This window comes from Arachis ipaensis, chromosome B2, assembly GCF_059453495.1.
Source record: "Arachis ipaensis isolate K30076 ecotype BB chromosome B2, ASM5945349v1, whole genome shotgun sequence".
In the NCBI taxonomy this organism is placed as follows: domain Eukaryota; kingdom Viridiplantae; phylum Streptophyta; class Magnoliopsida; order Fabales; family Fabaceae; genus Arachis; species Arachis ipaensis.
This window is the reverse complement of record NC_142437.1, coordinates 114,348,563-114,420,651: the sequence shown is the minus strand read 5'-3', so window position 1 is coordinate 114,420,651 and position 72,089 is coordinate 114,348,563. Positions and strand designations below refer to the sequence as shown.

General features: G+C 32.6%; 5 protein-coding genes, 1 long non-coding RNA gene and 2 pseudogenes across 6 annotated transcripts; 2 read left to right on the top strand and 6 right to left on the bottom strand.

Moving 5' to 3' along the window:
- The first annotated feature begins 9,517 nt into the window (after window positions 1-9,517).
- On the top strand, window positions 9,518-12,620 carry LOC148575289 (uncharacterized; annotated as a pseudogene).
- Window positions 12,621-22,793: 10,173 nt separating this feature from the next.
- LOC107627773 (uncharacterized) lies at window positions 22,794-24,365 on the bottom strand. Its single transcript, XM_021116270.2, has one exon. The coding sequence runs from the start codon at window positions 24,363-24,365 to the stop codon at window positions 22,794-22,796; it is 1,572 nt and encodes a 523-aa protein (XP_020971929.1).
- A 2,367-nt stretch (window positions 24,366-26,732) lies between these two features.
- On the bottom strand, window positions 26,733-27,967 carry LOC107628514 (uncharacterized). The gene is made up of 2 exons (XR_001617822.3): window positions 27,370-27,967; window positions 26,733-27,269 (listed from the first exon to the last, which is right to left on the bottom strand). It is a non-coding gene; the product is annotated as an uncharacterized LOC107628514 (long non-coding RNA).
- Window positions 27,968-30,052: 2,085 nt separating this feature from the next.
- LOC107625889 (large ribosomal subunit protein uL2x-like) lies at window positions 30,053-31,875 on the bottom strand. Its single transcript, XM_016328619.3, has 3 exons — window positions 31,617-31,875; window positions 31,290-31,526; window positions 30,053-30,640 (listed from the first exon to the last, which is right to left on the bottom strand). Exons 1-3 carry the CDS (start codon window positions 31,817-31,819, stop codon window positions 30,295-30,297), a joined length of 786 nt encoding a protein of 261 aa, XP_016184105.1. The 5' UTR covers window positions 31,820-31,875; the 3' UTR covers window positions 30,053-30,294.
- A 1,303-nt stretch (window positions 31,876-33,178) lies between these two features.
- Window positions 33,179-36,168, bottom strand: LOC107628512 (putative expansin-B2). The gene is made up of 4 exons (XM_016331157.3): window positions 35,991-36,168; window positions 35,179-35,291; window positions 34,006-34,187; window positions 33,179-33,515 (listed from the first exon to the last, which is right to left on the bottom strand). The coding sequence occupies exons 1-4, from the start codon at window positions 36,166-36,168 to the stop codon at window positions 33,179-33,181; spliced, it is 810 nt and encodes a 269-aa protein (XP_016186643.1).
- A 2,622-nt stretch (window positions 36,169-38,790) lies between these two features.
- On the top strand, window positions 38,791-49,606 carry LOC107627772 (3-ketoacyl-CoA synthase 11 pseudogene; annotated as a pseudogene).
- Window positions 49,607-50,689: 1,083 nt separating this feature from the next.
- On the bottom strand, window positions 50,690-54,041 carry LOC148575288 (putative expansin-B2). The gene is made up of 4 exons (XM_088506160.1): window positions 53,870-54,041; window positions 52,677-52,789; window positions 51,927-52,108; window positions 50,690-51,020 (listed from the first exon to the last, which is right to left on the bottom strand). The coding sequence occupies exons 1-4, from the start codon at window positions 54,039-54,041 to the stop codon at window positions 50,690-50,692; spliced, it is 798 nt and encodes a 265-aa protein (XP_088362286.1).
- A 13,598-nt stretch (window positions 54,042-67,639) lies between these two features.
- On the bottom strand, window positions 67,640-71,002 carry LOC148575287 (putative expansin-B2). The gene is made up of 4 exons (XM_088506159.1): window positions 70,831-71,002; window positions 69,618-69,730; window positions 68,866-69,047; window positions 67,640-67,970 (listed from the first exon to the last, which is right to left on the bottom strand). The coding sequence occupies exons 1-4, from the start codon at window positions 71,000-71,002 to the stop codon at window positions 67,640-67,642; spliced, it is 798 nt and encodes a 265-aa protein (XP_088362285.1).
- Window positions 71,003-72,089: the final 1,087 nt, after the last annotated feature.

Sequence of the window (72,089 nt, the reverse complement as noted above, 5' to 3'; positions counted from 1 at the left end):
AAAAAAATCAAACTGAAAATAATTAGAAAGCAAACTGAAAATAGTTGTATAAATTATCAAAACTATGTCAACTTAAAAAATAAAGTTAGCACTATTGGAGAAGCTAGCGAACCTGAAGATACAAAAATAGAATAATCCAGGTACCACTAGAAGAAGAGGCTCCCAACAAAAATAGAAAAGAAAATAAATTGCAGCAGGAGAAATACAGTACAGTTCCAAGCCCAAATCAAATAAAAGAGTCAAACTGAAGCTACGAATGATGCAGAAAACAACAAAAGAGAACAAGAAAAAATCCAAAACAAATGTAGACAAAGATAAACGGGCAATAGACAAAGATAAACAGATGCACAAATCCAGGCACAAATTCAAAAGTGCAAAAAAATAGGAATTCTAGCAAACAGAAGTGCACAAAACTAGAATTACAACAACCAGAATTGCACAAACAATTTTCAGTCATAACAATACAACTTCAAGTGTTAAAGTGTCAATAAAACCAACAACATATGATTTTCAGCCATAGCAATTAACTTAACCATATGCAAATATAAGAGGTATAACATATTATACATATACCTAATATATTATATATATATAAAAAAAGGGCAAAAGAAATCTTAATATATTATTATTTATTTTAAATAGGAATTCTGAAGTGTACTTTGGTTTTGGTTTTGCAACTGCGTTCTAAGAATTTAATTTTATATGATTTTTTAAAAATCGGCTACTGATTTAGTACACTTCAGAAAAACAGCAAGCAGTAACCAATTTAGAAAAATCATATAAAATCCATCTTTGGTTGGATTCTCCTAAAGTTTGGTGTGGTTGAACCAGACTTACCCATCTTTCACCCAGTTCAAGTCCCAAAGCATTTTCACTTCTCTAGAAAAAGTTATGCCTCTCGAAATATGGTTTTGTTTTAAGGAAAGGGTGCTGTCGCAACAGTGAACAGCCCTGCTTCCAGAAGACACAACTTTCTCTATAAAATTCGAATTGTCCTGATATTTAGATATAAAATGCTAGACATCCTAATATTTCATTCCTTTTTAGTTTCACCTCCAAAGAGTTTCAGAGTATTGAGATATGTGATTTCGAAGTTGCTGTTCCAGAATTTGTACAGCATTGTTTCTGCAGAAAATGACCATTTTCTAAAAATCATATCTCCCAAACCACACATCAAAAAATTTTGAAATTTTAGGAGAATAATCTAGACATCTTAAGGTTTCATAAAAAAATAATTTCACTCATTTTGAGTGGCTAGATTACTCCCAATTTTGTTCACAAATTGCTGCCCAAAACTGCATAATTCTGCAACATGTAACCTCGGGTTTTGAGAGGTCAAAAATTGATTCATAGCTTTTCACTCACTCTAACCTTACATTCTAACTTTCTTTTACCTATTGTAACTTGTTGGAAAGATTAAATCAGTCCAAAGTACTCAGAATTGATAAATCACCATTTTTTGTCACTTTTCTTACTAATTAATAGATAGATAAAATGCATAAACACCTAAATAGGTCCAGAATAGCTAGCTTTAATAACGTGGTTTTGTAAAATATTAATCGCTTGGTATTATAATTTCCCCACTTCGATTTGGGCTCACCTCGATTGGCTGTCTTCTTTGATGCAGTCAGCTCTTAGAAGTCCACTCTGGCCATTGAGGGGTGGGTGGCACGCCTAATAGAATTCAGCAAAGCAATATACTTAGTTACTTACCATAGGAGAAACCAATATTTTGATAGGAACATAAATAAACAAATAAAGATTAATTCACCTTAACGAATTTGGCTTTTAGATTTCTAGTCCAATCACCAAGTATCTTAATATGAACGCTTAGGTAATTATCATCCGGGGCGGAGGTTATGGAAAATAGATGCATGTGATCACAGTATGTTTTGCTCAATGGAAACAAATAAAAACTAATTAAATTTGTATCACAACCTCAATTTGAAAATCATATACAAATCATAGCGAGCAAAATATATCATATCACTATGGAATATATGTTTTTAATTTGTGTCTTCATCACTTGAAATGACACTAATTATATTAAATATATAAAAAGAGAGTTAAAAAGAACACAATTCATTACATTGTTGCAATATAATTATTATGTTTCAACTTTAGATATAATTTCATTCCATGAACATGACTATTAAGATGTCAAATTCAGCAAGACTGATTCCATTATTGCAACTATATAATCTTCAAGTCTAGTTTATACTTTATAGGATACTCAGCCTAGCAACTAGAGCTATTATACCAAAATATTTAGTTTATTTTATTAAGAACATGAATAAAAATGCATAAGGTTTGCCATAAAAGTGTCTTACATAGATATGCATCTCCAATATGTCAATGAGCATGCATAAAAAGATTAGTTACAGAAGCTGTTAACTGGTCATAAGCCAATTTAAGAACAAATCATCCAAAGTTTTTCTTCAAACAAATCCAGAGTTATCATAACAAATCACCCAACAACGGGAACTAGACACTTTCTTTAGCTACTTGAAGTCAGTGTCATAATACTATTTTCTAATACGCATCAAGATTCTCAGCTCAACACTACAACACACCCAATATCAGTACAATTTTGTGTATGCTTTTCCAGTTGTCTTATCACAATTCACGACAACATCAAATAAACAATATAATGGAATTCAAAAGCTTATTCAGAAAACAGAACTGAATAAACACCAACTAATGATTTCATTTTCAAGCAGCTGAACACACACGCACGCACAAAATTGTAAGAACCAAAATTGAAGAAAAATGTAAGCTGAAGCAAATTCATAGAGTAGCACTGTTGCACACACATGCCATTATAATAGCCCTGTTCTTGAGAACACCCCTATCAAATCAAACAATGCAAGCTGATAAGCAAAAAGTGAATCAAATCGGAACCCTCTCAAATTTTAGAACCAAATGAAGGTGAATACATACCTTCTCGACGATGATGAGCGAAGAGAGGATGAACGCGGTTCTTCCCGATGGTGAGCTCGAAGTGACAGCCAGAGCAGAAGGATGAAGAGGAGCGACGATTCTCCAGTAGCGAAGTGGTGTGCATGAGTGGTGAGTGGGGAGTGGGGAGTGGGGAGCGGGGAAGAGGGGCGACGGTGACGGCGTGAGGGTGATGAGTGACGGCGTGGGAAAGAGGGGAAAAAGATGATGAGTGACGGCGTGAGGGGGACCTTTCTCTGATTTTCAGTGAAGCTCAATGGCGCGCGAAGGGGAAAAGGGAGAAAGGAAGCCAGGTCACGTTTAAGTGTTGGTGAAAAAGGGGATAAAAATTTACTAAGTGTTGATTTATATTTGGTTTTAGATACATTAGGCAACACTTTTAAAGTGCACCTGAAGTATGACAAATAGGCTACCTTTTAAAAGCATTCTCTTTGGTAGAAAAAGTGAACCCATAGTTCTTAAGCTAAGGTTATGTTTTATAAGTGATATTTATAATATTTAAGGAGACACTTTTCAAGTGATGTCACAAATGTGTTTCCTATTCCCCTACAAAAAGGAAACACGGAGAAAAGCGTAGCCTATTCTAGGAATAGACTACGCTTTTCAAATGTAGTTTAAAAAAAGTGTGGCTGAATGGGTATTTTTTTTATAGTGAAAGTAAACTAATAGGCTTCTAAAAAAATTAGATGAAAAATTAAAGAAAAAATAAAAGAAAATGATAGAGTATGTCTAGAAGTAATAATTTTTGGAATTGAACTGATTTGAATGAAGATGAATTGAATTGGACTAAATGTGATAATTTTGTAAATCAAATGTTAAGTTTGGACTAAATGATAATGTGAATTGGTTTGCAAATATAATCAACTTTTATGATTAGATCCAAAATTAATAAGAATGGAAGTAATTTGGGTATATGATGTTATATTTGCGTTATTTATCTTTAATTATATTACACAATCATATAGAAAAAGAGACTTTTAACTTAACTCATTTCAGATTCTAGATGTTGTAGAAAAATTTAGTGGTACAGATTAAATTTTAGAAAAAAGTGATCATAGAGTACTCCTTATGTACTCCTACTATAATTAATTATCGTCAATATTAAATTAATGAAAAAATAATCTAACAAAAATCTTGTCGAATAAAAAAAAATTCATATGACCCATTTGACAGAAACAATCGATCAACATGCTTTATAGTAATGGAGTTAGGAGCAATACCCTGAACTCTAACCGTGAAAAAAAAAAAAAAAAGTGAAATAGCAGTGAAAGTATTTCTCCCAAATAAGAGAATTAAGAAGCTTACCAATTTCAATATGAGAAGGGCTGAAAGGGTATGTTCTCATTGATGAGGCGATTAAAGGAGACTATTGATTAAGGTGCCATATGTAACCCCATTAAGCTGATACCTCATTATCATGAAATTCCAAAACTGACTTAACCGGTGATGTACAAGCTTATCATGAGTGTTGTCAAAGTTATGATATCTAATTGATAACTCATCTTAAAAACGGTTCTCTAATTATTTTATTATTAATTTGATGTTGATAGTAATTAATTATAATAAGAGTATATAAAGAGTACATAAAATTATTATAAAATATTTTTTTAATTTTTTATTTTCATTTATTTTAAAACTTTTAAATGAATGAAAATATAAAATTAAAAAAAATTTAATTAGCCTTAATACTCTTTATATACTTTTATTATAATTAATTATTATTAATATTAAACTAATAAAAAATAATCTAAATAACAAAAATCTTGCTGAATAAAGAAAAAGAATAATCCACATGACCCATTTAGCAGAAACAATCGATCAACATGTTTAGAGTAATGAAGTTAGGAGTAATATCCTTAAACTCTAACTGTGAAAAAAAAAAGTGAAACAGCCGTAAAAGTGTTTCTCTCTAATAAAATATTTAAGAAGCTTACTACTTTTAACATGAGAAGGAGATGGCGCCCATTGATGAGGCCATTGAAAGAGAAAACAGTATCATCAACATTAGGATTGAATCCAAATAAGGTGTTATCATCAAGATGAGGTAGATAAGAATAACAAAAAAATGGTGAAAATGGAAGAAGGAGAAGAGAGCAAGAAATAAGTGTTAGTGTTATTTAGATTCTTTTTTTATTTGGTTAATATTAAGGTTTAATTATTCTGTTGGTCCTTATAGTTTTGTAAAATTTTCAATTAGGTTCTTATACTTTTATTTTAATGGGTCCTTACACCAAATTTTTTTTTCAATTAGGTCCCTCTTAACAGTAATTGGTTTAATTATATAGGGACCGAATTAAAAAAAATTAGTGTAGGGACCCAAATAAAAAGAAAAAAAAAGTATAGGGACCCAATTAAAATTAAAATTTGGTAAAAGGACTCAATTAAAAAGAAAAAAAGTATAGAGACCTAATTAAAAATTTTGTAAAACTATAGAAACCATCAAAGTAATTAAACCTAATATTAATAATAATTAATTATAATGAGTGCATGAAAAATACATCAGGTTATGGAAAAACTGATAGTGCTCTGTTAGGGTTTCGGTGCGAAATTCTTTTTACGTGTGATATTATCAGTGAGTTAGGTTGGACTCTCATGGCAACGTCTGCTAACTCTACTGATCAGGAGAGGACTACAGGAGAAGAGGAAGAAGAGAGGATCGTATGGTTCGAAGATAAGGATATCAAGGAAGGTATAGAAAAATGTTCGAAAAGCTTGGTTGGAAGGATCTTCCCAGATCGTCAATTCAGCTCGGGAACTATGGAAGCAGCTCTATATGTAATTTCGGGACCACCGGAGGGTTTTAAGGTGTTGAATTGGGGGGTAATATCTTTCAGTTCTTTTTTGAAAAAGAAATTGACCTGATAAGAATCGAGAAAGGGGCACATTGGTTATTCAAAAACTATATCTTAAATGTTAAGCGTTGGAAGGAAGATGTGGTTATTGCAGATGCAGAATTTGCCATAGTCCCTATGTAAACCCCGCTAAAATCGGTATATAATTAGTCAATAAATCAAATTTTCAATAGGAAAATTAAATATGCAAAACTAATATCAAAATAGGATAGAGTTCGGCAAAACGAGAATTTTGATATCACTTTCGAAAAATTTGGCCCAAAATTGAGCCGAATGGGCCGAGCCGGTTGAACCGGGCCCGCGGGCCCAACCAGCTCAGTATATAAATGAGCTAAAGCTCATTTTCTGCCTTAGAACACAACAGAAGCAGTGTAAATGCATGGAGAAGAAGAGAATGAATTCCAAAACCTAGCTTGATCTTCTTTCTTTGATAACTTTTGATCCGGAGCTCCGATTGACGAGCCGTTTGCGGCCACGCGTCGGGCTCGTTGAGTTCTTCAATTCTATTCAAATAAAACAGTAAGTAAATCGATTTTTCCTAACTCCATTTCTGCTGGTATATGAATTTCGGGTTTAAGGTTTAAGAAACTCAATTCCTTGATGATTTTCATGTTTTAGGGGTCCACTAGACTTGATTTCTTGTGGGTATTGCCCAAGGATCAGTGGGTAAAGATAAGAGATCTTAAACCCTAATGAAATTTCTGAATTTAGGAATTTGAGTATTGAGTTGTTATGTTTGGATGTGTTAATTGTGGTTTAGGTAGTGTGTATGTGAATGTTGATGCTTGTTGGAGGCTTGTTGGTGATCAAGCTTGGTTTGGGGCTGTTTGATTGAGCTTGGAGGGGCTGTAATTTTGAGTTGTGAGGCTGCCTTGGGTGAATTAAGTGATCGGCCAAGGTATGGTTTAAGTTTCGCACGTTTAATATTTACGGTGTTGTGAAAACTTAGGTTAGAGGAACCATAGAATAAGTTGGATTGTTTGTTGTATTTAATGATTAGCCTTGTAATGTTGTTAGAATAGATTTGTTAGTGAATTTATATATTAGAATTATGAGGTGTGAAAGTTATTAATGGTGTGCTCTTATATTTATTTATGATGGATTAGAATTGGTGGTTGTTAATACGGATGTAGAGTTGTATTGTGGTGGTATTGTATATGCTATAACTAATTATGTAATGATCAGAATTGCATGAGACCAAGTTTGGGCTAAACTTGGGAATATAAGGAACTAAACTGGAAAATTTGGGACCTTTTTGTTAAATATACAATTTATGGCAAATTTTTAAAGTTAGGTTGTTAAATCTGTCCAGCAGCAGAAAAGATCAAACAGGGCAGCAACTTGTTTGTCTTGCTGCGATTTCTACGAGTTGAGTTTTGGAGTAAAACTAATTTTGTTATAAAATTTGATTAACTTTCTTTATTTTTCTAAAATTTCAGAATTTTAAGAGTTGAGGATTGGGAGCTGTGAATTTTTGAATATTGGTGGTCAAAACTGAAAAGAAACAGATTTCAGCAAGCTATGCATCAACTTCCAATGCTTGTAACTCTTAGAATTAAATAGAAATTGGGTTACAACTAAGACACACTTGTTTCTGGATGAGCTAGGGGTTCTCAAATCAAAATTTAGCTTAATTGGAGTTTTGTAATAAAAGTTATTCCAATTGAAAGGTACTAAGCTTGTTGGTTTTTAAAACAGATTTTGTCTCATTTTTACTTAACTTCCAGGTAATGTAACTTTTTCATTAAAAATGGTATTAACTCAGAACTAATTGAGAAAGAAATCTGGATGAGTAAAGTTTAATTACATTAATTTTTAAAGTCATTGGATTTAACTTGGATTTTATATTGAATTTTGAATATCACATGCTGCTGCTGTTTTTCTGGTTTTATGCACTGCAGAGCAGTCACAGTTTTTCCTTTATTCCTGAGGCTAGAAAAATCCGAAAATTATGATATTTGTTTGTTAGAAAGCTTATTTCAATATGAACGCCTGGACATAAAGTTTGTGCAATTCCGAGTTCATTTGCTATATTAGAAACAGAAAAGAAAATAGAGTGTCGAGGATGTCTTAGTGATAGTCATGAGTTCGAGAAGTTAAAGTTCAATCCTCGTGTGATGTGATTGATTTAATGTTAGAGTTGGGTTGATTTTAAGAGTATTTGATATTAAGAAGGATGAGAAGAGTTTGATAAAAAGTTTGGTCAGGACCCGGAAAGGGTAATCAAGATGAATTATAAGGGAATGACGATGAAAATTGTGAAAGGGAGGTTGTTAATAAAAGAAGTTAATATGCCATGGCTTGATGAATGATTAAATAATGATTATGACTATGAAATGGCTTATGAATAATGCTATCTGAGATACGAGTTTTCTGGGTAAGAGCCGTGGCTCACCATCACGTGTTCCAGGTTGAATCTCGATACTCTGTTGACCCTACGTCGTAAGGGTGACCGGGCACGTATAAATTCCCGGGTATGGATAGCCCCCATTGAGTGATTTTATGAAATATGAATGTGAACTCTATGCATAGACTCTTGGGGATGCGCGACGGGGGACAGTCTAAGGTTTTCGGACTTGTCGGGTTGGCTGGATAACCGACAGATGGGCCCCATCAGCCATAGGACAGGCATGCATCATATGCATTTGTTTGTATTGATTGCTATGCATTTTCTGGGTATGCCTAATTGATATATATTACCCGCTATTTGTTATACTTGCTATTTGTACTATTTGATCATTACTTGTGCGTGAACTTGTTTGGTTGCTTGTTTCTGTTGCATTCTGAATGATGAAAGGATGGAGGAAACGGAGGAAATGGTTTGGTGTTAGGTTAAGCTTGAACTTGAGTAAGTTAGGCAGATTTAGAATACCTACCCCTGTTTATGGCTTCTGTTTAGTACTTAAGTTGGATAATTAAATAACGGAGTTCTAGGATTGCCTATGGCATTCTCAAGACCGTATTTCTTATGCGCGTGGCACTTTTACCATGCTGAGAACCTCCGGTTCTCATTCCATATTGTATTGTTATTTTTCAGATGCAGGTCGAGAGGCTCCTCGCTAGACGTCTGGATCTTGGGAAGCGAAGTAGTCCTTGGGTGTATTTTGGTTTTTTGGTTGTATATATGTATATATTTGTTTAGCTTACTCTCCAAGTAACTTGTGTATGTTGCTCCTCTTAGAGGTTGAGGGAGAGATAGGAGTTTATTTTGGTATTTTGGTATTTTTTGGGAATACCTATGTGTATATATATATATATATCCTCTAGCCAGCCTTAGCTTCGCAGGCTAAGTCAGGGGCTAGTTATGCTGTTTCCTTGGCTTTCCTTTATTCTTTTGCTTAACTTTATCATGTTCCTATTAGGTTTCTTAGCACGCAAGTAATCCTTTCCTGAGCGTTGCGCTTTTTATTTTGCGATTTTTGTTTTACCCATTTTTCAAGGCTCCTAGTTAAGTATCTTTTCTCTATTATTATATATATATTACTATTTTTAGAGGTCGTAATACCTTACTATCTCAGTCTTATGACTTAAGCATAAGATTAAGTATAGTAGGGTGTTACATTATGGTATCAGAGCAGTTCGTTCCTATAGAGCCTGAGGGACGGATTGATTATGCCTCTGGGCATACTCTAGGTGTCTATACATGCTATTTAGGGTATCTAACTGATATATGAGGCATGAATGCTCATGAGCATGCATTTGGGACTTTGAAATGCTAAACTAGAGATATTGAGACTGATCACCTTGATATCACTTGTTTGGTGTGAACAGGAACCAAATGGCATCTCGTGGGCGCAGTCGTGAGCGTAATCGGGATCAAGGACGGAGAGCTAATGAGGTAACCATACCAATAGATAGTTTGACCGATATCGTGACCGCAATGACGAGTGTTGCTGCTGCCATTGGTACTGTTGCGGCCGCGACCATCCGAGTAATGGGTGGAATGGAACCACAAGCTGGAACTGGCAACAATGATGATAATGAATATGAAGGTGGACATAATGCTCCGAATACAGGGTACCACTTAGTTATCTGGAGCAGGTTAATGTGGGTCAGACAATGGGAGAAAGCTCAAGGAGGGCTGAGGTAGCAAGAAGTAATCACCGAGAACCCTTCACAAAGAAAAAGGGAAAGATTACACCGAGGAGCTAAACTTTCAAAAAGAATCGCTTTGTCGCTTCACATTCTCAACACTGGAGCAATGACCGAAGGAATGATAACCGTTCGGATTCGAATGCTAAAGGGAAAACTAGTACTCAACTGGATGATTTAAGGTGCCCAAGGTGCAAGAAGTACCATCCAAACAGACCGTGCAGGGCCGGATTAGGCGTATGTTACAAGTACGAGAAGTCGGGGCATATAGCTCGAGACTGTCCACATAAGAAACGCCAGGATGCAGTCGAATCCGATCTTCAGACCCGAGGTAATCATAAGCTAGCAGTTGAGTTTTTAACTACCTTGCGTATCATTAATATATGTATGATCCATTTGTGAAGCACGACAAGTTTTGATGATCATGGAGTCCGAACCGATGGTTAGTCGAAGACTACTAGTTGTTAAGATAGAGCGATACTTAACTAACTTAGATGAGTGACTAGGTTCTTAAAGGATGAGAGTCAGAATGACGTAGTGGAATCAGGGTGGTTAGACTTTTGAAGGTTAAGGATTAAGTGACGTAGTGAAAGCAGGTTGGACCATATCTAAGGAATCAGGAGTGTTGAGGGTTATGCGGAGTTATTGTTTGGAATTTAGTGACGGTGAAACTTTGAGGAAGAGGAGTAGAGCGAACACAACCTTTAGATGTTAATTGTTCAGAGGTAAGTGGAGATGAAACCAAATCTCTATACGAGAGAGTTTCTAAGACAATTCTTGAAGGTGTGTCAAAACTTCCATTCCAAAGAAAAGCGAGTTTGCGATAGGCTTAGTACCGGAAATCGGATTAACTTCAATCGCACCACAAGTGAAGACATCATTATAACCGGTAGAATTTAGGATTGAGTGGAAGGGAGTACTAGAAGAGGGAATCACCTAACCAACTATTTCTTTGTGGGAAGCATCGGTTATGCTGAAGAAGAAGGAAGAGAACGGTAGGAAACCTTATGCAGAGAGAGTGTGCTAACGAACCTTCGCGATTCGATCTAATCCTTCTTTTGAAACCTACATTGACATTCGATCCGGAGCTCTTCCTAAATAGCTTGACTACCTTTCTAACTTTACTCCTTGTGCACATGAATATTATTTCTTCCAGGATGAGTCTGAGCTTGTCTTGGTATAAGCGCGTAATCCTTGAATCTTGTGTGCTCGCTATGACTAGAGTTGCCCCCATTCGCAAACCATGTTCTTCAGAATCAGCTGAGACTTCTTTGACTCTGTACGCTCTGTTCTTCCTACCAAAGGTCTCTAATTTGAACTCTTTTCTTGAGATGCACCTAGGTTCCTCTCCTTGTGTATTCCATCATTTCGGTATAATCCTGAACAACTGTGTACAAAATTTCCTTTTTGACTCATTACGAACACCGTTTGTATTGCTCATTCATTTTTCGAGCTTAATGTCCTTTTGAAAATCAACTCGAGCCTATATTAGTATCACGTATAAAATATAGTTGTGACTGTGGAGATGTTGATTCCTTAAGAGCATGACTTTTGGATACGGAAGATGAAGCAGGTAAGCATGCACCGTCAAAAAGAGTTTTGGAGTTTTAAATTCTTGTCGACCACAAAGCCTATGATTAGTTTAATGCGCTAGAAATACACCGGTTACATAGATACCCGAATATAAAGAGAGCTTTCAAACTCCAAGAGAAGGATTAACCCCAAATCCAGTAATTAGAATACCCGAACTTATTTAACAACTCGGAATTAGTGCGATACATTACCAGAGGGGTTTAGGATACGTGTAAATACAACATCGTGAAGTGGTAACAGATGCCCTGAGTAAGAAATTTTTGGGGAAATGCTTGGATATAAATTTCGGAGAATGGAAGGCTAGATAAGTTGGAACTTTAAATTGGATATTAAGGGTATAGATAAAGGAGTCAAACTAAATCTATTGCGGTTTTAAAACATAGCAAAGACGAAATACAGGAAGCGTGAGGGGACGATAAAGACCTACCGAGGATGTCGAAGTCTGGCAAACGAAAGGGAACTAAGAAAAGATTTATATGTTTAATGTCGAAATAGAGATTATAAAGTCAAAGACTTAAGGAGTGCAATAACGGTGATAAGGGGCTACTAAGAGTACTGAAACCGGTTGAATCCAGAAGACACCAAGAGAGGGTTATGTGTTGAGGTCGGAAGTTGAAATAAGAAACTGTTGTTTGAAGCTTACAGGAGAAAATTTTTGAAGTTACCTTGAGATTTCTAAAACCTACCACGAATCAAAGAAGATATTTTGAGCAGACAGAAATGAAGAACGAGGTGGAAATCTATGTGATTACAAGTTTGACGTATGAGAAAAAAATGAAAGACCACCAGAAACTGTTCGAAATGCCACAACCATCGAAGGTTCTACATTAAAGATAAAAGGGAATAGCCATTGATTTCATAATAGGTTACCGAAGACTAGGACAAAAGGTGATACTGTTAGGGAACTGTGGATCAAGCGACCAGGCCCGTTTTGCCCATCGGAGTAAACCACTTATTGGGGATATCAAAGAGACTATACATCAGGGAGAAGGTGAGACTTCACAGTATGCTAAACACCTTTGAATTAACCAAAAACTGGAATATCAAACGTCTTAGTTCCTGAATTTGACAGCCGAAACAACAGAGGAAGAGTTACGCAAATCTAAGTTAGAATTCTCACTATGAAAGCCGACAAAAAAGTTAGGTGGATCTAAGAAGAAGACTTCTCAAGTTGGAAGAAAGGGGATACCTATTTCTGAAGATCACTTCAATGAACTAGAATCGGATGATCAATCAAAAAAAAAAAAAACTAAAAAGCTAAATCCCTATCACATCGGACCAGTGGCGTATAGGATCGCTTTACTACCATATTGTTCGAACCTGCATGACGTGTTTCATGTATCGCAGCTTCATAAATACAATTTTGATCCTAGTCATGTCCTAAAGCCGGAATTAATTCAAGTGAGAGAAGATCTGACATTTCCAATAACTCTCGTTAGAATTGATGATACCAGCATTAAGCGTTTACACGGGAAAGAGACTTTCTTAGTGAAAGTAGCTTGGTGTTGGGCTAGTATTGAAGAATATACCTAGGAGCTTGAGACAGAGATGCGGAAGGACTACCCACACCTCTATTCAGGTAACGCACTCTGAATTTTGAGGACAAAATTCCTAATTAGGTGGGTAGGATGTAAACCCCGCTAAAATCGGTATATAATTAGTCAATAAATCAAATTTTCAATAGGAAAATTAAATATGCAAAACTAATATCAAAATAGAATAGAGCTCGGCAAAACGAGAATTTTGATATCACTTTCGAAAAATTTGGCCCAAAATTGAGCCGAATGGGCCGAGCCGGTTGAACCGGGCCCAAACCAGGCCCGTGGGCCCAACCAGCCCAGTATATAAATGAGCTAAAGCTTATTTTCTGCCTTAGAACACAACAGAAGTAGCATAAATGCATGGAGAAGAAGAGAATGAATTCCAAAACCTAGCTTGATCTTCTTTCTTTGATAACTTTTGATCCGGAGCTCCGATTGACGAGCCGTTTGCGGCCACGCGTCGGGCTCATTGAGTTCTTCAATTCTATTTAAATAAAACAGTAAGTGAATCGCTTTTTCCTAGCTCCATTTCTGCTGGTATATGAATTTCGGGTTTAAGGTTTAAGAAACTCAATTCCTTGATGATTTTCATGTTTTAGGGGTCCACTAGACTTGATTTTTTGTGGGTATTGCCCAAGGATCAGTGGGTAAAAAGAGATCTTAAACCCTAATGAAATTTCTGAATTTAGGAATTTGGGTATTGAGTTGTTATGTTTGGATGTGTTAATTGTGGTTTAGGTAGTGTGTATGTGAATGTTGATGCTTGTTGGAAGCTTGTTGGTGATCAAGCTTGGTTTGGGGCTGTTTGATTGAGCTTGGAGGGGCTGTAATTTTGAGTTGTGAGGCTGCCTTGGGTGAATTAAGTGATCGGCCAAGGTATGGTTTAAGTTTCGCACGTTTAATATTTACGGTGTTGTGAAAACTTAGGTTAGAGGAACCATAGAATAAGTTAGATTGTTTGTTGTATTTAATGATTAGCCTTGTAATGTTGTTAGAATAGATTTGTTAGTGAATTTATATATTAGAATTATGAGGTGTGAAAGTTATTAATGGTGTGCTCTTATATTTATTTATGATGGATTAGAATTGGTGGTTGTTAATAAGGATGTAGAGTTGTGTTGTGGTGGTATTGTATATGCTATAACTAATTATGTAATGATCGGAATTGCATGAGACCAAGTTTGGGCTAAACTTGGGAATATAAGAAACTAAACTGGAAAATTTGGGACCTTTTTGTTAAATATACAATTTATGGCAAATTTTTAAAATTAGGTTGTTAAATCTGTCCAGCAGCAGAAAAGATCAAACAGGGCAGCAACTTGTTTGTCTTTCTGTGATTTCTACGAGTTGAGTTTTGGAGTGAAACTAATTTTCTTATAAAATTTGATTAACTTGCTTTATTTCTCTAAAATTTCAGAATTTTAAGAGTTGAGGATTGGGAGCTGTGAATTTTTGAATATTGGTGGTCAAAACTGAAAAGAAACAGATTTCAGCAAGCTATGCATCAACTTCCAATGCTTGTAACTCTTAGAATTAAATAGAAATTGGGTTACAACTAAGACACACTTGTTTCTGGATGAGCTAGGGGTTCTCAAATCAAAATTTAGCTTAATTGGAGTTTTGTAATAAAAGTTATTCCAATTGAAAGGTACTAAGCTTGTTGGTTTTTAAAACAGATTTTGTCTCATTTTTACTTAACTTCCAGGTAATATAACTTTTTTATTAAAAATGGTATTAACTCAGAACTAATTGAGAAAGAAATCTGGATGAGTAAAGTTTAATTACATTAATTTTTAAAGTCATTGGATTTAACTTAGATTTTATATTGAATTTTGAATATCACATGCTGCTGCTGTTTTTCTGGTTTTATGCACTGCAGAGCAGTCACGGTTTTTCCTTTATTCTTGAGGCTAGAAAAATCAGAAAATTATGATATTTGTTTGTTAGAAAGCTTATTTCAATATGAACGCCTAGACATAAAGTTTGTGCAATTCTGAGTTCATTTGCTATATTAGAAACAGAAAAGAAAATAGAGTGTCGAGGATGTCTTAGTGATAGTCATGAGTTCGAGAAGTTAAAGTTCAATCCTCGTGTGATGTGATTGATTTAATATTAGAGTTGGGTTGATTTTAAGAGTATTCGATATTAAGAAGGATGAGAAGAGTTTGATAAAAAGTTTGGTCAGGACCCGGAAAGGGTAATCAAGATGAATTATACGAGAATGACGATGAAAAATGTGAAAGGGAGGTTGTTAATAAAAGAAGTTAATATGCCATGGCTTGATGAATGATTAAATAATGATTATGACTATGAAATGGCTTATGAATAATGCTATCTGAGATACGAGTTTCCTGGGTAAGAGCCGTGGCTCGCCATCACGTGTTCCAGGTTGAATCTCGATACTCTGTTGACCCTACGTCGTAAGGGTGACCGGGCACGTATAAATTCCTGGGTATGGATAGCCCCCATTGAGTGATTTTATGAAATATTAATGTGAACTCTATGCATAGACTCTTGGGGATGCGCGACGGGGGACAGTCTAAGGTTTTCGGACTTGTCGGGTTGGCTGGATAACCGACAGATGGGCCCCATCAGCCATAGGACAGGCATGCATCATATGCATTTGTTTGTATTGATTGCTATGCATTTTCTGGGTATGCCTAATTGATATATATTACCCGCTATTTGTTATACTTGCTATTTGTACTATTTGATCATTACTTGTGCGTGAACTTGTTTGGTTGCTTGTTTCTGTTGCATTCTGAATGATGAAAGGATGGAGGAAACGGAGGAAATGGTTTGGTGTTAGGTTAAGCTTGAACTTGAGTAAGTTAGGCAGATTTAGAATACCTACCCCTGTTTATGGCTTCTGTTTAGTACTTAAGTTGGATAATTAAATAACGGAGTTCTAGGATTGCCTATGGCATTCTCAGGACCGTATTTCTTATGCGCGTGGCACTTTTACCATGCTGAGAACCTCTGGTTCTCATTCCATATTGTATTGTTGTTTTTCAGATGCAGGTCGAGAGGCTCCTCGCTAGACGTCTGGATCTTGGGAAGCGAAGTAGTCCTTGGGTGTATTTTGGTTTTTTGGTTGTATATATGTATATATTTGTTTAGCTTACTCTCCAAGTAACTTGTGTATGCTGCTCCTCTTAGAGGTTGAGGGAGAGATAGGAGTTTATTTTGGTATTTTGGTATATTTTGGGAATACCTATGTATGTTCATATGTATATATATATATATATATATATATCCTTTGGCCAGCCTTAGCTTCGCAGGCTAAGTCAGGGGCTAGTTATGCTGTTTCCTTGGCTTTCCTTTATTCTTTTGCTTAACTTTATCATGTTCCTATTAGGTTTCTTAGCACGCAAGTAATCCTTTCCTGAGCGTTGCGCTTTTTGTTTTGCGATTTTTATTTTACCCATTTTTCAAGGCTCCTAGTTAAGTATCTTTTCTCTATTATTATATATATATTACTATTTTTAGAGGTCGTACTCAGTCTTATGACTTAAGCATAAGATTAAGTATAGTAGGGTGTTACACCCTATATGGATTCAACTTTGGGGATTGCCAGAGCAATGCAAAACAAGGAGTCTAGGAAGGAGAGTGGAGGAGGCAATGGGTAAAGTTATGGAATCAGACCTATTTCAAATTGAGGGAAGGAAGGAACGGCTTCTAAAAGTTAAAGTGGAATTGGATATTACAAAAACTATTAGAAGAATTATGAGGATCTCAGGCAGCAATCACAAAGTAATTGAAGTGCAGCTGAAATATGAAAGAATTGGCAATTACTGTCATTATTGTGGTTTTGTAGGGCATAAAATACGAGCGTGCTGACAGAATTTAGAAGACTCGGAGAAAGGAGAAGTAAGGGAGGAGATGTGGGGGCCTTGGTTGAGAGCAGAACAGGTAGGAAGGAGAATTGGAGATAAAAAATAAAAATCACAATCCAAATCAGTTCTCTAACAGTGAAGAGAGAAACCACGCACACAGCAACAAAACCTACATACACCAGTTAGCCTTATCCGTGTATTTGCAAGCTTATCTGTCTAGGAAGACAATGCTCGGGCTGACGAGGATAACAATGAAGTACAGAGCAAACTACAAAAGAACGCGGAGAATAGGAGGAAAGAAGTGGTGGAAGAATGTAGAGGTGAATCAGAGGAGGCGAGAAAGGAGAACGAAGATGGGCAACAACTTAACTCTGAGGAGAATTCACAGAGCATATCTACATTTGGTGCTTCGGCGGAATTAGGAGAAATGTTAACCTGAAAAAATTGGCAAGGAAAGGCAATGTAGATAAACCAGTAACAGGTCTCAAGAGGAAGCCAACCAGCAGTGAAGATAGATCTACCTTGAAGCGACACTGCCAAGAGAACACCAAGACAGCTGTTAGGACAGAGGGTGCCACCCTTCAATGGGCACACAGGAGGAATGAAGATGCTATCGTGGAACTGTCAGGGTTTGGGAAAATTCCTGATAGTTCACAACATCAAAGGGATTGTTCAATCTCATTCCTCCGAAGTATTGTTTCTTAGTGAAACAAAAAACAATACTTCGAAAGTGGAAAGTGTGCTACGAAAAATTGGGTTTAACTCATTTTTCATGGTTGATCCAGAGGGTTTATCAGGAGGATTGGTGGTTGGATGGAAAGAAGAAGTAAATGTTCATATTTTAAAGCATGGTAGCTTTTTCATTTACTTTAAATGCACTGACCAGCAACACAACAAAGAATGGGAGATAATGAGAGTCTATTTGACAACAGATAAAAATAGAAGAAGGGAGCAGTTTGCATATATCCTACATATGATGGAGGGAGGGAACAATAAGATAGTGATTATGGAAGATTTTAATGCTGATAAAAGCGCACCCTGAGAAGCATGGTAGAAGAGATAAATCGGAAGCCTCAATCCGCGACTTTAATGAGTTCATTAATGGAGGAAGGCTGATAGATTTAGGATTTGAAGGAGATCCATTCACATGGTGTAATAGGCGATTTGGAGAAAATTTAATCAAAGAGCGATTGGATAGGGTATTGATTTCGGCTGAATGGTGGGAAGAGTGGCTAAATGCTTTTGTCTCTCATTTAGATGATATGGGGTCAGATCATAGGCCGTTGTTAATTCAAGGAGAAAGGTAAGAACGAAACACCAAGCGCCGATTTAGATTTCAAGAAAGATGGTATGAGATAGAGGAGGTAAATAGCTTGATTAAGAACACGTGGAGGGAAGATGTGGAGGGCTCTACGATGTACAAGTTGGCTAGAAAATTGAAGAAATATAGACATTGATTAGTAGACTGGCAACAGACCTCATCTTCAAATTCAAAGAACCGAATAATCAACCTCAAAGAAAGCATTGCTGCTGAATCCAGAAAAGGGGGAACAAGCCAATCCTATTGATCTAAGGGTGATGTAGGCTGAATTGGAGGAAGCATTAGAGAGTGAAGAGAGATACTGACGGGAGAAATCTAGAGTAAAGTGGCTAAGATGGGGGGATAAAAATACAAAATTTTTCCATTCCAAGTTTAAAACAAGGAATAGAAGAAATAAAATCCATCATCTAGAGGATGATGAAGGTAATACTGCTACTACTTCTGAAGGCATCGCTGAAATGACCAAAAGATACTTTGAGAAGCTCTTTACTTCGAGCAATCCAAAAGACCCAGAGGAGGATATTCAAGGAATCCCTCAGAAGATCAATAATACAACTAACAGGATGCTAGTCCGGACAGTAACTGAGAAGGAAATTAAGTCGGCTGTTTTCTCTATTAACTCCTTTTCCACCCCTGAGAATGATGGTTTTACTGCTAAATTCTTCCAGTTTTTTTAGGAAACAATAAAAAAGGATGTCTGTCAAGTTGTCAGAAGTTTCTTTCAGGGAGATAAAATTTTAAAGGCTTTTAATCATACTCATATCTGCCTTATCCCAAAAGAGGCAAACACTACCTCTATGAAGCAGATTCGGCCAATAAGTCTTAGCAGTATTTTTTATAAAATTATTTCAAAGATTTTGGTCCACAGAATGTAGTATGTTATGAATAGAGTTATTAGTGATAATCAAAGTGCTTTTGTTAAAGGAAGATTAATTAGTGATAATGTCTTAATAGCTCATGAGTTTATGCATTTCTTGAAAAACAAGAACTATGGTGAAATGGAGATGGCTTTAAAATTGGACATGAGTAAGGCATACGACAGGGTTGAGTGGTCTTGTGTTTGGGCCATTATGAGGAAATTGGGTTTTTGTAACAAATGGATGAATTGGATTAAGGAGTGTGTGATGACGGTTTCATACTCTGTTACTATAGATGGTCAACCTCATGGTTTTTTTAAACCATGCAGAGGATTGTGCCAAGGCGATCCTCTTTTCCCCTATCTATTTCTATTTTGTGCAGAGGGTCTCTCCCATCTGCTCCACAAAGGAGAACAGAGGCTAGAGTTTTCTGGTTTGAGGTTAAATCACAGATGTCCTAAGATCAATCACCTATTATTTGCTGACGACTCAATACTATTCAGTCGTGCAACTGTTGCTGACTGTCAAGGAATATTGCGTACCCTACGGAACTACGAAGAAATTAGCGGCCAAGTGGTCAATATGGATAAGTCATCAGTGTTTTTCAGTAAAAACACTCCTCTTCCTATCTGAGATCAACTAGCTACCATTCTTCAAGTTCCTCATATTGGTAATCAAAACAAATACCTAGGTTTACCAGCAATTGTCCAGAGATCAAAGAGAGCTACTTTTAATTACATTAAGGACAAGGTTAATCAGAAGCTACAACATTAGAAGAGAGCACTATTGTCACCAAGTGGGAGGGAGGTTTTGATCAAAGCGGTGGCTATAGCTATTCCGTTATATACGCTTAGCTGTTTTAAGCTCCATGAGACACTTTTAGATGAACTGCAACGAGCCATGCTCCAATTCTGGTGGGACAAAAGAGAGATGAGAATAGATTGCACTGGGTGGGATGGAAGACTACTTGTAGGCCAAGGATCCAAGGGGGACTCAATTTCAAGGGCTTGAAAGCTTTTAATCTTGCTATGTTAGCCAAGCAAGGATGACGACTCCTAACTCGAACAAATTCACTGATATATGAGGTGTATAGAAGCAAGTATTTCAGGTTTACAAATTTTCTCAGAGCTGAGGCTGGGAATAGTCCTTTTTGGGGTTGGCGAAGTGTTTTAGAAGGAAGAAAAGTACTGAAAAAAGGCATACTATGAAAAATCAGAAGGAAAACTTCTGTTAAAATACGAGAAGATTCTTGGGTTTCCTAGTTTACAACAATAACCCCTATCTTAAACCCTAACTCAACAGACCTTCCTCTACGAGTATCAGATTTGATTCTCCCAAATAAACAATGGAACCACAATAAAATAGCAGAATTTTTTAGTGCTGAAGTATCAGAAGCTATCATCAACACTACCATTAATGATGGAGAAGATAAAATTACCTAGATGAAGGAGAAGACTGGCAGTTACTCAGTTGCAACCGGCTACCAGACGACATTTCAGTTTAACCACCCACCAGTCGAATACCTCCCTGAACGCTTTCAACATAAACATATGTGGTCAAATATCTGAAATTTGAAGTGCCAACCAAAAATAAAGAACTTTATTTGAAAGGTGCTACATGAAGGTATACCTGTTAAACAGAAACTCCATGAACGAATTCCGAGTGTTAACCCACTTTGCTCCAGATGCAACTTGGCAGAGGAAACAGTCGTTCATTGCATCTGGATGTGTACAGATTCTGTGGAAGCTTGGGAGACTTTTGGAATTACTGTACAACCCTGCGAAAAAGAAGCATGAAAATGGTGGTTAGCAATCCAGAATGAAATTGATCAAGCAAGATAGACAGAAGGAAGGAGAGAACTAGTTGAGAATTTGTGCTGGCAACTGTGGAAAGCTAAGAACGAGTTAGAGTTTGAATAGAAGCGCAGATCTCCATTGCTATGCTTGGAAGAAGCTCAAAGAGCAGTGAGAGAGAAAAAGCGTACAAGATAACAATTATCCCTTTTTTTAATTGCAACTCTGTCCGAAAGATAGGTTTTATTTTGTTGGATCTTTTCCTTTTTTATAACATGTGTAAGTTAGCCCAATTGAACTCAAATGCAATAAATCTTTTCTGTCTTAGAAAAATAAAAAAATACATCAGGTTAAACACAAAACATTTTTTTTTTAGTTTTCTATTTTCACTTATTTTAAAAATTTTATTATACTATAATTAATTAAAATTAAGTTAATAAAAAATAATTTAAGTAACAATTAGCATGAAACCTTCCAAACACAGAATACCTCATTTTTGTGTTATGATTTCTGATGCTTCCTCTCTTAAGATAGTGTGCTTCCTTCGTCAACAAAAAAAAAAAAAAAAAGATAATATGCTTTTTCTTCGTAGAGTTTTAATAAATTTTTATTTTTATAAATTTTGATTATAGTTTAAAATATTTGAGAGAAGAGGTATAATGAGTCTTTGAGTATGTCTAGAATTTTTGAAAAAAATACTAGCAACATCGCTTAAGTTAAATAAAAAGTTATCTATTTTATCTTATCCATAATATTTTAAGATTTCTTTTTTCTATTTGCTTCTTTATTTTCTTCTTACAATTTCTCTTGCTTGTAAATATTTAAAATTTTTCTTTTCTTGTCCTAACTTTTGAATATTATATTTATTGTTTAGTGAATAAAATATCATTGTTATCTTTAAAAAAAAATATTACACAATCATCTACTACTTTTGTAGGACTAAATCATTTCAATTGTAACAAAAATCGATTAAAATTAAAATTTTGAAATCAATTGTAAAATAAAGCGACAAATTTACAAACAAAATCAATTCTCAATTTTATTGGTTCCAAACTAAGAAACAAATCAAGCCATTACAATTCCGATAAATACCAAACATATCAATTATCCATATAGTTTATAACATGTGACACTCATAAATCTTCTCAACTCCTTCACTAACAGTACTTCATAAGTTAGCTTAGTTACGTCGCACAAATACCTACATAACCAAAAGAATAGTTATAATATAGACTTAATTAATTGAAAGATTAACAACTAACGCTGGTCTAATTTTCAACAAGTGAATGAAGAGTTTCAACTTTCAATATTTTATTTAAAATAACACATAAAAAACTATTAATTAAAATGAATGAGAATTTATAGATTGAATGCGAAGATGCATAGTAATTAGTATTAGTGCGTAATATATATAATAGTAACTATTTACAAGTGGATGCAGTTTTATGGACTTACATGTTTTTCTCCCCTCCTATGCTTTAAAGGCTATCTAGCTAGCATTACTCTAGTTTATTAATTTTTCCAAATCTAACATACCAAACTTTAATTTATATAGAAAATAAACAAGATCAGAGATTGTGCTAATAATGCTACCCGGTTGTTTCAGCAAAGATTATCTCCATTAGAGGAACAAATTAAATGCTTGTAATTTCCATACCAAAACTAACAAAAAGCTATGCAAAAATTAATCTTCTGATTTATTCATAATGTAACTTCTTATCATAAAATTGTACAAAGGACAAAAGTTTTTAAAAAGATTAAAAAAAAAACCTGTAAGTTCAAATTAAAACATTGAACTTCTGTATGTTGTATAAGTAATTACAGTATAGGAGCTTTTTTTTTTTTTTAATCTTATAACAAAAAAATGATTACTCAATAGTAATCAGCAAGTATATATATATATGTATTTATATGATTTATCCCCACCAAAAAAGAAAAAAAAAGTATGTATTACTGATCGGTGCCAACATCAGTAGTTGTTGAACCAATTCCAACCTGCAACCATGGTGAAGAAGTGCCACCAATGTTCATATCCTTTAGCTCACTAAGTTTTGCTAGCTTGATCTTACTATCAGCTTCATTATCCACACTTTGCATCAAATCATTGTTATTGTTGTTGTTGTTGTTGGGGTTACTATTATTCTTGTCCCCATCAACACCAACATTTTCATTATGATCAATTTGGTTATGGTTGGTGGGGTGCTGGTGACTAATTTGACTCTGGCTATTGTTGTTATTATTGTTGCTATCATCTTTCATGTTTGTATTGTTTTCCTTTGTGGCGGTTCCTCCTCCTGCTCCTCCTACCCATGGCTGCAAGAAGATTTCTGTGGAAACATTAACATTGTTATTCCTTCTAGAAAGATCATTGGTTGGTGCAGGAAGGTTGAGGTCAAGTTTGAGATCAAGAGGCTCAGAAGATCCATCAAACTTTGGTATTTGATCCAAATGTTCCTGAAATTGTTGAAACCTAGCCAATGTGGAAGTGTCCGGTGCATTTGATGTGATCCAATGGCACCTTTTGTGGCCTCCCAATGCTTGTCCTGAGGAGAAGCTTCTATGGCAAATGGAGCATTCATGAACCTTTGATTTCCTCTTTGATGATGAGGCCAATGTGGCTGAGTTATGGTGAGGGTTTTGATCAAATTGGAATGTTGAGTTTGATTTTGTAGGGAAGAATTCTTCGTGTGTCATGACGTCATCGTCGGCGAGGCTGTCGTCCAGATTGTCCAGCCTCGCCGCAAAGCAGCCCTTAACCTTCTTGTGGCTAGCTCTGTGGCCACCCAACGCCTGGTGCGAGTTGAAAACCTTCTTGCACGCTTTGCATTCAAACAAACCCTTAGCAACACCTTTGGCCTTGTTGTTATTGTTATTGTTGTTATCGTTGTTTGGAACTTTATAAGAAGAGAATGGTGCAACAAAGTTCATAGGGTTTCTTCTTTGCTCCTCCTCTCTGCTCGCCGAGGCGCAAGACTCTTCTGGCTCGGCCGCGGCTGACGTCAGAGGGTCCACAATCGCATTGGACAACATCATTAAGCAATTCGCTAGGTCTTCCTCTTCGCTTGAGGGGCAATTGTAATTGAAGCTACCCACTTTTGCTCTTAACGACCTCTTTCTTTTGGACCACCCGCATCCTCTCCTGGTAGGTTCGATGCCATCATCAGCAGCATCGGACCCTGGAGAGGATACGAGGGACTCTGCGTCCTCGGAGGTGCATTTACCGTGCTCAAGAAAGGATTTCCAAGACAAAAACTCCTTGCCACAATTTTCACACACCCTACAACTCTTTAACCTATTAGGGTTTGTTCTAAGAGCATACATGCGCTTGTTGCTTGGTGGAACATTTCCACCAAGCCTATCTTCCCAATCACTTGCTGGGTCATCATCATCCATGTGACCTGATTCATCTCCTATTCCATGAGCCCTCATGTGTCCTCCCAGAGCTCTTCCACAACCAAATCCTTTTTTGCAAATTTTACAGAAGTGTTTGAAGTTTGATTGTTGATCCACAATCAAAGCCATAAAAAAAATAAAAAAAAAAAAAGAAAAAAAAAGAAAGAAGAGAGAGAAGAGGAGAAGAAGAGAAAGAGACAGATAGGATTGAAGGGGGGAAAGTGGGTTAAGAATGAATGAAAGGAATAGGGGTGGAGTTAATTTGTTCTTGTAGTGATAGTTGTTGTGGGGTTGTACGGTGAAAATTAAGGGTAAGTAGTCCTAGTTTATAGTTGGAGTCATGGGTTGGATTGTTTTGTGGATGAGAGAGAAATGTTTTAAGAGTAATTTGACAGCATGAGAGTGTGGTCACTAAGGTGACAAATGGAAGGAGGGTGAGACGCTTGTGGTTGTGGACCTTTTCTACGACTTTGTTATGGTAAGTGTCACCCCTTGTCAAACTTGTGTTTTAATTTCTCTTGTTTTTTGTGTGTGTGTTTTGAGAGGGTAGACCAAAAAATAGAAAAACGTGACTTTATTTGTTTCTCATCGTGCTCTTTTAATTATTGCTTCATAATCACCTCCAAATTAATAGAATTTATCCGTATCAATTCTCTCTCAGATATTTTTGTTAATAAATTTGGATCAAGCTAAACCGTGTCGATATAACTTTGATTATTGTTATGCCATGAAATACTTCTTTATTAAGGTCATTTAAAAAAAATGCTAAAAAGCTATTAAAATTTATTGTTTTGTCATTATTTTTATCGATTAATTTAATTTCTTTAATCTAGTAATTTAATAATATACTTTTAACTCATATTTTTAAATATTAATAAATAACTAATAATAAAAAATAATAAATTACAATAATCTTCTAACATTTCTCTTTTTTAAAGGGAGTAGTGTTTTAAATTAAGATGGTTATTTAAATAAATATATCTTTGTTGATATAATAAAAAAAGATTAATACATATTATATGAATTTAGTTAAATATACCAAATTATCTATATTTTTTACTATCACTTTATATAATATGAGTAACTACTTTAAATTAAGTATTATAGATTAGGGCTTATATATTAAAATTTCCTATTAATTTAAAATTGTTTGATTGAAGTGACAAATTTTTTATATAGTCATTTAATTGTTCTTTTAGATAACTATTTACGTCATCAATATAAAATATAGTTATTTTTATTAATTAGATATACTTGTGAACTGTTTACCAAAATTAAATTTTATAATTAAATTTTAAATGTACCATATTTTTATCAATATGAGAATTATAAATGTACAAAAGATTGATTTGTGTAGTGTGTCTAGCCATGTAAGAAGTGAGCACAAGGCAAAGTGGTTCTAACTTCTAACTACCATATCTATCCTAACAAGGAGAAAAATATGCATGCTTCATTTTTTTGTCAGTTGGTTCATATATATAGTTTGTCTTTTTTATAATATTTATTGAAATTACAATTTCTAACATCCAAAGGTTGTGTTTGGTCCATACTTTTGACTGAATTTCCTTTCTTTTGTTAAAAAAAATAAACGTGTTTAGTTCCTTGATTTACTCCATAAATTTTTCATTTTTGTCAATTTAAAAAATGATCAATATAAAATTAGCACTTGAAATTTACCATGTGTGGATCTTGAATGAGTCCACTTTTGTTGGTATGCTTGTAAAGATAAGAAACAAGTGATTTTTGTTTGTTCTTACACGAGCTCACGATGAGTCAAAGACAAAGCTATATTTACCTTTACATGATAATGGAGAAAAAACATCCGAAACGTCAGGATCTACCATGAGTCTTAGAGAATGTTGCTCTTATTTTGAGTCCATTTGTTTTCTAAATCAACTCCAATGTGTTACTTGTGTCGTGTTCATGTGTCTTTGACACATTCTACTGACTAAAATTTCAGCAAGAGTGATAGACCACTTAAAATTCATGCTTGAAAAAATGAATGATTTTTTGACTATGATAGTCTTGCACTAGCGTTAGTCGATTAATAGTTGAATGAAAAAAAATATAGATTTATTTATTTTTAGTTAGTAATATTATTTTATAGTTTGACATCAACAATTTTTATTATTTATTATTTTTATAATGAATTCAACTAAGGAGAATCTTTTGAAATTATTTTTTTATCCTAAACTAGTAAATTTTAAATTCCAAATAAATCTTAAATTCTCCAATAAATGAGAGTAAAAAAATAATTTTATAATAAAAAATAACTAATATTAACTAATTAAAAATGTATTCGTTATGCTTATTCTTTTATAATACTAGTGAATAAATCTATGCTACACATGGGAATAAAAAGGAACAAAAAAAATACATGATTAAATACATAACATAATCATGTGATGAAAGGTGAGTATTTAAATGTACATGAATATCAAGAAAAAATATATGATACAATACATAGTATGATCATGTGATGGGAAGGTAGAGATCTTAAATAAAAATGACGTTAACTTGCATTCATATTGCAAATAAATTAATTATATAACAGTCTAAAAATAAGAGAAACCAACAAATATGTACATATTGATCCTTAGTAGTATAGTATAAATATGTTCATTACAAAATTACATTGGATTGTTGCTACCTCGTAACCAATGCAATTAACAAAAATCATAACACCTAAAACATACTGTACAAAAGATAATTCATATGATCTACAACCTTTCATTCTTCTCCATAACACTTCTATATGATAATGTCAGTTTGCATACTTCACTAGAATTTTCCATTGACAAATTATACAAATTATACTATGTGAAAAATATATATGGCAAGTAAAATTTAATATAATTGATAAGCTGGTCTTGATTATGCAGTCATAATTATATCTTATATTTATCTTTACGGAACTAATTGATTGGCAGTTAATCACTTAACTTTATCACAATAATCTTGCAAGAGGGAAAATTATTAACATGTAATACAGCCTGAAGATGCAAAAACGAACTCATCTTTAACAACCAGAATCTGTAAGTGAATAAGTTCTTCAATTAGCTATGGCTCTTGCAAAGAATGATGAGCAATGCTAAAAGGTGATAGAAACAAGTACTAAGAAGTTCAGAACTACCTGAGGTTAGCCGGATCAAACTCAACTTCCATGGCTCAGTTCTTCAATCTGGGAGTAAGGGAGTGTGTGGCAGTTTACTTAGAGATTCTCTGGATAGAGTGGTTGCGGGATGCTGAGTGTTGTTCCATTACCATAGTTGAGCTTTGGGAGTTTTAGATTGGCTTGAAAATAGCAAAGGAGATGAAAATCCCCAAACTAATTGTTGAAAGCGATTCCAAATGCGCCACCCAATTAGTCTAGAAACAGGAAGCAGACCTCTATGTTGGCTCCTCTCTCATATACTCCATTAAAAAGCTGTTGGCAGAGATGGAGGAAGTTATTGTGGAGCAAATCTTCAGAGAAGCAAACGCCAGCGCTGATGCTTTAACAAGATAAGGACAGATTCAAGATATGGGGATGAGCTTCTTTAACAACCCTTTCTTTCCTTTTCCCTTTTCCGTTAGGTAGTATTTTTGGAGTTAGATCTTTTAGGATGATTATTTGTTAGTTTTTTCTACTATTTGGACTTCTTATCCATCTTTTCATCAAAAAACAAAAAGAAATTTTGAACTTAAAAAAGAGATTTAACCCTGCACCTAGCTACACCTTGAATAAACTCCTGATAAGAATGGTTAAATAAGGCAAGAATTGAAATTGAATAAAAAGGATAAATTGTAATTGAAATAGAAATAAAAAAGATAGGGTGAAATTGAATACAAAAGAATCACTTACTTTCTATCCAATTTTTTTATGCAACAAAAAAGGATTCCTCAATCTAACTTGTCCACATCATAATTTGAGAATTGAATTGAAGAGATTTCTCAACCTGTTACTCAATTTTTCGTACAACAAGAGATAGACTCACTCAACCTTACTTATATATAGTGCCATCCGAATGTTTTTTTATGATAAAAACCCATTTGCTGCAGATAATTTTAGCATTATATGATGATGAGACTACAATCTTGGTCTTAGCATTAATAAGGATTTGATATTCTTCCATCATGACTTTATGCTAATCAGGTATAGTGACTGCTATTTTAGCATATGTTGGGGATTGGTGTGTATAATCAGGGGCTGTAATGATAGAATTAAAGACATTTGGATTATTGTTGTTAGCCTTGGACCTTGTAATCATAGAATGACTATTGTAGTAGGACCAGAGTGTGGAAATAAAGGTAAGTCTGATTTAGTGGCGGCAGTATCTAAGGGAGGTAGGTGGACGTCAATGCCTGAGATTGGAATGGAGGGATAGGGCTGTCAAAATGGGCCAATTTCGTCGGACCAGCCGGTTTACCCAATTAAATGGGTAAGTTTTGCTTCTAAAATTAAGTTTTTTAAAATTTCGGGTTAAACGGACTAAATTCTATTAATCCGAAAAAGATGACAGGTTAAACGGGTTAGTTCGCGGGCTAAATGGGTGGCCCGTTTATTTTTTTTTGCATTTTTTCAAAAAATAAGTAACACTTTTAGTCGATATTTCTTTCTATTCTATCCAATCCGAAAATCTGACCCATCAATTAAAAAAATATTAATTTTTTAAAGTTTTGACCTAAAAGTGATATTTTTTATCAAAATATTTTTCAAAAAATAAAATAAAAGAATAAACGGGACTAGTCCGTTTAACCCATTGGACTGACCATAAATAGTCCGGACTGAAAAATCATGACCCGCAAATAAAGCGGGTTTAAATGGTTCAGTTCATTTAACCCACAAACTTAACGGGCCGGGCCTAAATGAACCGGACTAACCCATTTCACAGCCCTATAGAGGATAAAACTGAACTAGGTAAGTGATTGTTGGACTAAAGGATCTATCAGCCAGAATTCTGCCAATTAGACTTTTAGCACAATTCTGGAGATTTTCTTCAACCTCTTTCACATAGAAAAAGATAACTCCGTCATCTTCTTCTCCCTCATACTCCTCCCTCCCGACATTCCTCCCACCTCCTTGATCTGCCATGACTCCCCGTAAAGAGCACCTGGAATTTGGTGTGTTTTGAGTTTTGACGGCCAATGTGAGATCAGCCGTATTTGGGAATCTACTAAGAAAAAAAACCAAGTAGAGTATACTTAACCCTAATGGGCGTGGCTAATAATTTATGAAATAGTTAGAATACATAAAAGTAAAAACACTATTCATACTTGAGAAACCTTACTCTGACTGTGGATTGCCCAATTTTATACCGACTCAATCTAAGATTCTAAGTTTATCTTTTACTTCTTTCATTTTTTTTCCCGACAAGAAAAAGCTTCGTAAATGTTATATATAACTGATTTGGACTAACTAAAAGTATTATCGAGGAGTTCTAGGACCCAGCACTTTTGTTAAATTCTGACCAACACTTAACCATCAAAAAGAAAATGAATGATTTTATACCATTAGATGCAATCTCACACCGTTAAAAACATCATTGATGGTTAATTGATAGTTAAAAACCACAAAATCTGCTGATCCCCTAAACTTTCTCAGTATTATCATGTTTCTTAAAGTGGCAAAATTAAAATAAGCATGTCTTCTTAAAATTTTATATGCTCTAAATCCTAAATATTGTTTAAAATATATACACATATACACCATTTTTTAAAATTTCTAAATTTTGCTGGTATCCGACACCAACAGAGTACCACAATCATTTTCTTGTAGTGTCAAATTGCTAATGAAACAAAAAATGTATCTACGGATACTTAGTTACAAATTACGCTTGCTGGTTCAACTTCATATGATTAAAATAATTAATGTATGATAGCATAGCGTCCGTTCAAAATGCAATATCAATATAACCAATTCCAACTACAGAATTGAACATACAACATAAGCGAATATAAAGCACTACTGTCTATCCATGGTCCAATATATTGGGGGAAATGGTTCAAAATATCAGGACATACTATCAAATAAACAAAATTGGAAAACATAACACAATAAATAATCCTAACCATCCTTTTAAGCACCCTTATCGGCCTTTGCGGCAGTTGCAGCTGCTTGTCCCCTAAGACGTCCTGTCCTCCGGGCAGCAATGAGACCAACCTTCTGCCCAGGGGGAGCATCACGCCTGACGGTACTCGCATGTCCAATATGCTGGTGATTACCACCTCCGTGAGGATGCTCAACTGGGTTCATAGCCACACCACGAACCTTAGGCCAACAATTCCTCTTTACTCTGAACTTGTGGTATGCGTTACCAGCTTTGAGTAGAGGCTTCTCAGTTCTCCCACCACCGGCAACTTGACCAATCATAGCTCTGCAGTCACTTGGAACAATTTTCTTTGAACCAGAGGGAAGCTTGATCCTGTTAGAAAATCACACAGGATAACTGAATCGAATTAGACAGAACCAAGAACAGGTCCACCACAACAAACACATCCTTAGTTTCAGTCCCAATTCTCCAGCACCTCATATCAAAAGTTTCTAAATCCTATATAAATAAGATATTTCCAACTCACTGCATCAAAAGAAGGACATTGAATAATTCACCATGACTTGAAAATAAAATGATCAAACAGAGACAATTCAGTGAAATCCTAAATGTGGAATCACACCAATCAATAACCATTGCACACAAGACCATGAACTCAAGATATCTCCTACCATTAGAATCAACAAGACAAAATGCATATTAAGACCCCAAAGCTATGTCCAAACTAACTTGCCTAGGAATATATTCTAAGGATGGTATTAACTTTTTTTATTTATAGAATTTGATTTTCATAACTGACTGTAGAGCAAAGCAATTTTACATGTGCAGGCACAATCACTTAATGTCACGTTGACAAAAATAACTACTTTTCCATCCATCACCTAAGTGAATGCCCATATGAAAGAACGAATAATCAAATTGTATCCATTTCATACAATTTTCCCCATCAAAGAGCAACGCAACGACAACGGCATAACCAGAGCAACATAAAAAAGCTTAGCTACACAAAACAGTTAGGTACCTAGAGGTATCGTTATCAGGATTATGACTAATAACAATAGCATAATCCCCAGAAGCCCTAGCGAAAACGCCACGGTCACCAACATGATGCTCAACATTGCATATAACAGCACCTTCGGGAATAGCTTTCAAAGGCAACACATTACCGACAACAAGCGTCGCTTTCTTCCCACAATACACAAACTGTCCAGTGTACATTCCTTCCGCCGCAACAAAAAGCTCATTCTGCTTCTTGTACCTGCACCGCGTTTCGTAACAAAATTATTCCAATCAGACAATCGCATCGAAAATTTCAAACTCGTGCAACAAAATTAACATCGAGAGAAACCTGAAAGGGTGGCGGAAAGTGACTTTGGCGAGTGGCGCACCGCGACCGGGGTCGTGGATGACGTCAGTGACGACGCCTTTGAGGTAACCGTTTCGTTCGCCGAAGTCGAGACTGCGGAACCTGGCGGCACCCTTGCGGTGGTGTGTGTGGGACTTGAAGACAGAGCCTGCACCCTTACGCTGAGCACGGATCACACGTCCCATTGTGAGGTGAACCACAAGAAATGTTAGAACAATGGGAATTAGGGTTTATGCGTTTTGTGTACTTCTTATTTGTGAGGCTCAATGGGCCGCAACGATTATTGGGCCATTGTGAAAAGCGTCTCATTTGGGCTTCAGATTTACAGCACAAGCCTGGTATATTCATTTGAGTAAATATTTTTTTTCTTAATCAATTTCTAACCATTTAAATAATTGGTCCAAACTCCAAACGTTCCAATTAATTGTAGATAGCCGCCTGCCCTGCATAGTCTAATAACAGGAGCCGTTTAGTTCAATAATAAAGATTACTTAGACTAATTAACTGGATAATTAGTGATTAATTAAAAATTTTAAATTATAAAAATATACTTTGTCTTTTAAATAAATTATCAGAAACAAAAAAAAAATATTTGTTCTACTAGTTTTGGATAAAAGTTTTGAAGATTGCTATGCAAAAAAGAAACTAAATGAAAATGGATGCAAATAAATATTAGGTTAACTATTAATCTATGTGGCAGCAAGGCGTGGTTGAATATTCCAATCCTAGATTTTATGTTTGTTATATGATATGATGTAATTTCAAGTCTATTAAATAATTGAAGAAACGTCCATAGGAAGAAAAAAGATGGAAGATCATACTAAGTCGAGAGTAAACAAATTGAAGTCAAACACCCCCAACCCCCCCCCCCCCTCTCTCTCCCCGGGGGCCCTCTTCTAAAAAAAGGATTGGGTTATTCCTAATTATTTTTCATCAAACCCCTCAATATTAATTACGACCAACTCAAACACTTAACGAGTGATGTGGTTTAGAAATCATGCAGTGTGGGTGAGTGGTGTGAAAAAAAGTGCGTCACATAAACTATTGCCATTAACTTTGGACGTATAGTTGACTAAAAAATAGGCTAATTTGTTTTCGTTGGGACATATTGGCTATTTTTTTTTCGTTGGGACCTAGTAGTCTAACTTTTAAATGGACAAGAGTAAGATTTCATATTTATTCTTTAATTTTTTAAATTAATTATTTTCCTCATATGATAATATGTAATTAGATATTATTTATAAATTTAAATATGTATACAAATTAAACTCCATCAATTTCCATGATCAGTTGATCACATACATATTTTTTTTGGATTATGCTATGTATACACTAAAATCAGTTATCAAAATCAGTCACTAATATAAAATACATGTTGAATATAAAAATATATTGAAAATATATTAAATTACGTATGTATTTATACATAAATATATTGGTAGCTGATTTTAGTGATTAATTTTAACGTATTTTAACGTATGAGTAACATTTTTGATTTTTTCTCATATCTTTTTTTATTTTGATTTCACATAAGAGTGATAGATCTAATTATTAAAGTTTATGGCTGATCGAATAACTTGGCCAGGTTGCCAACCATCAGGGATAACATTGTTAGCTTCAATGGTCTTGCTGGAGCCAGTGGCAGAAGTCTCAGTGAGCTCAAGAGAAAATGGAGGCTGCATTAAAGAACCAAGGTTGAGAACCCATCTTGCACCCCATAAACGTTTCATTGGAATCCATGAATCTTTATTTGCTTGCTTCAATTTTACATCCACAAGATTTCCATCCCCGTTTTCATATTCAATTTCGGTTGCAAAGTAGTATTGGTTTGCCCCATTATCTATGGTGAATACTATTGGCTGTCCAAATGAGCATGAAACCCTGAAAAAGACATTAAATAAATTTAGAGTTAAATGCTTATTACTCTGATATAAAGATAGGATACCGCAAACATAAAAATAAATCTATACTAAATATATAATTATTTACGTGTTTTTTATGTCTTTTATCTAACCGTTTAAATTTTTAGAATAAATACTATTTCGTTATAATATATGTTTGTTTGGGTGTTAATAAATTAATCAAAAAAATCTTTTTTTAATGAATGTTTTTATTTTTTAGTATATTTAAAAAATTTTTAATAGTAAATATAATTATGTTAAAAAAATAAAAAATATCTTTTTTAAAAAATTATAATTTATTTTTTTTTTAATTTAAAAAAATATTTTTTACATAATAAATAAATATTTTATAAATAAATATTTTATATTATTATACTCAAATATATTTGATAAATAAAAATTCTTTTTTACCAGATATTTAAATATAAAATTATTTTCATGTTTTCAAAAACTCATCAAGTACGGTATACCTTTGATATTGAAGGTTTATGCGTCCAGCATTGCGAAGATTATCTTGCTGCCCTGGTTTTGCCAATGAACCAAAAGCAAAGCCACTGAGATCGAAATGAATGGCTGGACATCCAGGGCATTGATCTGATATCATCACTGTCACTGTTTCACCAGAGCATGCTTCATTTTCTGTGCATTTCACCTATCATTTTATGATGACCAATAATAATAATCATATTACTATGTTAGATTTTCCATAAGTAAATTGAATAATGATTAGAATGATTATTATGCTTATTGAGATATCTTAAGATAAGTAAGCAGTTGATCTACCAGCAATTTAATAGATGATTTAATAAAAAAAATTGAAAAAAAGATAAATGAGTCTTTAATCTTTTGATCCGCAGACATTTAACTCCTCGAAAATTTGAAAATATGTTTAAATCCTTGACTTATCGATCCCTCATGTTTATTTGGATCTGTCAAACTCAACAGAAAAATTAAACGTGACTCCCGCTGTACTGACCTGGTTGATACGGATACACACGTGAAAGAGTTTTTAAAATTAAACTCAGGGATCGATATGTCCAAATTTTGAAGAGGTCATAGACTTAAATGTATTTTTAAATTTTCAGGGATTTAAATATCCGCAAACCAAAAAGTGAGGGATCGATTTATCCTTTTCTCAAACAATTTTTTAAAGAAATAAAAAATTGTTTTACATATTTAGATTGAACATATAATAATTATAGCTTATATATTTTAAAAAGTTATCTAAATTAAAGTTCAAACATGCTAAATAGTGTAAAAGTATTTTTTTAATTTAAAAAATTTAACGGAAATATATATGTGGCTATCAAGCAAGCACTTATCTTTCTTTTTTCTTTAATTTCCAAAAACTGTGTAACTTTTTACTGGACAACTTTTTTTTCGTAGATAAAAGACAACAAATTCAATTTAATAATAAAAAAATATAGACTTGAGTATTAAAATGAGATATGACACATAGTCACCAAAAATTAAAATTTCTAAAAAAGTCACAAAAAATATTATGATATAGAACATTAAAACCTAGGACTAATACAATAAATATCAAACCAAATTATGAGATTTTGAATGTACAAGATATATATATATATATATATTGACAAGATTATATACATAAATTAAAGTAAATCAATGGCTGCATGCACCTCATAACAAGCGCCACATCCTTCGCCATTGTTGAAAATATTAGGGCCACCAGCTGATACCAATTTAGAGAGTGGAGGATTCCCCACACTACTACCATATCCACAAGCACCACCTATATATCACACACACACATACACAAGATTATTAATATATAGCAAATTAATCTCTAAATTAATAGCTAGATATATAATATGACATAAACAAATTAAATTTGATTCATCCTTTGAAATAATATCTATCTATGTTTTTATAGTTGAGTTAAACACACTCAATTTTAGTGTAGTATTAGAATTAAAATTTAACTAGTATATAGGTTTAATTTCTTTGTTAATGTCTATAATTTTATTAAATTTATAATTAAATTTATATATATTTAATTATATTTTTAATTATTTTTAATTTTATAATTAAATTTTTTTATGTTAAAAATATTAAAATTAATAAAATATTTTTTTTAAAAAAATATGTAGTTAAAGATTTAATTAAGTTCTTAATTATATATATCTTCAATTTGTGAAAAAATATTCTGTTAATTTTAACATTTTTTACACTAATAAAGACTTAATTATAAAATTAATAGTAGTATGTAGAAATCCAACTGAATAAAAAAATATAAAAAATAATTTTAAATTTGGTAAAATTTTAGAACAACAAAATAATTAAATAAAAAATATATTACAAATCTTATATTTTTTAAAATATAATATTTAAATAGTTTATAAATATAAAATATTTCTCATATTTTAAACCAACTTTTGAAATTAAATTAAAAGTACCCAATTTTCCAAAAAAAAAAAAAATGGGCACTTACCATCTGTTCCAGCGCCATCTGGCGGTCCATACCATGTAGCTGATGCTGGTTGCCATTGTTCTGCATTTGCATCAACTTTGGAAGAATTATAGAACGATAGTTTGGGGTTGAAGCCATAACAAGTGCATATTAAGAGCATACAGTAAAGAACTACAACATTAAACGTGTGAACCTTCATGATGATGATATATGGGATTATATTCGGATTTTCAATTATTTTTGTGTCTTTCCATCCAGCATTTGCTTGCTAACAGTGGCATTTATAACAATATAATTTTTTCATTTATGGTAATATTCTTTTCTTATACCCAGATCAGAGTTTGATTTTTTTCTTTTTGTAATTTTTATCTAAATGAATTAATTAATTCTAATAATATGAAGTATATAGTCCGTGATCACTGATCAGTAATTTATGAATTAATTAAATCTAATATAAAGTAGATAGTCCGTGACTAATGATTTATAATTTATTTATCTAAAAGTAACATTCTAGGAGAAAAAATTATATATTAAGACCCAACTTTTTTGGTCAACCAGTATTGATACTATTCAAACAATTTTGTCTTTTTCTCTTATATATCCATCCCTCTTTCTCCATTCATAATTTCATATACTATACCTTGTTTTATATATAATATAGCATGTTTGAATTCATTGTGATTGGAAAAAAAAAATAATTCCCTAAGTAATTCGATACTGGAATCCATGATAATTTTTTTTTTCTTTTTCTTTTTCCTCTCATTTAATTTTAGCGCTACCATAATTCTTTCATTTTGACCATTTTGAGAAACTTGAATTCTATTCGGAGATAATATCCATTTTGAGTAATTGAAAGCTAAGGACAAGTTGATTGGTTTCGCAAATTAATGGAAGATTATAATTCTTTTAATCTTTTTCAATCCATTAAATGACAACATTATTCTATATTAGGATTCATTAGGATGAATAAGTAGGAAAGGATTTTGTTTTGAGAATATAAACTTATAAAGAATAAAGATATTGTTCTAATATTATTTTATTTTTGTTTGGTTGAAACTTTGCTATATATTTTGCCTTTCGGAGAGACCTTTATCCATTATTTTGGCATTTTTCCATTAGACACAAGAAAATCAAAATCTGGGTATTGTTTCTTCATGGAAACATCAATCGTATCATGAAAAAATAAGAAGAAAAACACAGTGGCAATTTTATCATGTGAGTCAGAATATAGAGCTCTATCTATAACAACTCGTGAAGCACAATGAATTACATACATTTTGAAGGATTTGCATATCAAATTAGAGAAACCAATTGTTATTTACTGCGACAACCAATCAGCTTTGCATATTGAAACAAATTATGTGTTGTACGAAAGGATGAAACACATAGAAATAAATTGTCATGTTATTAGAGATAAATGGCAAGAATAATTGATAAAACTATTACCAGTTTCTGTAACAAATCAAACAGCTAAAATATTGACTAAAGCACTAGCTCCTAACATATTTCAAAAATGTCATAACAACCTCAGAATGTTAAGTGCAAATGATGATTCTGGCTCGAGAGAGTCTGTTACTTGAGTTGTTATATCAGTTAATTATATATGTAGAGTAATTAGTTTAATGGTTGATTTTACATAATTAATGTGTAGAAGATTTCATTAGTTAGTTAATTAGTTAGCTTGTTGATTATGTAGTTAGTTTGGCAGCTAAGGTGCACCTTCTATGTATAAGATGAAGAACACCTTAATATAACTAACTTTTGTGCAATTTTGTAATGTGAAGCCCAAAATTGAGAAAAATGTGAATTGCACACTCTCTCCTGTTTGCTAAAAGCTTTGTGAAGTTCATCTTTTTTCCCTATTGCTAATGAAACAACAACTATATTGAGATGCATAAAATATATTATTTCAAGAATTTTCAATGTTAAGCTACCATCACTGATGACACATCACTAATGAGAAATATCTCTAATCAAATCTTTTGTTGTATGAAAAACTTATAACCAAACCTATTAGTACATACCGTAACAGTCAATCGATCATCTATATTGCATTTATTCTAGCTTAATGTTTCACAAGAAAATTAACCACATCCAAATTAATTGCTATAATATTCGAGAAAAATTCATGAAAAGTCTAATTCATTTAAAGCCTTTCTCAACTAAGATGTCTGATATAGAGGTGATAAATAAGACGAAATCTATTAAATTGGCTTATTTAACCCGCAAAAAAAAATAATTTAAAAATTAAAACTACTAAAAAAAGAAAATCCGCCAAACACATCACGCTTGCCCGCATCTTTGGCGGGTGGGCCAAGTAGCACTGGCTTATATCTTTTTTCTAAAAAACATTAAAAAGCCCAAATATAACCAAATACAAAAAATAAAATAAACTGATCTTAAAAAAAAATCATCCTCTTCATCGGTTATTTCTTTTAACTGATGCCACCCACACATTCTCTACTCTCAAATCTCAATTTCTCACTCTATAGGACATGGTTTGAATATTGCTTGTTGCTCGTAATAAGCTGAATTATGTGTTTGTAATCACTATGACTCATACACACTATATTCATTTTATTGATTCTCTCTATTTTTCTCTCTTTGTTCCTCTTAATTTGATATCATTCTCACTACCACTCCATTCCTTCATCAACAATTGTTAGAGTTAGATTCCAAATTAACTCCTGAGATTTACGAAGTGTATCGATTTGGCCCCTAACTTACCAATTGTACTATTTATGTCTCGGACTTTGTTAAAAATACACCACGTTGGTCCTTCTCCACATCTTCGGGTAGTTTACCTACCGCCGGCAGTAACATGGCACTGGCGTATATTATGGCTAGCTAAGGTGGCAATTGAAACTATTTGACCCATTGTGGTCCCTTTACCCATTTTCAACCCTAATTTCATCATCACTTCTCTATTGCTCTTCATCTTCTTCTCTTTGCTCAGGAACGTTCTTCTCCTGCTTCTTTGTTGTTACTCTTTAAAATTGAAAGCAAAATCATGATTGGTGTGCGAGTCAGGGTCAAAGAAGCTCTACAAGATCATCGATGAGAACTCGAAGTCGGAGCAGACCTTCGCGGGTGCCAGAGCGTTGTGGATGTGGCTATCGTCCCATGCTTCAGTGGTCCAGAAAATCTCGAATTCCAACGAAAAATTCTTGAGAGATCTGGTCTTGGGGACAACACTTATCTTCCATAGGCTGTCCTTTGCATTCCTCCAAACCCTTTAATGTGTACAGCTAGGAAAGAAGTCGAGGATGTAATGTTTGGTGCAATTGATGATCTGTTAGCAAAGACTTCAATAAATCCAAAAGACATTGAGATTTTGATTGTAAATTGTAGCCTGTTCAATCCAACTCCATCCCTGTCTGCAAATATTGTCAATCACTATAAGTTCCGAGGGAATATAAAGAGCTTTAACTTGGGTGGAATGGGGGTGTAGCTAGTGCCAAAGTTATATCGACTGATCTTGCTAAAAATTTTCTCCAAGTACATTCCAACTCATATGCAATAGTAGTTAGCACGGAGAATATTACTTTGAATTGGTATACTGGAAATGATTGATCGAAACTCGTCTTAAATTGTTCCATGTGGGAGGAGCTGCAATTTTACTTTCCAACAAGAGATGGTCGAAATACCAATTGTTTCACACTGTTCGCACGAACAAAGCCAGTGAAGACAAGAACTTTAGCTGCGTTACACAAGAAGATGATGCCAATGGCAAAGTTGGTGCCACATTATCAAAAGATCTTACGATGATTGCAAGGTGATGAGTTTGGAAAACTCTAAATTAATATTTGTGATGACTAAACATTATTAAAATAATTAATTACAAAATTATTAATTTGATTTTCATCTAACATATGTTAATTAATAATTTTGTGTTGCAGGTTTTATAATTAGGCCGAAAATAAAATATAATTGCTACAAGCCCAAGTGTGATTTTATTTCTAATTCAGCTTTGATTCAAAAAATGTTCAAAGAAGTATGGCTGAATTGTTGTGATATTATTTGGGCCAAATTGAAGTTATTATTGCTACAAGCCCAAATTAATATTGATGCTACAAGACCCAATGCATAATCCGAATCCACTAAGCATAGAAAGCAAAGTTCCATTGCTTCCAACGGAACTTCTTTACTCATCATGAAGTGGAATTCAAAATTTTATTAAGTAAAGCTAATAAATGCATGAAAAATATGAGAGAGAAAGTTTCTTTGATTTGATTGATGGCCTTTAATGAAAGGCACGCTACCAAGAAACAAAAAGGAAGTAGACATTTAATTTATTTTGTCTAAATCCTTTAGTTAATGTTCATACCTTCCTTTCTTCTCTCTTTTGCTTCTAACCTTCGGTCATAACACAAAGAAACCATGGAAGCTAAGCATAGCTACCGAAGTGAAGGAAGAATACTCTACAAGACCATCATGATGATGGCAAGAAAACATAAAAAAGAAAAAGTATGCTGTGGCTAAGATCTTCGACTATGTATGGTAAGATATGGTGACAAGATCTTGGCCTCTTCATGCTCAAAAAGGAAGAAGAAGATCTCGACCAGCAAGAAGAGATTCTTGGAGGAGATGGCTTGTCTTTGATTCTGCTCAACCACCACAGGAAGTAGCTAGAGTGGCGAAGTGATGGTAGAGGCAGAGATTGAAGCAGATGAAGTCATCATCATCATGAAGCATCAAGGGCCAGAAATCCATCTTGGAGAACAAGCCAAGGATAGAGAGCTCGGATTGATGAAGAGTAATGACCAAGGAAGGACTAGAGGTAATTGCATGTTGGTTATTGCATGGTTATCTCTTCTCTCTCTGTGTGGCCGACCCGGTTTCTTGAAGGAAGAAAAAGTTGGCTTGGGTTTTTGGCTTCAAGTGTGGAGGCTTCTCTCTTCTATAAAAAGGGGAACAGCCACTGGTTGGAGCAAGGAGTTAGAAGTAAGCAGTGAGAGTGCAAGGCACAGGATTCTTAGAGCTACCTAAGCTTACAGATTTTCTTCTCCTTCAATGTATTATGTTTAGTATTTTTCTGTTTAATTTTGTCATGTCTTGAGCCTCATGGAAAAAGGAAAACAGTGAGGTTTGTATGAAAAAGCCATAGAGCGAAAAAAGGCAGAGAGTGCAAAATTAAAAGAAAAAGCCATAGATGTCTTAGAGTTCCTTTGTTCATCTATGTTGTGTTTCATGATTCTGTGAGAATCCCCTTGTAAGTTGGGTTAGCACTTTACAGCTTGTAATCAGATTGATTATAGTGAAATTCCATCATGGTTGTGATGGAGACTGGATGTAGGCTGCATGGCACTTAGCAGCTGAACCAGGATATATCTGGGTGTAATCTTCTCTCTCTACTTCGCCATTTCTGTTTCTACTGCACATGAGCTAAAACCAAAAATAGCTCGTGCCAAGTGACGAGACAAAAATAAAAAGTCTCGTGGCTAGGGATGAGATTAAAACAGAAAAGTCTCCTCAAAGATCAGCAAGTGTTACCAAGACAAAAAAGGGGGCTAAGATTCAACCCCCTTCTCTTAGCCATTAAAACCATCAATTGGTATCAGAGCTTGGTCTCAAAGAGATCAAGCTTTGCAGCTTGGAGAAAAGATCCAAATGGCAGAAAGCAGTGGCTCTAATATGGTGTCCTACAATCTTACAGAAGGACAGTCAAGCAACAGACCGCCTCTTTTCAATGGGAAAAACTATACCTATTGGAAAGAGAGAATGAAAATCTTTGTGCAAGCAGTAGACTACAGACTCTGGAAGATCATTTTGGATGGTCCTCAATTTCCAACTATCACCAGTGTTGAAGGAATAGTCTCTCTTAAACCAGAAGCAAGGTGGACAGAGGAAGATTGGAAGAAGGTGGAGCTAAGTGCCAAGGCTGTTAACTTACTCAACTGTGCTATCAGCTTCGAGGAATACTGGCGGGTATCACGATGCACAACGGCAAAAGAAATCTGGGACAAATTGAAAATCACTCATGAAGGAACCTCTATTGTAAAGAAGACTCGGACAGATATGTTGAACAGAGAGTATGAAATGTTTGCAATGAAGGAAGGATAATCTATTGATGAGATGTTTGAACGCTTCAACATCATCATTGTTGGCTTAGATGCTCTAAGAATTACATATCCTGATTCTGTGCTTGTGAGAAGGGTGCTGAAATGTCTCACAAAAGAGTGGAAAACAAAAGCTTTAATTATTTCTGAGAGCAGTAGTTTAGATTCCATGACATGTGATGATTTGAGAGGAAACCTTCTTGTTTTTGAAAATACTTATTTAAAAAGGGATCCAAAAAAGAAAGGAATCGCTTTTTCTTCTGTGACTAACCCTCTGGATGATGAATCCAGTGATAACTCTTCTGAAAATGAGTTTGTTTTGTTTGCCAAAAAATTCAGGAAAATGGTGAAGCTCAAAAGCAAAGGCAGCAGCTCAAGGAAAATGAAGAAAGACCTCAGCAAAGTGACCTGTTATAACTGCAAGGAATTTGAGCATTTCAAATCTGATTGTCCCAAGTTGAAGAAGAAGGAGAAGCCGAAAAAAGAAAAGAAGAAGGGACTGATGGCTTCATGGGAAGATTTGGAAAATGACTCGGATGATGATGATGAGGAATCCGAGACCAAGTCACAACCTTGTCTCATGGCAGATCACATAGATCAGGTGTGCCTAGCATCCAAACGGAAGGAGAATATGTGGTATATGGATAGCGGATGTTCTAGGCATATGACCGGAAAGACAACCTTCTTCATAAAGCTTGATGAATATGATGGAGGACTTGTCACTTTTGGTGATGATGCGAAAGGAAAAATAGTGGCTGTTGGGAAAGTTGGTAAAAAATTTTTCTTCTTGTATAAATGATGTTCTTCTTGTGAATGGCTTGAAGCATAATTTACTTAGTGTTAGTCAACTGTGTGATTTAGGCTTTGAGGTTATTTTTAGGAAGTTTGTTTGTTTAGTTGTTTGTGAGAAAACTGGGGATATTTTATTTGAAGCTAAAAGATGCAATAATGTGTATGGATTGACTCTTGAGGACCTAAAAGAACAAAATGTAACATGCTTTACATCCCTTGAATCTGAAAAATGGCTATGGTATAGAAAGTTGGGTCATGCAAGCATGTACCAAATTTCTAAGCTAGTTAAGAAAAATCTGGTTAGAGGAATTCTAAACATCAAATTTGATAAGGATCTTACTTGTGATGCTTGCCAATTGGGCAAACAAGTAAAATTCTCTTTTAAACCTAAAGATGGAATCTCAACCAAAAGGCCATTAGAGATGTTACATATTGATCTTTTTGGACCAACAAGAACACAAAGTTTAGGAGGTAAACACTATGGTCTTGTGGTGGTAGATGATTACTCTAGATTTGGTTGGGTACTTTTCCTTGCTCATAAAAATGATGCCTTTCATGCATTTTCAACTCTTTGCAAGAAAATTCAAAATGAAAAGGATTTAAAAATTGCTCATTTGAGAAGTGATCACAGAAAAGAATTTGAAAATCAAGATTTTAAAAAATTCTGTGATGACTTAGGAATTTCTCATAACTTTTCATGCCCTAGAACACCTCAACAAAATGGGGTAGTTGAGAAAAGGAATAGAAGCCTTCAAGAGATGACTAGGGCCATGCTTTGTGAGAATGAGATTCCTAAATTTTTATGGGCTGAAGCTGTGAATACAGCTTGCTACATTTTGAATAGGACAATCATTAGAAAATGGTTGAAGAAAATCCCTTATGAGCTATGGAAAGGAACCCTTCCAAATCTTAAGTACTTTCATGTTTTTGGATGCAAATGCTTTGTGCTTAACAATAAAGAAAACCTTAGAAAGTTTGATCCAAAATCCTATGAAGGAATGTTTGTTGGATATTCCACCACAAGCAAGGCCTATAGAATTTATCTCAAAGAGCATAGAACCATAAAGGAATCCATACATGTTACTTTTTGTGATTCTAACTTAATTCCCAGTGCTGTGATATATAATGATTCAGATGGAGATGAGGATGGAACAAGTAAAGAAAATTCCAAATCTGTTCAACATGAGGAATCTGTCAGCCCAGTTTTGTCTCGTCAGATTGGAGGAGACATTTCCATTTTGTCTCCTGAGCAGGCACGAGAAACTAAAACAGTGAGACAACTAGAAGTTCATCAAAGATCAACACCTGTCCGAAAAGCCTAGAGAATGGAAATCTATGAGGGGTTATCCTCATGACTTTATCATTGGTGATCCCTCTCAAGGCGTATCAACAAGATCCACCACCAAAAGACAATCCGAACCAAGAAATTTTGCCTTCTTGTCACAAATGGAGCCCAAAAATGTCAAACAAGCTCTTGAAGATCCATCGTGGGTTAAAGCAATGCAAGAAGAGCTTGCCCAATTCGACAAGAATAAGGTTTGGACACTAGTACCACATCCGGATGGTAAGAAAGTTACGGGTACTAAGTGGGTATTTAAAAATAAACTTGGTGAGGAAGGACAAGTTGTTCGTAACAAGGCTAGATTAGTGGCCCAAGGTTACGATCAAGAAGAGGGTATAGTTTTTGATGAGTCTTTTGCACCGGTAGCTAGAATGGAAGCAATTAGGCTGCTTCTTGCCTATGCTGCCCATAAAGGTTTCAAAATGTTTCAAATAGATGTTAAATGTGCTTTCCTTAATGGCTTTATTGATAGAGAAGTGTATGTGGCTCAACCCCCCGATTTTGAGGATAAAGAGTTTCCAAATCATATTTTTAAACTATCTAAGGCTCTTTATGGTCTTAGACAAGCTCCAAGAGCTTGGTATGAAAGGCTTAGTGCCTTCTTGTTGGAAAATAAATCATTTTCAAAGGGGTACCACCAATACTACTTTATTTATTAAAGCATCTAATGATGATATACTCCTTGTTCAAGTTTATGTTGATGACATTGTATTTGGATCGGCCAATGTATCCTTGTGTGAAGAGTTTGGAAAACTTATGACTAGTGAGTTTGAAATGAGTTTAATAGGAGAGCTAACTTTCTTTCTTGGCCTCCAAATCAAACAAACTCCTAGTGGTACTTTTATTCACCAAGGAAAGTATGCAAAAGAACTTATCAAAAAGTTTGGCCTAGAAAATTCCAAATCAATGGGTACACCAATGCATCCTAACACAAAACTTGAAAAGGATGATGATGGCCAAGATGTGGATGAAACAAGGTATAGGGGAATGATAGGTTCACTCATGTACCTTACCTCCTCTAGACCGGATATTGTTCAAAGTGTGGGTGTATGCTCAAGGTTTCAATCTCACCCAAAAGAATCTCATCTTACGGCTGTTAAACGCATCATTAGATACATTAAGGGAACTTGTGATTATGGCTTGTGGTATCCTAAATCTGATGACTTTTGTGCAGTAGGATTTTGTGATGCAGATTATGCGGGAGATAGAGTGGATAGACGGAGCACATCGGGCATGTGTTGCTTCCTTGGAAGCTCGCTCAACATGTGGTCAAGCAAGAAGCAAGCCACAGTAGCCTTATCCACAGCTGAAGCAGAATACATTTCCGCATCTACATGTTGCTCTCAATTAATTTGGTTAAAAACACAATTAGAGGATTACAAATTAAATATCAATAGTATACCCTTGTTCTGTGACAACATGAGTGCCATAAATATTTTAAAAAATCCTGTTTTGCACTCAAGAACAAAGCACATTGAGATAAAATATCATTTCATTAGAGAACATGTGCAAAAGGGAACTATTGATATTCAATTTGTAAAATCCGAAGATCAACTTGCGGATATTTTCACTAAGCCCCTCTGTGAAGACAGATTCTGCACCTTGAGAAATAGTTTGGGAATGATAGAATTAAGTTCTGTTGAGAATTTGTAAATTTTTTGATTCTGTTTGTTTTTGTCTCGTAGGAAATCAGGAGACTAAATTGAGGACGTGATGAACTGGCATTGATACAGGGGGAGACAGATTCTGATATTAATAATCATGGGCCCAACCAATTTCTTTTACCCACTCTATGACTCTGGCCCGTTTGAGTTCTTCATCATATTTTTATTAAAAAAAATAAAATAATAATAATAATAATAATTTTTGGAGATTATCACATCATATCTTAATAGGGGAGGATAGTAGAAAAAGAGAGTGACTGATCTAATGATACTCTGAATTTTCTGATATTTATTGCCTGTCAATTTTTATTTGATCTGATATGTTGGCTGAACTTTATGTTGCTGGATATTTTTGCTTGATTGAATTGTTTGGCAGGAAATATTTTTGAACATGTTGAATTTTGGTTACCTGTTGCTGCTGCTGAAAGCTCTGTTATTTTGCTCTATGTGTATTTGACTCAGGAAAATTATTTTCATGTGTCTTGGATGACTGTACCAAACTTAACTCGATGCTGTTTTATTTTATGCTTGAATTATAATGGATTGCATTGCTTTGCAGGTCCCTCCTTAATGACAAAAGGGGGAGAAGGAAAAAGGGCTGAATTGAAACTGTTATGTTTCATTAACTTGTTTTGCTTTGTTTTACGTTCTGATCTGGCTCTGTTTTGAACACTCTGTGTTAATGGATTAATTTCGAGTTAAGCTTTGATTGTCATTTGCTCAAATGCATGTGTGCTGACTGGACCATTGTGTTTTGGTGAAAAACAAATATTTTGCCTTTTGTATGTTGTTCTCATTTATTTTGCAGTGCCCCTTGATGCCAAAAGGGGGAGAAAGTGCTGAAAATTGAAATTAACAAAACAGGGATAAAATTTTTGTTTGGATTCATGATCTCCCTCGTTTTAAGTTTCAATATTTTGTTATGTGTTTGATGTTAATAATGCATCTAATTGATGCTTGCTGTTTTGAGTTGATGCTTGAAGCTTTGAAGTTTGTAATTTAATATTTATCTTGGTAAAATGTTTGTTGTGTGACATTTAACTTACCTTGATAAAATTATTGTTGTTTAGGTTGCTGTTTTGAATTGTCTTTGGCAGTTCCTTTAAACTATGATATAAACATGAAGTTTGAAAATTGCTATGGTTTGAAAGGATCAAGCTTGATTAAAAATATTTTCCTTATCATAATTACTTTGCTCTTATTTGAATGAAAAATATTTTAAACAGCAATTTATTTTCAAAAGACTTTTTGGTTGATTATAGTTTGAGCATAAAATCAATTTATTGATAACAAATGAGTTTTGATTATCATCCAATTCTGCTCATAAATCAAGCATTCAACATTTTCAAAATTAATATGTTGAATAACATTGTTACTTGAAGCTTGATTAAAATTGTTACAGGTTAGTGCTTCCCTTGGTAAAAACAACATATATTAAGGGGGAGCCATGTGACAATTAGAAATGGGGAGAAATTCAAATCTTCAAAAGGAGTACTTTATACTCAAATCTTTAAATTTCTTTCCATTTCAATTTTAATAATGTTTGTCATCAAGGGAGAGATTGATGAGTTTAGAAAATTCTAAATTAATATTTGTGATGACTAAACATTATTAAAATAATTAATTACAAAATTATTAATTTAATTTTCATCTAACATATGTTAATTAATAATTTTGTGTTGCAGGTTTTATAATTGGGCCGAAAATAAAATATAATTGCTACAAGCCCAAGTGTGATTTTATTTCTAATTCAGCTTTGATTCAAAAAATGTTCAAAGAAGTATGGTTGAATTGTTGTGATATTATTTGGGCCAAATTGAAGTTATTATTGCTACAAGCCCAAATTAATATTGATACTACAAGACCCAATGCATAATCCGAATCCATTAAGCATATAAAGCAAAGTTCCATTGCTTCCAACGGAACTTCTTTACTCATCATGAAGTGGAATTCAAAATTTTATTAAGTAAAGCTAATAAATGCATGGAAAATATGAAAGAGAAAGTTTCTTTGATTTGATTGATGGCCTTTAATGAAAGGCATGCTACCAAGAAACAAAAAGGAAGTGGACATTTAATTTATTTTGTCTAAATCCTTTAGTTAATGTTCATACCTTCCTTTCTTCTCTCTTTTGCTTCTAACCTTCGGTCATAACACAGAGAAACCATGGAAGCTAAGCATAGCTACCGAAGTGAAGGAAGAATACTCTACAAGACCATCATGATGATGGCAAGAAAACATAAAAAAGAAAAAGTATGCTGTGGCTAAGATCTTCGACCATGTATGGTAAGATATGGTGACAAGATCTTGGCCTCTTCATGCTCAAAAAGGAAGAAGAAGATCTCGGCCAGCAAGTGGAGATTCTTGGAGGAGATGGCTTGTCTTTGATTCTGCTCAACCACCACAGGAAGTAGCTAGAGTGGCGAAGTGATGGTAGAGGCAGAGATTGAAGCAGATGAAGTCATCATCATCATGAAGCATCAAGGGCCAGAAATCTATCTTGGAGAACAAGCCAAGGATGGAGAGCTCGGATTGATGAAGAGTGATGACCAAGGAAGGACTAGAGGTAATTGCATGTTGGTTATTGCATGGTTATCTCTTCTCTCTCTGTGTGGCCGAACCAGTTTCTTGAAGGAAGAAGAATTTGGCTTGGGTTTTTAGCTTCAAGTGTGGAGGCTTCTCTCTTCTATAAAAAGGGGGAACAGCCACTGGTTAGAGCAAGAAGTTAGAAGTAAGCAGTGAGAATGCAAGGCATAGGATTCTCAGAGCTACCTAAGCTTACAGATTTTCTTCTCCTTCAATGTATTATGTTTAGTATTTTTCTGTTTAATTTTGTCATGTCTTGAGTCTCATGGAAAAAGGCAAACAGTGAGGTTTGTATGAAAAAGCCATAGAGCGAAAAAAGGCAGAGAGTGCAAAATTAAAAGAAAAAGTCATAGATGTCTTAGAGTTCCTTTGTTCATCTATGTTGTGTTTCATGATTCTGTGGGAATCCCCTTGTAAGTTGGGTTAGCACTTTACAACTTGTAATCAGATTGATTATAGTAAAATTCCATCATGGTTGTGATGGAGATTGGATGTAGGCTGCATGGCACTTAGCAGCTGAACCAGGATATATCTGGGTGTAATCTTCTCTCTCTACTTCACCATTTCTGTTTCTACTGCACAGGAGCTAAAACCAAAAATAGCTCGTGCCAAGTGACGAGACAAAAATAAAAAGTCTCGTGGCTAGGGACGAGATAAAAACAGAAAAGTCTCCTCAAAGATCAGCAAGTGTTACCAAGACAAAAAAGGGGGCTAAGATTCAACCCCCCTTCTCTTAGCCACTAAAACCATCACAAGGGATACTTTGAAAACCAACATCACCACATTAGGCCCTCTTGTGCTTCCAACATCTGAGCAGTTGCTATTCTTTGCAACATTGGTTGCCAAAAAACTTTTAAAGTCGAAAGTCAAAGTATATATTCCAGATTTCAAGCTTGGCTTCGAACATTTTTGCATCCATACAGGAGGCAGGGCCATTTTGGATGAGTTGGAGAAGAACTTGCAGCTATCTCCATGACATATGGAGCCATCAAGAATGACCTTTTATCGTTTTGGAAATACGTCTAGCAGTTTGTTATGGTATGAATTGGCTTACGTGAAACCAAAGGAAGGGTCAAGAAAGGTAATAGAGTATGGCAAATAACATTTGATTCTGAATTTAAGTGTAATAGTGTAGTATGGAAAGCTCTCAAGATTATAAACCCTATTAAGAAAAAAAACTTTTGGACTGATTAGGTCCACAACTTCCCAATTGAGGTTCTAAGGTTTCATCATTATAATGCTAAACAATACAATTTCACATATCATCCCTTGATCCTAACTTGCACATCCAATCATAATTTTACTTTCAGTTTCAAATAAGAGTAATTACAAAAAAGTAGGAGAAGAACATTCTTGAGCAAAGAAAAGAAGATGAAGAGCGATAGAGATGTGATGCTGAAATTAGGGTTGAAAATAGGTAGAGAGACCACAATGGGTTAAATAGTTCCAATTGCTACCTCAGCTAGCCATTATATACGTCAGTGTGACATGTCACTGCTGGCGGCAGATAAACTGGCCGCAAATATGAAGAGGGACCAACATGGTACATTTTTAACAAAGTCGGAGATATAAACAGTATAATTGATAAGTCAGGAATTAAATTGGTGCAATTCGTAAATCTCAAAAACCACTTTAAAATTTAACTCACAATTGTTGTGAGTTTTTCATTATATATATAATAATAATAAATTTAATCTGAGTCAAGATATAAATATTTTACACAAAAATTAGAAGATTATGAATTTAATTTTTGGAGTTAATAATTTTTTTTTTCTATAAATTACATACGATGAAAGATATCTTACAAAGAAAAGAAATTGCATGTCAAAACTTTTTCATATGTTGATTATAAAAAATTTGTGTACTAAAATTAGTCACTAAAATCAGTCATCAATATATTTACATATAAATACATGCGTGATTTTAATTTATTTCTAATATATATTTATATTCCAACATATATTTTATAATGATAGCTGATTTTAATTACTAATTTTAGTATACATGTAACATGATTATTTCATCATATATAATAAAAGTAGATTCAATAGTCTTATTTGGCAATTACTCACCATTATACTTATGTCAAATTCATAGTTTTTCATTTGAAAAAAAAGAAGACAATTATTTATAACAAAAATATTTGGTAACTAAAGAAAATCAGCCAAAAACAACTAGAACTTACCTTATTTAGCATTAATTAATTGTCTACCTAGCATACCTAGCATTACTCTATTTATAAATAGAAATATAGTAAATTTTTCTAGTAAGAGTCTTCTAGAAATTTGTCTTTGATTGATAAACTTGACCAATCTTCCAATCAATTGGGATGATATTAGGAAGTTGAATGGTATTTCCTTTGGTGCCATTGGAATAACGTTGAGTGAGCGTTAAAGTCATTGGAGGTTGCAAATTATAACCGGCGAAAAAGAAACTCCATGTTGCACCCCCCACACGAGAAACGGTAAGAAAACTTTGATCACGAACTTCTAAATCAATGTATTCTGCATCTCCATTTACATATTCGATTGATGCTTCCATGTAAGTTGGTGGTCTAGAGTTTTCACCGATCCTCACTGCTACAAAATTCCCAAATGAGCATGAAACCCTGAAACACACGACACAAATTAAAATTAACACTAGAATATATATTATTTTTAAATAGTTTGAAATGCAAAAATAGAAATATTTATTTTTATTTTTATTATATTGATCTAAATCTTTTGATGATATATTCCTCATGATCCAAGAATTTTTTTTTTTGGATTTGTGTCTTTATTTATTTTTTTGGATTCAACAAATATGAAATTTTAGATTTTTCAGTTATAAAAATTCTGATATTATGTTATAAAATTATTTTTTTTCAAAAATTTAAGATGAAAAGATACGTGAATATTTATATTTCTAATATTTTAACTTGGTGCCCAACTAGCCATTAAACCTTTAACCTAATTAATGGTTATATTTTGGGATTTATTGGAATGATTATATATTTAAAATATATTAGATTTTGTTGTAAATCGTGATGACTAAAATGGATCATTCTAATTTTATTAGTGCTTATTAAAATTTAAAATTAAATGAATTCCTATCAAATTCTTCGAATTTTAATAGAATCTGAAAAACAAGCCAGTTAATTAAAATTCAAGGAGAATCGAAAATCAATTCAATTTTATTTTAACACAAAGGGAAAGAAATATTCCAAAATAATCTTTTACAATTCATGCTTTAAATAAATTGATCTCTAACAAAAAAAAATATCTCTAATAATTTTAGAATATTAAACAAATTAATTCTAAACAAAATAAAAAGTCATATTAGTTTTTTTAATATAAATGGACTAATTTAATTGTCATTTTGTTAAAACTATTTAAAATTAATTTTTGTTTTAGTTCTTTTTTGGAACTAATAATTTTTCCGAAACATAAATAATTAAGAGAACCAACTTATTGGATTACTATATATAAAAGATTTAGTTTGAAAATAATAAAATTATTTGCAAAGCATTATATACCTTCTGTATTGAAGGTTGACTTGTCCAAGTTTGCGAAGAGTATCTTGTTGACCTGGATTTGCGATGGAAGCAAAAGCGGCGCCACTGAGATTGAAATGGTATCCTGAACACGATGAGCATTCATCACTTACCACCACCGTCACGGACTTTCCTGAACATGCTGCATTATCTGTGCATTTCACCTATATATCATAATCATCTTCATTTGTTATCATATTTTCCATCATTAAATGAAAATAAAAAGAAAAAGAATTCTGCTAGGGAGCTAATGGAATATCTGTACAATATGTATAATGGACTATTTAAAATGATTTTTTGAAAAAGTATTTATACTGATAAATTAAAAAAAATTGTACGTAATTGTAGTTTTTAAAAATTAAAAATTCTTTTAAAAGATAAATGAATTTTAACATAATAAGTAATAAATTGATTAAGCAACAGTTATTCCTCTCTATCCTTTCTCTTTTTTTTTTTCAAAATAATGATTTTAATACATAAAAGTTTAGTGGTTAGGTGTGAAATAACATAAAAGTTGTTTATATTTAATATTATTCAAAATATTAATTCGTCTTTTAATACATTTTTATATTTTTTTAAAAAAAATAAAAATAGTAGCTTACTCAGAAAAGATATTTTTGAATTTTTTTTCTAGTAATTATATTTTTATTAAAATAAATTCCTCAACATATTTCCAAAAATATAAAAAAAAACAGGGAAATTTTTATGAAAAATTAAAGCAAATAAATGTACCTCATAACAAGAACCACATCCATAGCCCTTGCGAAAAATAAAATTACCAGCCGCCACGGTTAATTTAGAGATCGGAGGACTCTCTACAGTTTTACCATAATTACATGCACCACCTGCACATAATTACGTTAATATCATGAAATTAATTAATTAATTAATTTCTAACATATACATATTAGTTTGATTGAGTTTTTCAAGCACCAATATTTTAATGAGTTGTGGTATATGTATGTTCTGATATATTTTGACACGACATTTGATATGTGTCTTAATAAAAAATATAAAATATTTTTTTAAATACACTTGAATATTTAAATACTGTGTACAATTTTTATCATTAATATATATCTTTGAAATAAATTTAGAAATGGTATTATTTATTAAAAAAATTATTTTAAATATTTTATATAATAAAAAAATATATTAAAAAGAGTTAAAATATTATATTTTAAATTAATAATATATCAAAATATCATTAATAATTTTTTTAAAAATACTTTATAAAATTTAAAATTTATATGCCCATGTATTATTTCGAATTATGTCGTATCTTGTATCTATGTGTACATCATAAAATTGACTCAATTGTAATATTATTCTTAATTATCTTATTACATGCATCCTTAATATGAATGTATATATTATTAAATTCTAATATTTTAGATCTAAAATTAATATATATATATCACCTGTCAATCTGATGAACTCTTAAGTAGTACAGTGTTCGAAAAAGTAATAATTATATGATATATTATTAGGATGTTTATAACTGAAATATTTAAAATTTAATCCTTACTGTCTTATTCTTTTAAATTAAAAGCAAACAAATGAGTAAAATTTTAGCACAAAACATGACTAGAGATCTCTGCATTACCCAGGTTTCAAACTTAAGAATAAAGCTATTACAAAAAAAAATATATGTTATATATAATTTATTTACATCTATTTATAAAAATTTAAATTTTTAAAAATAATTCCGTGACAAAAGAGCAATTGGTAATACAATTATTAAAATCAACTATGGTTGTTGATATGACACAGTATACTTGTATGGAAATGAAAAAAATAAAATAAAATAAAATAAAGGCTTTCACACTTGGTGCATACACAAAGAAAATTTTCAATATTAGCATGTCAATTAATTAAATATACAAAGTCTATATAATAAAGATTAATTTAACTTGCACACTCACTATCTGATCCAGCACCATCGGGGGCTCCATACCATGTAGCTTGTGTTTGGTTCCATGGTTTCTCATCATTTGCAACTTTGGAAGGATTGAAAAATTTGGGGTTGATGCAATAGCAAGTAGTGCTTAAAAGCATAGAACAAAGGACTACAAGAGTACATGTGTGAACCTTCATGATGAATTGATGATAGATTTTGCAACTATAGTGATGTATTATGTTTCAAACTTGCTAGCTAGTAATATTTATAGTACATACTTTTTAATAGTTCAATTTCATATATTTTTTATTTCAAACACATACAACCTAACGTTAGACCATAATCAACATTCACAGTAGTCAATAATTAATATTAATAATGTTAATTCTAATTTTGTTGATATCATTTAATTTTGTTTATTATCCCAGTAAACAGATGGTTATTCTAAATATTATGGGTGATGTTCATTTTGTAACTCATATAATTCATTGTATACATTGTACAAATAACTGAATAAGTCATTGACTCTCAACTCATATAGCTCATTGTATACATTGTACAAATAAGTCATTAGCTCTCTAGTGGGACTCCTACTTCAAATATTAAGAAGCTGCAACGTTTAGTTTTTTTTTTCCCTTTTTTTTTCCCTTAAAAATCTTTTTAAAATAATAAAGATAAGAGAATATTCATTAGATTATCAAAATGCTAAAGGACGGAGTCATTAATATGAATGAATGTGGATAACAAAATTATCCATAAATAAAAATGCTTATCTTCCCAAAGAAGAAAATTACATATAAATAAACAAGTTTTATAAGAAAAGAATCATTGCCTATTAAAAACTAAATCATGGGAATGAAAATTTTGAATAATATATAAATGAGGCTTAACAACGTCAATTTATTAATATTTGAAGGAACGGTATCATTATTGAATTATTTCATTGACTTAACAGCCATATAAATGACCATTTAAATAAAACAACGTTACAAACAACATTATTATATAGTTAATATTTGAATTGTGCCGTTATTATATGGTTGAAACAATTGTTTCATTGGTTTAGTAACATGGATTTAACCGTATAATATTTTAATCATTTCTTTGGTTAATATTTTCATTATTATATGGTCGAAACAATTGTTTTATTGGTTTAATAACATTGGTTAACCATCATTTTGCGATATTCGCCGTTAAACAGTATTATTTGTACGTAAAGATAAAAATGAGACAGATGATCTATTAGAGATTAAATGTTATTTCGATTATATTATTTAAAATTACTTATAGATAAAATTTTTTAAAAAAGATATAAATTTAAATAATTATTTTATATTATCTTATAATTTTATTTTAAATATTTAAATAAATTTTAATATTTTATTCTTTATTATTTTCAGTATTCTTTAATATTTTAATAAAATTAATATAATCATAATACAAAGAAAAAAATATTCTATACAAAAAAATAACATAAAAAATTCATATAAATAAAAAATAATAAAAATTCTATAAAAAATAATAATATATATAAAAGATCATTAGAGAAAAATTATTATAAAAAAATAATAAAATTAATCATATGAATAATAAAAGACAAAATTAATAGATAGAAAATAAATTTCAATCTAACCTCTAAAAAAAAAGCAAAATCTAGAATTTTTAGTTTTGGGTAAACTTGAGTTGGAGGGTAGAATTACGTTTGCGTTTAGAAGAAGAAAAAAAACTGAAGAAAAACAAATAGCCAAAAAAAAAAGTGAAGCTTTAAAAAAAACTAATAAACTTACATTTTTTGATGCTCCAAACGCTAAACCAAATACATCTTTACAGCCTAAGTATCTAACTTGTATTTAGTCTATTGTAAAATAAATTTAAAATTAAAAAATTTAAATTTATCAACAAACTAAGCTCAGATTCATAAATTAAGCTTGATGATGATTTATTAGATATGTTAAAATATAAATAAATAAAAATATTTTTAATATTTTAAAATTTTAAATATTCTTGTAAATATTAAATAAATTTAATTTTTTGAGTTAAGAAATTAATTAATAATATTGATGATGACAAACATTTGATTAGTGGACTAATCACCCAATTAGTTTTGATTATTTTTTATAAGTGATGCAGGCTAAAAACAAGTGTTGCAGCAGCCCAACATCAAACAAAAGATATATGCTAATGGGCTAAATGGTAAGAAAGACAAGTCCAAGTCTTTCATCTCAAGCAAAAGTCTTCCAAGAAGCAAGGCAAGGCACCAACGGGCTGAACTTAAGAAGAACCCGATCCAAGCCCGAATTGATTTTCAATTCCCTCCATCTTGCCTTACCAGAAGCAACGTTCCTCTACTCTCTAATCAAGTCAAATCAAAGTTTCAGAAAAGTAAGAAAGAGAAAGAGAGAAAAAGCTTCTTCCCTAAGCTAGTAACCAAAGAAGCAAAAGAGAGAAAGTTTAAGCATGAAGCACAGAAGCTAAAACAGAAAATCCAAACCAAATCAAGCTTAAGTTAAAGGTAATCCATCACATCTTGCATGCATCAGATCTTCTTCTCTTCTTCCCAACTCTCTGCTATATCTGAAAATGGCATTCAAGGAAAAGTTGTTCTCTGCCCTATTCTGCTTCACATCTACGGTCACAAGTGATACTTGGGGACCAAGTAGTTTCTCAATGGCTAAGATCAAGTTGACCATGAGAAGATTTCTATGGTTACTGCTTTGTGGCTTTCGGTCAAGATGAAGGAGTCAGAAGCAAAGTTTCTACTCTAAGGTTTAATGTGAAAAAGTGAATCTGTGGGTTGGTGAAGCTCAAGGCTCAAGGTGTTGACCTTGGAAGAAGAACCCAGCAACATGCAAGGAGATAAATGAAGCTTGCTGTTCATTCAGAAAGCAAGGAGAGAAAACCAGAGTGTGAGAACAGTGTTCTGTTAAGAAGTTTCTCTACTTGGATAATGCTTTCTTTTAAAGAAGCATTCGGCCAATACTGAAGAACTGCATTTGAGGTTTGCGAATCTGGTTTTGCACATAGCAAAGAGGCTGCTGATGAAGTCAATCTCCTTCATGTTTTACTGATTGTAATGTACTTTTCTATGTTTATCTTTCTGTAATTTCTTGTGAGAAAAGGTATTGTGAGAAAGCTCAAGTAAAAGCCATGAGTGGAAAAAGGCTGAGTGAAACACTTGAGAGAAAAGCCTAGAAATATTTTCAGATTTCTTTAGGTAGGTTTATGTCTTGTATCTTGTACCTGTGAGGTATCCCTTTCTTAGTTGGGTTAGCACTAAGAGGAATAGTTAGGTATTAGCATAGCCAATGTCAAGTTAGGTTAGAACTTGAGTGTGAAAGGATTTGGTCAATCCTGTGGAATTGGTGTATGTAATACTGTTAACTATAGTGAAATTCTTCCATTGTTGTGGAGGAGACTGGACGTAGGTTGCATAGCACAAGGCAACCGAACCAGGATACATGCTGGTGTTAGCTTTTCTCTTCTCTGCTGTGTTCTGTTTTCTGATATTCATGAGACAAAAATAAATTGTCTCATAAATTTCTGCTGCTGAGTACAAACAGAATCAGAATTGAAAGTTTGTTTAAAAGGGTCATAACAGCAACTTAAAAGGAAGGCATAGATTCAACCCCCCTTCTCTAAGCCTACTACAACCTTCAATTGGTATCAGGAACTAAGGTCTCAAGAATCAAGCTTAACCGCTTGGAGCAAAGATCCAATGGCGAACAACTTGGGCACAACCACAGTTGCCTACACCCTCACTGAAGGCCAGTCAAACAACCGACCACCTTTCTTCAACGGGAAGAACTACTCCTACTGGAAAGAAAGGATAAGGATTTTCATCCAATCCATTGACTACAACATATGAAAGATTGTTGTGAGCGGTCCCAAGATCCCAACAAAAATAAGTGCTGATGGAGTGGTGACTCCAAAAGAAGAAGCTGAATGGAATGAAGATGACAAGAAGAAGATAGAGCTGAATGCTAAAGCAATCAACCTTCTTCATTGTGCTATCAGCTTTGAAGAGTACCGGAAGGTGTCTAGATGCAAGACAGCTAAAGAAATCTGGGAAAAACTCAAGGTTACACACGAAGGCACCAAACAAGTAAAAAAAATGAGGATTGATATGTTGCGAAAAGAGTATGAGATGTTTAGCATGAAGGATGGAGAAAGCATTGATAAAGCGTTTGAGAGATTCTCAATCATAATCAACAACCTTGATGCTATGGGTACAAACTATACAGAACAAACCTTGGTGAGAAAACTCCTTAGAAGCCTCACAAAAGAATGGAAAAATACTGTCACTGTCCTAACCGAGAACATAAGTCCCATAACCTATGATGAGCTGAGAGGAAAACTCCTTGCCTATGAAGCCACACACACAAACACAGACTCAAAGAAAAAGGGAATAGCCCTCAAGTCACAAATAGAACCGAAAGAGAGTGAGTCTAGTGATGGTATTTCAGATGACGAACTTTTGTTTTTTGCTAGGAGATTTAGAAGGATGATGAAGAACATGGGCAAATACAAGGGTTCAAGTTCAAAGGAGCACAAAATCGACTTGAGCAAAGTGACGTGCCATCACTGCAAGGAGGCTGGACATTTCAAGCTAAACTGTCCAAAGCTCAAGAAGGAGGACAAAGGCAAGAAGGAAAGAAAGAGAGTACTCATGGCAGCTTGGAAGGATCTTGAAAATGACTCAAATGAAGAAGAAGAATCTGAAGGAGATGACAAAGACTGCTTCATGGCTGGAAACAACAATCTTGATGAGGTAAACTATTATGATTTGACCATTGAGGACTTACATGCTATTATTGATGATCTCACTTTAAACACATCAAAACTGCTTGACAAATACAATGAATGCAGATCTGAAAGAGATGTGTTAAGAGCTGAAAATGATTTTTTAAAAGAAAAAGTGAAGGAAACTGAATGTGCCTTGGACATTATTGAAGAAAACAGATTTCTAAAATCTGAACTTGAAAAATTAAAAGGAAAGCACATTGTGGATCCTTCTCATGAGTTAATTGCTGAAAATGAAAGATTAAATGATATGATCAAAAGGCTGAATGGTGACTTAGCAAAATTTGCTCAAGGTTCTAGCAACTTGGATAAATTACTTGCAAGTCAAAGGCCACTGTTTGAAAAATCTGGTTTAGGCTACATAGCCAAGGAAGATGTAGTTTCTACCACTTCCTCTATAAAATTTGTGGCCTCTTCATCAAATACCAAATCCATACCAAACAAATCAGGTATCGGATATGTTTCAACATGTGAAGAAAAATCTGATGAAGAATACACAAATGAAGCTGAGCCTTCACCAAGAACTGGTCCGAGTTCAAACCGGCCAGGTTTGGGTTACATTTTGAAAAATGAGGCTGCTTTCAAGAAACCACCTTTTTACAACAAAACCTCATTTTCGAAAGGTAAAAATGTTCAAAAAAATTCTGGTGAAAATGCTTTTGCAAAGAGGAATAAATTTAATAAAAATCAGTTTGTCAAAAGAAATGCATCTCCTCCAAAAAACAGAAAATTTCAAAACTTTAATCATTTCAAGCAATATAACTCACATCAGTTTCAGCAACACACACCAGAAAATTATTGTGTTAATTGCAAGAAATTTGGTCACTCATATGCACAATGCTTCATTGAAAAGAGAGTTGTAGGAAACAAAGTCTACAATGTTGTTTGTGATTTCAATGCACTTGGGCAACCAAGATGGATTAACTTCAAAGGATCCAAATTAATTTGGATACCTAAGGCTACTTGAAACTCATCATGCAGATTTGCCTAGCATCCAAGAACAAAAAGGACATGTGGTACATGGATAGTGGATGTTCAAGGCACATGAATGGGAGGTCAACCTACTTCATCAAACTAAATAAGTATGATGGAGGTTTTGTGACCTTTGGAGATGATGATAAAGGTAAAATCATTGCTGTTGGAAAAGTAGGTAATGAGCAATCTACTTTCATTGATGATGTACTTTTGGTATGTGGTTTAAAGCATAATCTTTTGAGTATAAGTCAGCTGTGTGATTTAGGATATTTAGTTGTTTTCAAAAGGCTTGAATGTTGTGTTGTTAATGAAAAGACAAATGAAGTGATGTTTGTTGCCAAGCGTTTCAATAATATATATGGACTTACTCTTGATGAACTAAAAGATCAAAATGTAGCTTGTCTTCACTCTAAAGAATCTGAAAAGTGGTTATGGCACAAGAGATTGGGCCATGCAAGTATGTTTCAAATAAACAAACTTGTAAAGAAAGAATTAGTAAGAGGTCTTCCTTTGATAAAGTTTGACAAAGATATCACTTGTGATGCTTGCCAAATGGGAAAACAAACAAAAAGTTCTTTTAAACCAAAGGAAGACATCTCTACTAAAAGACCACTTGAGTTGCTACACATTGATTTATTTGGTCCAATAAGAACTCAAAGCCTAGGTGGTAAACATTATGGTTTAGTAATTGTGGATGACTACACTAGGTTTGGTTGGGTTTTATTTCTTGCACACAAAAATGAAGCCTTTTTGGCCTTTGAACCTTTTTGCAAGAAAATTCAAAATGAAAAGGATTTGAAAATCTCTTCTATAAGAAGCGATCATGGAACTGAATTTGAAAATAATTTATTTGAATCATTTTGTGAGGAATTTGGAATATCTCACAACTTCTCTTGTCCAAGAACACCACAACAAAATGGTGTTGTGGAAAGAAGAAATAGAAGCATACAAGAGATGACAAGAGCTATGCTTTGTGAGAGTAATGTTCTAAAATTCCTTTGGGCTGAAGCGGTTAACATGGCTTGCCACATTTTGAATAGAACAATCATAAAGAAATTTTTAAGGAAAACCCCTTATGAACTTTGGAAAGGCTACCCACCAAACTTAGATTACTTACACATCTTTGGATGCAAATGTTTTGTATTGAACAACAAAGAAAATTTGGGTAAGTTTGATCCAAAGGCTTATGAGTGTTTGTTTGTAGGATATTCCACAACTAGTAAAGTATATAGGGTTTATCATCAAGATGCTAGGATTATTGAGGAGTCCATACATGTTACATTTTGTGATACTAACTTGGTACAAAGTATTTTGGAAGATTGTGATGCAGGAAATCAAGCTCAAAAGGAAGATGAAGCTGCTCAAAATCATGAAAAAGAGAATTCTGGACAAGCTGCACCAGAAACTGCTAATGCTGAGAATTCAAGAGACAATTCCATTTTGTCTCATGAATCTGAAGGAATTCTGCAAGCAAGCAGCGTTTAGAATCCCTTGGTGACTGAATCTGCCTCCAGGTCCACCAGACCTCGTGAATGGAGATTCTTGAAGAATTATCCTGAGAAATTTGTCATTGGGGACGTATCTCATGGAGTGCAAACAAGGTCTTCCACTAGAAAAGCAAATGAAGGATCAAACATTGCCCTTCTTTCACAAATAGAGCCTCAAAACGTCAAGGAAGCACTCAGTGACCCTTCTTGGGTTAAAGCTATGGAGGATGAGCTTCTTGAGTTTGAAAAGAACCAAGTATGGACTTTGGTTCCAAGGCCAAGTGGAAAGAAAGTGACCGGCACCAAGTGGATATTTCGGAACAAGTTGGGAGAAGATGGTAGCATTGCAAGAAACAAGGCAAGGCTAGTGGCACAAGGATATGACCAAGAAGAAGGAATAGACTTTGATGAATCATTTGCCCCTGTTGCCCGAATGGAAGCCATAAGACTTCTCTTAGCTTATGCCGCATTTTGTGGTTTTAAATTATATCAAATGGATGTGAAATGTGCATTTTTGAATGGTGTGATAGATAGAGAGGTGTATGTGGAGCAGCCTCCTGGTTTTGAAAATAAAGAGCATTTTGATCATGTTTTCAAATTATCTAAAGCTCTCTATGGTTTAAGACAAGCTCCTAGAGCTTGGTATGAGAGACTTAGCTCTTTTCTTTTGAAAAATGGTTTTCAAAGAGGCACCACTGACACAACTCTATTTATCAAGAACTCTAATGATTCTTTCATTCTAACTATGTAAATGTTTTACACATGTCAGTGCACGAATATTTTTTCTTTTTATATAAAAAAATGATGTGGGAGCTAGTAGATTTATAAGTTAAGTATATAAGTTTTGTTTTTTTTATGAAAGTTAAGTATATAAGTTAATTGTAATAAGAAAATATAAATCTCATATTGCTTATGATAGTAAACTTTATATTATGTATTAGTCTTATATTATCCCATCATAAAGACGTTTCCTTTTTCATTACTATAAATATTTTATAGAAATATGATGGTTATTAATGGCTAAGAGAAGGGGGTTGAATCTTAGCTCCCTTTTTTTGAGTAAAACTTGTTGTCCTTTTAAAACGCTTCAGGAGATATTTCTGTTTTTTGTCTCGTCACTGGTCGAGAGACTTTTTCTTTTTGTCTCGTAACCAATGAGGAGATATTTTTCAATTTTGTCTCCTTCGAACGGAATCAGAATTTGAGTAGAGTAGAGAGAGAAAATCACACCCAAAAGTATCCCGGTTCAGCTGCTAAGTGCAGTGCAGCCTACATCCAGTCTCCATCACAACAATGATGAAATTTCACTATAATCTTCATGATTACATACACCAATTCTCCCTAGGAACTACCATTCCTATCTGAGACAAGTCCAGAATCTAACCCCAATCCTGAACTTGACTTGGTCACCTACCAAGCTTTCAACTGCTAAGTGCTAACCCAACTTGCAAGGGAATTTTCACAGAATCATGAAACACAACACAGATGTACAAAGGACCTCTAGGACATCTATGGCTTTTCTTTTAATTTTGTATACTCTGCCTTTTTCTGCTCTATGGCTTTTTCATACAAACCTCACTGTTTTTTTTTTCATGAGACTCAAGACAGACAAAACTAAACAGAAAAATACAAAAAGAAACACATTGAAGGAGAAGAACTTCTGTTAGCTTGGGTAGCTATGAGAACTCTGTACTTTCACTCTTTTCTCCTTGCTTCAAGCCCTGGCTGTTCTCCCTTATTTATAGAAGGAAAAGCCTCCAAGGTTGATACTATTGAACCGAGCCAACTTCTTCTTCTTCATGCAAAAACTGGTTCGGCCAGAGAGAGAGAGGAGAGGAAACTGAATGCTTAAACCAACATGCAATTACCTCTGGGTCTTCCCTTCTCACCAAACTTCATCAATCTGGGCCTTCCATCTTGACTTGCTCCCCAAGAAGGATTCCTAACCCTTGATGAGTCCTTGATTACTTGACAGCTCCTCCTGCTCTTATCTTCTGCCTCATCCTCCACGTAGCTACAGTAGCTACCTCCTGTAGTGGTTGAGCAAAAGTAGAGACGAGCCATGCTTCCAAGGGATCTTCTTCCTCTGACCGAATTGGATTTTTTCCATTTTCGGGTATGGAGAGCTTGAGGCTTCCTCACCACTTCTTACCATAAGTGGCAAAGATCTCAGCCACACTATACTGTTGATCTTCTTTTTCTTGATGCCATCATCACGATGGCTTCTTGCTTGTAACTAGCTTCTCTACTACTACCTCTGATGGCTTGCTTCTTCATCTTTCTTTATGACAAAGAAGTGACCGAAACTTGAGAGAGAAGAAAGAGTAAATTGAAATGTTTTCAATGGAACTAAGAGATAGAATGAAATGAATTAAGTTTTCCACTTCCCTTTGGCTTGGTAGCGGTGATAGTAATGATGCCAATCAAATCAATTTCACTTTCTCTTTCATGTTTCCAATGCTTGCATTAAATCCAAGTAAATCAAAATTTGAATTCCATAACCCAAGTGAATGGGTAACTGAACTAAACATGCAAAGCTTCTTCCCCCTTTCTTTTTAATTCGGACCAAACCTTGTTGGTCTAGTAGCAAATATTAATTTAGGCTTGTTCAACAAAATATGGCCCATCTAACCAAGCATTGATTCAGCCATAATAATTAAAAACATTTTTGTACCAAAGCTGAATTTTAACTTCACATTGGACTTGTTAATTTTTCTTTCAGCCCAAAACAAAATATGCAAGCAACAAAATTATTAATTAGCAAATATGAATTAAAATTTAAATTAATAATTTTGTAATTAATTATATTAATAATGTTTGATTATCATCAATTTAATTTGGAGTTTTTCAAATTCATCAATATATATATATATATATATATATATATATATATATATATATAAAGTTGATTTAAATATGATATATGTTTTGTGTTTATTTTTTAGGCTCTTTTAGAAGTAAGAGGTCTAATTTATATTAGTTTTGCCAACCAAACTACTATTCGTATATTTTATATATAAAAATATAAAATATAAATACACACTAAAAATTAGTTAAATACTTAAATTATATATCGATTTGATATACATAAATATATAATGACTGATTTTAGTAGTTAATTTTGATATACTAATAATATTTTTGTTAGAATAATAAGTAACTAATAACTAATTTTAATATATCTTAGTCATTATCTATATTTGATAAGGGATATATCTCTCATTCGAAATACAAGATGTGTTAGTGATGGTAGCTAATAAACATTGAAAATTCTTGAGATGAGAAGGTTTTCTCCTCTTTATTTAATTAGTTGACTTTCTTAATTTGATGTTCATAAAATTCTACACTCTTGAGATAAATTAAAATTTCTCCGCTTTCAATATCAACGAGGATTTAATCCTTGGTATCCTCCCTGAATCCTAAGAAGGCAAATCTCTTGGATCTTGGATCCAATTCCTTTCTATTTGTAGCAAGATAAACTAGACAAGATTTAAAAATTTTGGTAAGGTGGTGTGAGAAGCATCTTGTTATATTAGAGTGAATAATTGTGGCACTTGTTGTGAGGACATAGATATGTTACTGCTTTCTCTCAACAATTCTATTTTGTCGAAGATGTCTGGTGCATTATGCAAGTTTCTGGGAAAAGAAAACTGAAGACCCAATAACACTGCTGCATTTTTTGTTCTAATGCTATCAAAAGTTTCAAAAGTTTTTCCAAGAGAAAATGTTTCTGATTTATTTTTCATTAGAAAAGTCATGCTAATTTGGACTTAACACCTATAATAGTAGTTAAAAAAATACAATTATTTTTTAGCTAATATCAACTAATTTTTTAAAAATTATTCTTTTATCTTAAATCTTAAATCCTATATTATTCTAAATCCTAATTTTAAATTTTTTAAAAAATAAGAATTAAAAAACTATTTTTATAATAAAAAATAGATTAATATTGAGTAATTAAAAATTGATTTACTTGTTCATGATGAAAGGAAAAAAACTTATAAAAATACAGGATTTTATGTATTTAAAAATTTATTTTATCATTAAAAACATCAAAATTATGTGAATTTATAGACTATTAATCCTTCATTAATTCGATCAACAATTTAAGAATATAATTGAATTGAGAAAGATTTGAGAATAAAGTCATACTATTTTCATGTTATTTAATTATAACAATAATATACTGCCACCTAATTACATTAATAATGAGATGGACTAATTGATCACAAACAATCATCATCCTTTTATTTTAGCATAAAATTTTGCATCTATTTAGAAATTGAAAACAGAAAAATCTTTCAACGATATATATCGTTATTTTAGTAGTTTTGGTGTTACATATGCCAAACTATTTTGAATTTCAATAGAATATATACATCATAAAATTTTTAATTAATTAAATTTTTTATTTGAACATAAAATGTGTATAGTAAGAGGTTGACCATGGAAAAAGGCAAAATAGCAAAGTTTCAACCAAACAAAAATAAAATAATATTAGAACAATATATTTTAAGTTTATATTCTCAAAACAAAAACCACTCCTACTTATCCATGCTAAAGAATCTTAATATAGAATGTTATCATTTAGCCTTAAACTCCATAAATTCTAATTCGAAATAAATCCTCTTGTTTTAACTTATGGTTAGGAATAGTCAACACGTGGTTATCCGACCTTATTTGCGAGTCATTAAAAAAAAAAACAATAATATGATGATATCTTGGAGTTATACTTTAATATTTAATTATTTATATATCACTAAATAAATTTAATTTTTATATAAATAAAAATATTAAATTTTTAACCAAAGATCTTGATTTAGTAATTAAAAGTTTTTTATAAGAATGAAATATTCTTAATTCAATACTCACTCCTAATACATTTTGGATGGTTGGGTAGAGTTGAGCATCAACACATACCTTATTCGACCCGCATATTAACCTGTCGGATTGGCCGACCAGGTTAGATGGCCACGGATAGGACAAAAATTACTCTGTGCTATATTAATAAATTTTTGTGTTATGTGCAAAAATTTTTATACTATATCAATAATTTCAATACTTTTTGACAAAAATTTCGTAGCTATGTTGATAAGATAAAACACAACAAGAAAGACGCTAAATATAATCGGATTTACCGTCAGATTTAGCAGCGGCTTTACCGACGGATTTTTATTTTCGACAATAAATTTGCTCTTAATAATTGGAGAGAAGACGAGAAAGATAGGTGCAAAATTTAACGTTGGATTTACCGTCGGATTATTCCAACGGTAAACACATTTAGTGGAATGCTGCGTTTTAGCAACGCATTACCGTTGGATTTACCGGCATATATGACAATAATCGTGCCCTAAATTCAAACCCTCTCTCTCTCTCTCTCTCTCTCTCTCTCTTTCTCTCTCTCTCTCTCTCTCTCTCTCTCTCTCTCTCTCTCCTTTACTGTTAACCCCTTCCTCTTTGGCAACCCCTCCGACGGCACCCTCTCACTGTTTTGATGTCACTGCTGTTCGAAACGCTTCTGCCGCCGCTTCTTCTCTTGTTCTTCTTCTTCTTCTCCTGTTACTCCTCTTCTCATTGCCGGCATGAGAAGGAAGGTCAGAAGCTCCTATTCAGACGTTTCCTTCCCCTGATAAAGCTTATTTCAGATAATACTTCTAAACTTCTAAAATAGGATTAAGGTCTAAATTTACTTGTTATTATAAAATAGGATTTGTATTAATTATTATTGATCGATTTGTGTTGATTATTCAGGTTGCTTAGTGAAGTTTTTATTATATATATATTTTTATTATTGTTAATTTAATTTATTTTTAATCTTTAACTTGAAAATTATTTTTTGTTGCTTTAATTTTGTTTTCAAGTTGCTTGCTGCTTCAATTAGGTAATAATTTAGAATTAATTAAAGAATTTATAAAAATTAGTTCAACATATTGTTATGTTTCTTGAATTTGAATTTGAATTTTTTTAGACTTGATTGATTGATTTTTTGCTAAATTTCTGCAATGTGTTGCTAATGGTTGGGTCATTGACACTAATTTGTGTGAATTGATGTTGAAGAAATACTTGATTGTACTATTTCTTATTATTTGATACTTTTGCATGCCAAGTGCTCGATTATATGTCTCTATTTTTAATTTGTGTTTTAGTTAATAATTAGTATTATCATTGAGTTAGATTTAACTTTTTATTTTAGCTAGAGAATTTAAGTTATTAAGATAGATTAAATTTATACTCATTTACTATAATAATAGTATAAATAAATTAATATATTTTGCTAAAAATATTATGAATTTAATTGAATTTTGACTGGTGTTATGAATTAAAGTTGATTGAATTTATGAGAATCGTAAAAATAAATATATGTCTAATTTTACACGTAACATGATGGTTTCATCACATATAATAAAAGTAGATTTAATCGTCTTATTTAACAATTACTTACCCTTATACTTATGTCAAATTCATATTTTTTTAAAAAAAAAAGACAATTATTTATAAATAAAAATATAGTAAATTTTTCTAGTAAGAATCTTCTAAAAATTTGTCTTTGATTGATAAACTTGACCAATCTTCCAATCAACTGGGATGATATTAGGAAGTTGAATGGTCTTTCCTTTGGTGCCATTGGAATAACGTTGAGTGAGTGTTAAAGTCATTGGAGGTTGCAAATTATAACCAGCAAAAAAGAAACTCCATGTTGCACCCCCCAAACGAGAAACAGTAAGGAAACTTTGATCACGAACTTTTAAATCAATGTAGTCTGCATCTCCATTTACGTATTCGATTGATGCTTCCATGTAAGTTGGTGGTCTAGAGTTTTCACCGATCCTCACTGCTATAGAATTCCCAAATGAGCATGAAACCCTAAAACACACCAAATTAAAATTAATACTACAATATATATATCATTCTAAATAGTTTGAAATGCAATGATAGAAATGTTGTATTTTTTATTTTTATTATATTGGTCTAAATCTTTTGGCGATATATTCCTCATGATGCAATAATTTTTTTGGATTTGTGTTTTTATTTATTTTATATATTTTTTTGAATTCAATAAATATAACATTTTGGATCTTTACGTCATAAAAATTTTAATACTATATTATAAAATTATTTTTTTAAAAAATTTAAAACAGATATATATGAATAGTTATATTTTTAATATTTTAATTTGGTGACCAGCTGGCTATTAAACTTTTAATATAATTAATGGTGTTATTTTGGAATTTATTGGAATGATTATATATTTAAAATATATTAGATTTTGTTTGTAAATCGTGATGACTAAAATGGATCATTCTAATTTTATTAGTGCTTATTAAAATTTAAAATTAAATGAATTTCTATCTAATTCTTCAAATTTTAATAGAATCTGAAAAACAAGCAAGTTAATTAAAATTCAAGAAGAATCGAAAATCAATTCAATTTTATTTTAACACAAAGAAAAAGAAATATCCCAAAATAATCTTTAACAATTCATGCTTTAAATGAATTGGTCTCTAACAAAAAAAACTCTAATAATTTTAGAATATTAAACAAATTAATCCTAAACAAAATAAAAAGTCATTAGTTTTTTTAATATAAATGGACTAATTTGTCATTCTGTTAAAACTATTTAAAATTAATTTTTGTTTTAGTTTTTTTTTGAACTAATAATCTTTCCGAAACATAAATAATTAAGAGGACCAACTTATTAGATTACTATATATAAAAGATTTAGTTTAAAAATAATAAAATTATTTGCAAAGCATTATACCTTCTGTATTGAAGGTTGACTTGTCCAAGTTTGCGAAGAGTATCTTGTTGACCTGGATTTGCGATGGAAGCAAAAGCGACGCCACTGAGATTGAAATGGTATCCTGAACACGATGGGCATTCATCACTTACCACCACCGTCACTGACTTCCCTGAACATGCTGCATTATCTGTGCATTTCACCTATATATCATAATCATCTTTATTTGTTATCATATGTTTCATCATTAAATGAAAATAAAAAGAAAAATAGTAAAGAAATACATATCAATTAGGTTTGATTTGGAATTGTTTTTTGGAAAAGTATTTAATTTATACTGATAAATTAAAAAAAAGTACGTGTTTGTACTTTGTAGTTTAATTTCTAGAAGTTAAAAATACTTGTAAGAGAGAAATGAATCTTTAGCATGTAGTGAGTAATAAATTGATTAAGAAACAGTTATTCTTTCTTATATTTTCTCTTTTTTTTTTAAGATAACAATTTGAATGCTTAAAAGTTTAGTGGTTAGGCGTGAAATAACATAAAATTTGTATATATTTAATATTATTCAAAATATTAATTCGTCTTTTAATACATTTTTATGTTCATTGATTTTTTTTTGAAAACTAAAAATAGTAGCTTACTTAGAAAATATACTTTTGAATTTTTTTTCTAGTAATTATATTTTTATTAAAATAAATTCCTCAAACATATATGAAAATATAAAAGAAAACAGGGCAGTTTTTATGGAAAATTAAAGCAAATAAATGTACCTCATAACAAGAACCACATCCATAGCCTTTGCGAAAAATAGAACTACCAGCAGCCGCTGTCAATTTAGAGATTGGAGGACTCTCCACAGTTTTACCGTAATTACATGCACCATCTGCACATAATTACCTTAATATCATCAAAATAATTAATTAATTAATTAATTAATCTCTAACATATACAGATTAGTTTGATTGAGTATCTCAAGCACGAATATTTCGCTAAATTGTCGTATTTAATTTATATGTTCAGATATATTTTGACATGATATTTAATATTAGTGTCTTTTGTATCTAAATGTCTTAATAAAAAATACAAAATATTTTTTCGAATATACTTAAACACACTTAAATACTATAGGTCCAATTTTTAATATATATTCTTGAAATAAGTTTAGAAATAGTATTATTTATTAAAAAATTATTTTAAATATTTTATATAATTAAAAAATATATTAAAAAGAGTTAAAAAATTATATTTTAATATTAATAGCATATCAAAATATTATTAATAATTTATCTAAAAAATACTTTATAATTCATATGTACGTATATTATTTCAAATTATGTTGTATCCTGCATCTACGTATTGTCAGTATCCGTACATCATAAAATTGATTCAATTAAAATATCATTCTTAATTATCTTATTACATACATTCTTAATATGAATGTATATATTATTAAATTCTAATTTTTTAGATATTAATATATCATATATATATCACCTGTCAATCTGATGAACCCTTAATAAGTAGTGTTCAAAAATTATATGATATATTATTAGGGTGCTTATTATAACTAAAATATTTAAAATTTAATCCCTACTGTCCTATTCTTTTAAATTAAAAGCAAACAAAAAAGTATAATTTTAGCACAAAATATGACTAGAGATCTCTACATTATCCAGGTTTCAAACTTAAGAATAAAGCTATTACGAAAAAATATTATATATATATATATATATATATATATATATATATATATATATAATTTGTTTGCGTGTCTTTATAAAATAATGTAAAATTTTAAAAACAATTCCGTGACAAAAACAATTGGTAATAAAATTATTCAAATCAACTATGGTAGTTTGACTAGTTTCTAGAAAAAAGGCTTTTATACTTGGTGCTTACAAAGAAAAGTTTCAATATTAGCATGCCAATTAATAAAATATACAAAGTATGTATAATAAAGATTAATTTAACTTGCACACTTACTATCTGATCCAGCACCATCAGGGGTTCCATGCCATGTAGCTTGTGTTTGGTTCCATAGTTTCTCATCATTTGCAACTTTGGAAGGATTGAAAAATTTGGGGTTGATGCAATAACAACTAGTGCTTAAAAGCATAGAACAAAGGACTACAAGAGTACATGTGTGAACCTTCATGATGAATTGATGATAGATTTTGCAATTGTAGTAATGTATCATGTTTCAAACTACTTGCTAGCTAGTAATATTTATAGTACATACTTTTTAATAGTTCAATTTCATATATTTTTTATTCCAAACACATACAGCCTAATATTAGACCATGATCAACACTCACAGTAGTCAATAATTAATATTAATAATGTTAATTCTAATATGCTGATATCATTCAAGGAAAAAAAAATAAAAATATTTATTTCAAATATTAAGAAGGTGCAACGTTTAGTTTTTTTCCTTTTTCCCCTTGATAAGAATCCTTTTAAAAGGATAAAGATAAGAGATTATTAATTAGATTATTGAAATTTTAAAAGAGTCATTAATGTGAATGAAAGTGGATAACAAAATTATCCATAAATAAAAATACTTATCTTCCCAAAGAAGAAAGTTACATGTGAATAAAGAAGTTTTATAAGAAGAGAATCATTGCATATTAAGAACTAAATCATGGGAATGAAAATTTTGAATAATATATAATCGAGGTTGAATAACGTCAATTTATTTATATTTGAAGGAACAATTTATCAACCATTGTATGTTGAATTGTTTCATTGACTTAACGGCCATATAAATGATAAGTTATATGAAACAACGTTACAACAACATTATTATTATTTATATAGTTAATTTTTCAAATGTTCCGTTATTATATAGTTGAAACAATTGTTTCATGGAGACTATTTCGATAAAAATACTTAAAATAATTTTTTTTAAATATTTACATGTGTCATGATATTATTGGATATCTTTATTAAATTGGTTAATAAATTAGAATAATAAAATCAGTTTATTATAGTAACAATAATAAATCCGATTGTCTGCATTATAATTATTAGACTCATTTTAATCTGATTGATTTACACAATCTAAACCGAATTATGTTTAAATTTTTGATAAAAAGATAAATATATTCTTGATTTTTGTTTTAAAAAAAAAAGATCCAATGAGTTATATAAATTGATCAATTTAACCAGATAACAATTGGATTTATTGTTATTGTTATAAATAATAACATTGATTTAACCGTATATAATATTTGAATCGTTTC

Bases quoted from the DNA above. Each gene is read 5' to 3' on its own strand.
- LOC107628512 (XM_016331157.3), bottom strand. From the start codon at position 36,168: ATGAAGGTTCACACGTTTAATGTTGTAGTTCTTTACTGTATGCTCTTA. The intron at 35,292-35,990 runs GTAAGTGCCCAT...TGTGATATATAG, and splicing joins AGATGGCGCTGGAACAGATG to GTGGTGCTTGTGGATATGGT. The intron at 33,516-34,005 runs GTATACCGTACT...TGTCTTTTTCAG, and splicing joins ATAAACCTTCAATATCAAAG to GGTTTCATGCTCATTTGGAC.
- LOC107627773 (XM_021116270.2), bottom strand. From the start codon at position 24,365: ATGGCTTTGATTGTGGATCAACAATCAAACTTCAAACACTTCTGTAAA.
- LOC148575287 (XM_088506159.1), bottom strand. From the start codon at position 71,002: ATGAAGGTTCACACATGTACTCTTGTAGTCCTTTGTTCTATGCTTTTA. The intron at 69,731-70,830 runs GTAAGTGTGCAA...AATTATGTGCAG, and splicing joins TGATGGTGCTGGATCAGATA to ATGGTGCATGTAATTACGGT. The intron at 67,971-68,865 runs GTATAATGCTTT...GGTGTGTTTTAG, and splicing joins GTCAACCTTCAATACAGAAG to GGTTTCATGCTCATTTGGGA.
- LOC148575288 (XM_088506160.1), bottom strand. From the start codon at position 54,041: ATGAAGGTTCACACATGTACTCTTGTAGTCCTTTGTTCTATGCTTTTA. The intron at 52,109-52,676 runs GTACATTTATTT...TATGATATATAG, and splicing joins GATGTGGTTCTTGTTATGAG to GTGAAATGCACAGATAATGC. The intron at 51,021-51,926 runs GTATATAATGCT...CGTGTGTTTCAG, and splicing joins GTCAACCTTCAATACAGAAG to GGTTTCATGCTCATTTGGGA.
- LOC107625889 (XM_016328619.3), bottom strand. From the start codon at position 31,819: ATGGGACGTGTGATCCGTGCTCAGCGTAAGGGTGCAGGCTCTGTCTTC. The intron at 31,527-31,616 runs GTTTCTCTCGAT...AACGCGGTGCAG, and splicing joins ACTTTCCGCCACCCTTTCAG to GTACAAGAAGCAGAATGAGC. The intron at 30,641-31,289 runs GTACCTAACTGT...ATTTTCTAACAG, and splicing joins CCTGATAACGATACCTCTAG to GATCAAGCTTCCCTCTGGTT.